At 38.1% G+C, this 72,089-nt stretch overlaps 4 protein-coding genes and 1 pseudogene across 4 annotated transcripts; 2 read left to right on the top strand and 3 right to left on the bottom strand.

The window, feature by feature from the left end:
• The first annotated feature begins 1,737 nt into the window (after positions 1-1,737).
• LOC126787737 (trigger factor-like protein TIG, Chloroplastic) lies at positions 1,738-7,075 on the top strand. Its single transcript, XM_050513639.1, has 13 exons — positions 1,738-2,034; positions 2,119-2,202; positions 2,311-2,439; positions 2,683-2,771; positions 2,963-3,146; positions 3,655-3,745; positions 3,829-3,983; positions 4,371-4,463; positions 4,556-4,648; positions 5,966-6,046; positions 6,163-6,312; positions 6,459-6,554; positions 6,700-7,075. Exons 1-13 carry the CDS (start codon positions 1,768-1,770, stop codon positions 6,775-6,777), a joined length of 1,590 nt encoding a protein of 529 aa, XP_050369596.1. The 5' UTR covers positions 1,738-1,767; the 3' UTR covers positions 6,778-7,075.
• An 11,867-nt stretch (positions 7,076-18,942) lies between these two features.
• Positions 18,943-23,385, top strand: LOC126786418 (65-kDa microtubule-associated protein 1). The gene is made up of 10 exons (XM_050512239.1): positions 18,943-19,086; positions 19,888-19,972; positions 20,058-20,261; positions 20,377-20,625; positions 20,739-20,954; positions 21,030-21,185; positions 21,265-21,576; positions 22,171-22,258; positions 22,554-22,702; positions 22,831-23,385. Exons 2-10 carry the CDS (start codon positions 19,907-19,909, stop codon positions 23,140-23,142), a joined length of 1,752 nt encoding a protein of 583 aa, XP_050368196.1. The 5' UTR covers positions 18,943-19,086; positions 19,888-19,906; the 3' UTR covers positions 23,143-23,385.
• Positions 23,386-29,836: 6,451 nt separating this feature from the next.
• Positions 29,837-34,291, bottom strand: LOC126787399 (indole-3-acetate O-methyltransferase 1). Its single transcript, XM_050513293.1, has 4 exons — positions 34,159-34,291; positions 33,649-34,068; positions 31,015-31,290; positions 29,837-30,376 (listed from the first exon to the last, which is right to left on the bottom strand). The coding sequence occupies exons 1-4, from the start codon at positions 34,267-34,269 to the stop codon at positions 30,023-30,025; spliced, it is 1,161 nt and encodes a 386-aa protein (XP_050369250.1). The 5' UTR covers positions 34,270-34,291; the 3' UTR covers positions 29,837-30,022.
• A 9,552-nt stretch (positions 34,292-43,843) lies between these two features.
• LOC126787393 (endochitinase A-like) lies at positions 43,844-48,900 on the bottom strand. Its single transcript, XM_050513288.1, has 8 exons — positions 48,424-48,900; positions 47,923-48,250; positions 46,348-47,793; positions 45,842-46,125; positions 45,574-45,684; positions 45,227-45,381; positions 44,505-44,628; positions 43,844-44,061 (listed from the first exon to the last, which is right to left on the bottom strand). The coding sequence occupies exons 1-7, from the start codon at positions 48,763-48,765 to the stop codon at positions 44,580-44,582; spliced, it is 2,715 nt and encodes a 904-aa protein (XP_050369245.1). The 5' UTR covers positions 48,766-48,900; the 3' UTR covers positions 43,844-44,061; positions 44,505-44,579.
• A 3,400-nt stretch (positions 48,901-52,300) lies between these two features.
• On the bottom strand, positions 52,301-54,300 carry LOC126787411 (putative BPI/LBP family protein At1g04970; annotated as a pseudogene).
• Positions 54,301-72,089: the final 17,789 nt, after the last annotated feature.

The raw sequence follows: 72,089 nt of genomic DNA on the forward strand, positions 1-72,089 counted from the left end.
GGTCAACTAAAAAAGAGGCGTTTTGACATATTTAAACCTCATTGACTGAGGCTTTGCCAAATAGATTTATTCAGTTCGACCGCGCACGATAGGTAACAAAAATTAGGTGATTTCATATATGCAAACGGCTTTCAGCATTCACATATTTGTAATAAGTCCTCCCTTAGGGCATAATAGTGGTGTTTTCGATTTACCAAAAATTCCGACGGTCAAACGAAGTCCGAATTGGATGAAATTTTTACAGGGTCACTAAATATATATACCAATCACATCGGCTGGTGTTGATCGATCCCGACAAGTTTCTTTCATAGAGTTGCTTCATAATGCGTTAGTTTTAATATAAACCTAATATAAAGGGTATGATACATTAGTTGACGCTTCGACGATCAATAACTCTAGTTCGAAATAAGGTCGATCGACACCAGTAGATGTGATCGGTATATATATTTAGGGAACCCGTAAAAATTTCGTCCGTTTTGGATATTGTTTGACCGTCCGTACCTACGGTTAACAAAGAAAAAGGCGTTTTGACATATTAAAATCTTCTTTGACCGGGGCTTTGCCAAATTGGTTTCCTTGGTGCGACCACACATAATCGGTGACAAAAATTAGGTGATTTCAGATATGCAAACGACTTTTTGTGTTCGCATTTTGGTAATGGGTCTTCTCTTATGACATATTAGTGTTGTTTTCGGTTTACCGGAAATTCCGACGGTCAAACGAGTTCCGAATTGGATGAAATTTTTACAGGGTCACTAAATATATATACTGATCATATCTACTGGTGTCGATCGATCCCAAGAAGTTTCTTTAATATAGTTGCTTCATAATGCAATAGTTTTATTTTAAACCTAATAAAATATGTATGTATAATATTTTATTATTTGGCGGGCTTTTACGGGCCGGGCCGGATTTCACACCTCTAATTTAAGCCCGGCCCTCTACCCACGGAAGCGGGCTTTGGCGGGCTTTCTCGCGGGCCGGGCCGGGTAAAAGCCCGTCGGGCTTGCGGGCCTCCGCGGGCTTTTCGGGTCCGCGGGCTAAATGATGAGTCCTACCTCCCTTGTTATCTCCCATGGCTATCCTCTTCGTTTCTCTATCTATCTCTATCTGCTTTGTGCCATACTTCAAACTATGAATAAGATCTTGACAAGACTTGAATTAATTCATTGACAATGAGGCCTATATATAGGCACATGATAAACTATCCTAAATGATCTTGAACTCCTTACCAATACATGAATCCATATCCTTATCTAATTAGAGAGAAATTTTTATATGCTACCCTAGTACCGCGTGACAATGCTTAGTGGTACTCCTTACCTATTATATTTCGACACGTGGATTTATTATACCAAAATCATAATCTAACATATTTTTATTATTTGTGAATTGACCTTCATGGGTATTGATGATTTAGGATTTATAATTTAGTGTTTAAGATTTTAGAAAGATTTAAAATAGTCTTTAACAAAATAGCTAAAACATAATTTTTCTTTAAATCTTGCGTGTCAAATTGTAATTTAAATAATAGACAACTAGATATTACCACGTAGTGCTACAGTAGCACATAAAAAATTCTCTCTTATTAGGACAGCAAACTTGAGTTACCCAGTAACATTTGGATTCAATGCAAAACGGCGCCGCATCACTTTTCTTGGATAATCCCCATTTTACCCTCTATCTTAGCTTTAGCAGACAACCTCTGAGAGCTCAAACTCTTTGTTCTGCAAACACTGCAAAGCAAAACCAAACAAAGGCAAACCAATGGAGCTCTGCATCACCGCCATCAACGGTGGCTCCACCACATCAGTCCTCAACTCAAACCCACCACGCTCTTCACCCTCCCTTCTTCTCCCCAAGAACCCCACTTCTCTCCAACTCCGCACTTCCCGCAGACCCACCTCTATTTCCCGCCAATTCCACCCTCTCCATTTCGCCGTCTCCGCTTCTCCCTCCACCGCCGTCACCTCCGAGACTGACAATCTTCCAGCCGACATCACCGTCACCGAGACCCAGCAACCCAATTCCAGAGTAACTTTCCTCAGTTTCCCAAACTATATATATAGAGAGAGAGAGTTAAATTACTTAGTACTGATCAATGTGATGTAAATGCAGGTGAAGTTGAGCATACAAGTTCCGCCGGAAGTCTGCGATGACTGTTACAAGAAGGTTATAGTGGAGTTCATGAAGCAAGCAAAGGTTTTGGCTCTATTTCATTTTGTATGGTTTTTGAATTAGCTAACTTGTCTGGAAATGAAGTTGAATTGTTTACTTTGGTTTGTTTATTTTTGGGTTTAATGTGCTCAGGTTCCGGGGTTTCGGCCTGGGAAGACGGTGCCGGAGAATATTCTTGTGAATTATGTCGGGAAGAAAAGTGTAGAGAAGGCTACCATTGAGTCTATTTTGAGGAGGACTCTTCCACATGCCATGTCTTCAGTATGTTTTATTTATTTATAGTGGATATTTATATTTTGGTTGGTTAACTTGGTTTCTAAATTGCGAGTTAATGTGGGCATATTATTGATAATAGTTATGTCAAGTGAGGTTACTTGATGTTCAGCTTATTGGGAATGGATTAGGAGTTATAATGTTGCCAACATTCTGCTGCCTGTTTCTAGCAAAACCTCCTTTTGGATGCTTGAGTTTTTGATTGAAGGTTGTCCTGCTCTTGTTTTACAGATGACAGCCACGGCTTTGACAGACTCCGTCAGTATAATGACCAAATTTTCTGAGATGGAGCAGGCCTATGCTTCTAGCAATTCTCTCCGGTACTCAAACGTAGACATGTTTTAGGTTACAGTTTCACTATTTTCATAATCGTACTTTTTTTGTTGCAAATTATTATGATAAATAACTCATAATTGGGAAAGAGGAGGCATGTTAAATGATCATGTCAACCATCACTTCTCTTCATGTTTGATTGGATTGATCATACTCACTTGTTCATCTTGTGATCCAGATATGATGTGATTGTTGATGTAGCACCAGAAGTGAAATGGATTCCTGAGAACGGATACAAAAATATGAAGGTCGTTGTTGAGATAGACAGCGACATAGATGCACAAAAGGTTTTTGAGCAAGAATTAAGACGCCGTCACAAGTCCCTAGGGGCTTTAAGAATTGTTACAGACAGAGGACTACAGGTAACTACTCTTCAAGTTACTGACAAAGGTTTCATTATCTCATTCTTTTGGTAATGCACGTTCATGTGATATGTACTTTGAAAAGACTGCTGTTGGATTAAACTTTTTCCAAGTCTGCATGAAAAGAGTTAGATTGTAGTCATTATACTACTCAAATTTCTTTGTGGGCTTGATGTATTACTGGAGATACTCAGAAGCTGATCATGCTACATCAGGAAATTCAGTTAAGAAATCTTATGTAGATCAGTTATACTACTTGTCCAGTGCAAGGTTGGGCGTTTAAGGACCCTTTATCCAATTTCAAAAGATAAGCCATTAATTTTTTCACAATTATGTTTCTAGTTATCCAAATAAATGGACATTCCCTATGCAATGTAAGCTCTTCATCCAACAAAGAAGGGATCTATAAAATTATTCACAGCATCCAAGAAGTTTTATATTTGCATTATAATATCTTTTTCAGCGAGTTGTATGATGTTTGTAACAAACTATGCTAAGACTTCTACAGGTTGGTGATCTTGTCGTCCTTGATATATCTGCAACAACAATAGATGAAGACAAATCAAATATTCAGAATATTCCATCTGCAGAGAGTAAAGGTCTGTCAAGATTCATATGTTTCTCCAACAGAAGGAATGATGAACTCTTGTAGAAATATCTCAATTCTGGTTTTTACCTGCAGGTTATCATTTTGACACGGAAGATGGTGCTAAATTGATTCCCGGTTTCCTTGATGCAATAATCGGAATTCAACGAGGTGAAACGAAGTCCTTTCCACTTGTATTTCCTGAATCATGGGCACAGGAAAACCTCCGAGGAATTCATGCTCAGTTTATTGTGAGTGCTTCTCCATTTTGTCCAACAACAGAACATGATAAGACAAAATAGGCATCTGCATGTTAATCAGTATATGAGAAACAATTTATCTCTATATACTTCTTTAACTCAGCTTGAGCTCAGTTAAAAGGACAAACGATAATTATCGATGTTGAAGTTTAAGAAAGTCCTATCATTGTTTTTTTTTTTTAAATTTCATGAGTTTGGAGAAGGTGTGAACCGTGTGATACTAGTTCTATACTCTTGATTTGAAATTCACCTCAATTAACAGCCACCACTCAAGGACCCAGTTGATATGAAACACTTAATTTTATTGACTCTTTTTTGCATGCACAATGCATTAAAGATGCTAAATAATCTTCTTTTTTTCCTTTTGGTCTCCTTTAGGTTGAATGCAAAGAATTATTTTACAGAGATTTACCTGAATTGGATGACTCCCTTGCTCCAAAGCTTCTTCCTGGATCCACCACCCTGGAACAGGTGGCCATTATGAAGTTTTGAATATCCTCTCTGGACTGCTTCCTCAAATTGTACTGTGTTCATTTATGATAAAATTTGCTGCCTCTCTGTAGGTCAAGGAAGCACTGTTGCAAAGATGCAAGGAAGCAGAGCAAACAGCTAGAGAGCAAGCAGCAGATAATGCCATTCTAGCTCAGCTTTGCAAGGTGATATTAATTTCTCAGATTATATTTAATTTTTGCATCCTTTTGTTGGTGTTTACCTTTTTTTTACTGTTATAGCAATGCAGTCATACCATTTCCATCTGTGCAAACACAATTGTGTGCACCCAGATAGGTAGAGTGTATGATATATTCACAATTGCACAATCAGTTACTAGACTCTTAAGCACAGAACCATTTGTGACACATGCCTTTATGCCGCTTTTCCTCATACCTTCTGTTTTATATTTTGTCCACCCATCTTAACGTAGTTGCTTACGGTGCAATATTGGAAGATGTCTGATGGTGAAAGAGGGACAGCTGTTTTTGGTTTTTTCTTGTTACATGTTGAAGTTGCATTTTTAAACAAAAGTTTATTGCACATAATGACTTTTAAATCAAAACTTAAGTTCGGCTTCTGGAAAGATTTCAAAATCAAGGCTTAATTTACTGCAAAACCCAATTATTATCTCAAGATCCACTAAATATGTATCTTGAGTTTATGTGGAAAATGTTTATTTGCAGCTTGTTCCATGTGTTAAATAAAAACAGACAGTTAATTCACTTTTTTTTCTTTCCTGTAAGAACAGAAGAAAAAAATGGATGCATGTGCAAGTAGAAACCAACTCCATCAGAAACAGATATCACTAAGAAATCCCTTTTAGAAAGTTTGGACAGCTAGTTTTTAATCTGAATAGACTAAAACAATATGACAGTAAATTAAAATCATGTTTGTAAAGTAAAACGCGACTTAGGCATTGAATGTCTGGTGTACTTCTGCTGGCTCATGCGCAGAGACCATCCTGTTTGAGTCATGAGCCATCAACTATTTTGTTTCTATCCTTGCCATCAACAAAACCTTAAACCGTAAACACTATTCCTTTGTTGTCTATATGTTATCTATCGCTGCACCAACTGTGTTCTACTTGTAGGCATGTTAGTGTTGCAATAGTCATACTAATCTAACATAGAAAGCGGACACCAACGAGATTAGTGTCTTTTCTGTTTTCCAGCAAGTAGGAAATGATTGTCCAATAAGGAGTCAAATCACCTCTTATGAATTGAAACTAATAATTGGTGGACTCGAACTCCATAGTAAGAAATAGTGAGACACAAAGGGAGGGGAATTGAGGGGAGAGCAGCGAATGATGCCTGTAATCTGCTCACTAATTAGCAAACATGTTATAAGATGGCAGATTGGTAGCACATATGTAGGCTGTCAGGATAATTTAAAGTGTTAGGCCTGTTTGCATGTCGGACTTATAAATTTTCTAGCTGATACGGGGAACTTAGTATGTAGTAATTGTGTCTTGCTGCTTGCAGATGGTAGAAGTTGATATTCCTCAATCCTTGTTTGAGGAACAAGGTAGGCAGCTTTATGGCGCCAAACTTTTAGAGATACAGGTAGGTTTCTACAATGTACTTTTTCTTTGGTGTTGCAGTTTGATTTGGCATGTATGAGTGTGCATTTCTGTGTTATAATTTGTCACTGTCATCTTTTGGTTGTTCTGTTTACACAGGCAAACGTAAAATTAAATGAAGAACAATTGGCTACGCTTTCAAGTAAGAAAGCTGTAGAGGAGTACCTTCTACACCAGAAGGATAATATTATGAATATGATAAAACAGAGTATAGCCGTTGGAGACATATTTAAACGGGAAAATCTACAGGTACATAGATTACAGATTAACCATCAATATTATTTGTTCTAAGCCTTGTTGTGAGATGCTTCGTAACACGATCTTTTGAAATTAATATGTTTAATTGCAGATCTATTACTCGTTCACAAATGAAATGTAGTTTGTTTCTTTTGCAGTTTTCAACAGATGATCTTGTGAAAGAGGTCGAAAATTCCATTGCTGAATTTAAACGTCAAAAACAGGATTATGATGAAGAACGTGTTAAGGGACAGGTTCACATACACCATCGACTTGCTCTGCTTTACTTTGGTTAAATGACTGGTTCTTCAGTGTTTTACTAGTAGCAGTTTTCAATTAGTGTTCTTTACTAGTATCTGACTAGTGACACTTACGGCATCTCTTCCGATATTTGCACAGGTCCAAGAAATTTTAGAGGGAGCAAAGGTGCTTGAATGGTTAAGAGACCATGCCGAGATTCAGTACATAATTAGATGAAGCGCAGTGAGAGAAAGCATGTCTGCGTCCGAGTGGTAGGCTCCAAAGTTTTGGCACGATGGCACTGGAGGCTACTCATGTTAAATGACGTTTCGGAAGAATCAACACGGCTTGAAGCATGTCTATTTTTTCTGGTTTCTTGAGTTCAGAGCCTTTAGATGGAATTGTTAGACAAACGCTATGTTTCAACATCAAGAAATCACCCCTTTGTAAATCTAATGGTTCAACGCTATTTTACAACCTTCAGAACTCAGAAGCTATAATAAAAGATGTTGCACATATAAGAAGTGTTCCAATTTGCCCTACAAAATCACTTCTAAACTAGAAGCTGTAGTGAGACGATCAGGTAGCCTTTTGACCGAGTAAGGTCTGTTTTGGCCTGTTTTTAGATCTATCAGTCTTAAGAGGTAAGGTTGATTTCTCTATTTCTGGTGTCACATGGGCAGTGATGTGAGGCCAAACATCTATTCAAAATAAGAAAAATAGATACAAAAAAAAACATTTTACTTGTCCACAAGACAGAAATATTAAATTTAATATTTGTATGTAATGGTTTTTTTTTTCCATTGGCATGACATTGGGACATTGGGTAATATTATACTGTAACTAGGAAAGTGGTGAATTCCAAAATTTCTAGGTCCTCATGCCAAAACAACAAGCAAATAATAGGTTGGTAAATAAATTCTGAAAAGAGGATTAGGTAGATGGCTGACCTTAGTATTCAAAAATCATGAGGATTCATGTCCGGTATCAATCAAATTATTGTTTGGCCAAAACAATTATCTTGACTATTTAGTGTTGATCAAAACTAGTTGCCTCAATAACGGTTGTTTTATCTGTCAATTTTAATATTCAAAAATCACGAGGATTCACACACAATATTAGTTAGCTCCTTGTTCAACCAAAACACTTACACCTTTAAACCCATTGTAGCATTGTTTAGTGTTTAACAAAACTAGTTGCCCTGATAACAATCGCTCTATCTGTCAATTTTAAATTCAAAAATCACGAGAACTCACACACATTATTAGTTAGCCCTTTGTTCGGCCAAAACCATTACACCTTTAAACTCATTGTTTAGTGTTTACCAAAACTAGTTACTTTGATAACGGTCGTTATATCAGTCAAAATCTTAAAATTAAAAAATCACGAGGATTCACACACAATATATTAGCCCATTGTTTGGCCAAAATCATTACCTTTTAACCCATTGTTTTGCCAAAACCAGTTGCGTCGATAACCGTCGTCCTATCTATAAATTGAGCACAATCTGTTGCATTAGATGCATAAACGAAACTCACATTGACAAGCGCTTAGCTAATTAGTGGTGTATCAACTCAGAGAAAACAAAATTAGTAGATGTACATGGTTGAGATTTGTGAGGTTTCTGGCCACGATGAAGACGAAAACGAAGCTGATGCTGGACTTGCATAAGGTTGTCTAGCATTAGTAATCGAATCATTGATTTACCAAAGGTACATTTCAACTTTTCATTTCAAAATAGTTTGCTATATTATATGTTAGTTTATCTTAGGGACTGCTAGTACGCTATAATATAGCGTCAAATCTGACGCCACAATTCTATATGACATATCACGTCAGTTTGCCATGTAAGTAATTAAAATAATCACAAAATATCATTTTTAAATGAAAAAAAATCATATCCTTGTAAATCCAATGGCTTTAGATTATTGTAAAAAATATATACTTTTGTGATATTTTAATGGTTCCAAAATATAATTGAAAAAAATTGATATTTACGAAAGTATGCTTGAAAATATGTATTAGTGTATTTTCAAAATAAAATTACTTCATCTGAGAAAAATATCAACGTGTATGTGTGAAAACTATTTCAAAATAAAACTATTTCGTCCTAATTTTTTTTTCATATTTTTGTAAACTAATTAATAATTCAATAGAGAATATAAGGTAATTTTAGTCATTAATTAAAACCATTAATATAATTAGTAAATGTTAATAAAATTTAAAAAGTCTTAAATTAATTTGAAAAATTTCTTGACATATTTTAGAAATTTGGAAATTTTTAATTAAAAGATACACAAATTCAAATTTAATTTATGTATGACTTATAAAAGTTAAAAGTTTGACTAATTTATTTAGATGAAATTTTTTTGGTAAGATTATTTTGTTAGAGTAACAAAATTTGGTAATTAATTATCCCTTAATTATTGTTGAAATAATCTTTAAGAAATGAAGGATAAAAGATTAAATTATATACAACTTATAAATGAATCATGTAAGGTAATAAATAATCTTGAAGAAGAAAGAAAAAGAACGTCATATATTTTCAAACTCAATCATTAAAGTCTTGTGATTAAATTCTGGTTTGATTAACAATGATATAATTTTTTAATTAAAAAAAAGATATTTTGTGATTATTTCAATTATTTATGTGACAAACTGACGTGGGCATGCCTCGTAGAAATTTGACGCCATAATATAGCACCAAAATATTTTCCTTTTTCTCGTAGATACCACAAGGACACACAAAAGTTTAAATCATAAACTTTGATTAAATCTAATATGTTTACATAAACTGCCAAGTAATTAATTTATCTCAAACTCTAAATTGTTTCTTTCCTGTCTGGCAAACAAAGAGTCCTCATCGTCAGGTTATGCTGCCCCGAGGAGGAGAAGCTGCTGAGAGGATCGGAGCTGACGCAAGTACCAAGAGGAGGATGAGGCAAAGCTTTACCAGGCGACATGCACTGTGACGGGTCCGATCGGAATCTCCCGCCGGCTAATAATGGGCAGGGTCCGGTGCCTGCCACATCATTTTCTGCTCCTCCACTTGAGTTGGGGGATGCATCCGGCGTGAGACGCTCCCTCAAAACGGCGTCTCTACAACCAGTGCCGCCAGGATTAACGTGTTAACCACCGTTACCTACCGGTGGACTAACAAAATCGAAGTGAGGATGGTTAGAGTGCATGCATGTTCACTGGCGGCAGAGGAGCGTTGGTTGTCAGCTGCAGGGGTGGACCCAAGTGTATCAAAGGGTGGGCTCAAGTCCACCCAGATTTGTGGGAAGCAAAAAAAAAAACCAACTATCTGAACTTCAAAAACCCTAATTATAGCAGTATTATGCCAATGTTTTTCAGTTTCTTTTCTATAATTTCTATTAATTTCTAGTCTTACCTTCTTAAAACATAAAAAAAAAAACGTTAGGATCTCCCCCTCTATTGAATATGAGATTACAAATAAAACTTTGTTGGTTTTTAAATTTGTCTTTGATATCTAAAATATCATTTTACTTATATATTTGAGGACTCTTTGACCTTTAATTATATGAACTTCATACACTCGATGTTGTAAACTTATAATGAAAAAAACAAATTTGGCTTTCGGTCAAAGTTGTAGTCTACTCCATGGTCAAATCCTAGGTCCGCCCCTGGTCAACTGTTCTGGTTCTTCCTTAGAGGGCCGCATTTGCTAGATTTAGAAGAGGAGCATTCATGAGGAAGGTTGTTTCTTGATCAGCTTAATGTTTGGACTTTGGATCACCATCTTATGCAAGAGAGATTTAGTTTGCCCTAGAAACATGATACGACTTAAATATAGCTAGCACTTCAAATTAAGGTGCTTAACATTTGTCGGAGTTTATGTAGCTCCACAGACGGGGTTTCGTATACCTCATCAGCAATGTAAACTTCTAATCGAGTTAAAGAAACAGTAAGAAAATCATTATCTGCTTTGTCGATCTAAAACTGATTGGCAATGAATCCATATATGCATGGTAAATGCACGTAGTCAGGAAGACAGGAACGATCAGGATATTTGCAACTCCTGCTGTAATAGTCCTAATCATGCATATAAGAGGGAACAATTGCAGCGGAGAAATGAATCCTTTTCATATAGGATTATTAGGCGATTTGCCTAAGTTGAGTAAATTCAGATATGCTGATACCTAGCTAATAAACTTATAACTGGATCTGTTGTTAATGCTCGTCTGCTAGATTAATATTGAGATTCATCCTGATAATCACCAAGATATTAGAAAAAAGGGAGAGGTTCTCTCCCATTCGGAGAGACCGGAAAAGAGAGTGCCATATATGCATGCTTATTTAGGCCAAGCAGAAAGGGTGGATGATTCGCTACCTTATCATAAATCAGTGAAGAAAGACGCAAAGACACGAACTTACTGTAACAAACAATACAAGGACTTAATGATGCCCTGAATTTGATGGAAAATTGTTCTGGGGTCTTGTGCCTTCCGTTGCCTCCGAAGCTAACTCGTTTAGATGTGTGTAAGGTGATGACGACTGAAGAATGAAACTGAAAGTTGAAAGAAACTGTCGAGTCTCACTGCCTCCTAAGAAAGTAAACAGAGAAATGCTGACAAATGTGATGCATGCATCAAGTGGTAAAACAGAGCGATGTTGACAAATGGGATGGACCAGCAAAGTGTCGAAGACAAGCTAAGAATGCTCTCTGGAGTTCAAGATTTTGGAATAACGTACCTTGCGCTGCTGTTCTTCCAGTTGAGGTTGTGCAGAACACACGAGAAAAGCATATATATACGTACTGATCTAATTTTCACGCAAGTCTGCATGTACTTTGCAATAGAGAATGTACGTAATAACTATACATACCAAACTATATATAGAACTGATCGAGGAATCTCCAAACCAAAGCAAAAGAAATAAAACGAGTTCAATTCCAACGCATAGCTAGATGAATAATTCTGAGTTTAAGACCTTGTCTTTCATGATGTCTATGCAAGTTCTATGCCATAACCACTAGCTAGGCTTCCAGTTAATCCCTCAAATGTCATGTGTCTGCAGCATTTAATTTGCTGTTTTTTTTTTCTTTCAAAGGTTTTAGTTGCCTTTACGTGACTTCCCTCATAGTAATCATTCAGATTTTATGAATAGCAGCTCTAGCTAAATTACCAGAGTTCAGGTTTTTCCCCAGATAAGTTATATGCTCGAACTATATATAAGAACAAGTTTCGTATCAATAATTAACTTATCCATGAAGGTAGGTAGCTCACATTACCAGAAATAATTATTCGATTAATTCAAGTTCATTCAAGAAGGTGGTGCAGACTTGGATAATCAATCAGAAGCGCTATGCTGCTGCTTGTAAAATTTGGTATATATAAGACAATCTTAATTCATAAATTAAAGTTACAGATGCTTCTTCTGCTTATGGTTCAAGTTAATTTATACGTACCAAACTGAGACCAAGTGGACAAGTAGTTGCTCATTGATGTATTGTAGAAGATATGTTAGTTTCATGTATACATATAAAATGGAGAAAATGTGTTAAAACTCAGCAGAGTGGGATGTTGGTCTGATCGAACAGTGAACACTAATGTAATACCAAACCTCTCGTCTCTTAGGTCCCTCTCATTGCAGCTTCCAACCCACATTTGCCTAGTAATATGGTCATATAGATGATGAACAAAATTGTACCTAGGCATGTGGATGACAGCAATGTGATTTTACTTGTCTAGCTAGCTCTGCCTGTTGGACCCACTCGACATGCTACAAATTGCATCAACTACTGTCTGCGGGTAAATATTTATCTTATGTATCAAAAGTGCAAAGCTAGCAATATATACGAACACCCAATTTTGAAGATCTAGACCAAGCAAATTTATCCATCCCCACAATTCCGAACAGCTCTAAATCTTGTGAGTTACTGCAAACTGGAGTTCATTACATCCACGATCGAAACTCACGAAAATTGCTTTGGCATGACCTCTTTGGTATGACTAAAAAGTTACTGAGGATACCACACTAATCTTATTGAAAGAAAGATTCCCACCGAATAGAAGCGCACTAAGAGGTGAAAAATTATTGGTGCTAGAATTTTACACATACAAAATTGATGCTTGGCAAGCTCCGTGGAAACGCAAGTATAAAATTTATGTGCAGCAACATTTACATCAACACCGTTATAAGTTTTGTGTTTAATCTAATTTCATGCTGGTTGCTTTTTAACAAACTATTTCACTAGGGAATAAATTGAAGATAAAATAGAAAAGTTTAGGAGATATTCTTGTCCAGAGAGAGCGCACATTAAAGTTTTTGTCATGTACAATTTGCCCAAACAGATGCCATACATTGCCTGTCCAGGTCACATGAAGCATACCCTACTACTTATATAGCTCTCGTTTTTATTTGGTCCAATCATCATTGAAGCTCAGTGTGGATATTCATCTTCAACACTATTCAAACCGTCATTTTCAATTGATTATAAAACGATACCATGTCAAATTCAGTATTTAATTAAGTATTTAAAGAGAATCTGCACCCGGTGTTAAAAAAACTTGTCCAAATCAATCCTCGGAAACACAAAACATATTTTGCTACCGGTTTTTTTGGCTGCATGATTCGGATCGGAGATGACAAACAAGTCAGAGTTTGGAGAACATACAAAAAGGAAAAAGAAAAGAATGGATTACAAATTAATTATTAAATAATTTATATATCATAATTACGAAAAATTATCAAAAATTGAATTTTGTTCATTGAATCATAACTACATCACGAAGTAAACTGTAGCCGCTTCAAACATTTCACAAACGAAGGAAAGAATTAGAGATGACAAATAAGCCAACAACCCCAACCCCAACCCGGCTCGGACCTAGTTTGTTAAAAGTTGGCCCAAGCCCATTAGCAGCTTAGCCCGGCTCGAATCCGTTATTATAATGGACCGGGTTGGGCTGAGATATTTGCCTATGAGTTTGGCCGGGTTTGAGCCCAGACGACCTACACGATAAATTCATGGGTCGACTTGTTAAATATTTAAAAAATTATTATTATTTGACTTGAATATTAAATTAAAATCTCATGATTATTTCATTTTTTAAACTACAATATTTCATAAATATTATCAAAGTAGTAAAGAAAACGTCGTTATTTTGACAGAGATAATATTTTAAAAATAAGATTATTAAATATGTTGTAGTATTTTATTTATTTTACTATTCTAAATAGTTATATAAAATAAATGATCTAATTACATAATATTTTTTATTCTAATTGTATCATATAATGCTAATAGGCTGGGCCGACCAGCTTCTTGGTCCGACACGACATAGGCTTGGGCCATGGGCCGGGCCGGACCGAACCATGCTTGATATTTAAATAAATGGACCTGTTTGAGCACGACATGGACATGGTTTTGACCTGCTTAAAATAAATTGGGCCGACTAACCCGTTTGCCACCTCTAAAAAGAATATTGCACTTCACTTAATCCACTGTAACACTTACAAATCTTGATTCTAGAACTATAGTACCGCTGACCTTGGTTGACCTACCCTCCAATTGGCCCATTGTATCTTTATAGATAAAAGTGGAGCTATCACTACAATGCAGAGTTTGCATACCCTTAAACTCTAGTGTGGTTATTGGGCGTTTGGTTGACTATTTTATTATCGTGCTAAATTTGCACTAGTCCATTTATGTCGTTGAATCATGTTGATCCAAATTATGAGGTGTAAAATAACACGTCTAATAGTCTAAATTTTTTATCATATAAATGGAGATTAAAATCAATAATTGATCTAGAGAGAGATTCAACTAGAGGTGACAAGTGGGCCGAAAAGCCCAAGTCCAGCACGAGCCTGATTCTTTAAAAATTGGCCCGACACATCTCGAACCCGTTAGAGAGACAGCTCGGTCCGAGCCCGTTTTTGTAATGGGACGAGCTGGGCCTAGATTTTTAGCCCATGGGCCCGGCCCGGCTCGAGCCTGAACGAAAATGTTTTGCTCCTCTTTAATTTTTTTTTTCAAAAACTAATTGACACAAACACAAAACACATCAAAACAATAAAAAAATAACTAAAGAAAACAAATTGGGTTGCCTCCCAACAAGCGCTTAAGTTTAAAGTCTAATAGCTTAGACCGAGTTTTTCTTTCAATCATTTTGTAAGTGACACATTATGGGGTTTCTCCTCCGCCATTTTGTTGTCCAACCTTGTAGTATATTCTCGAGCTCATTGCTGGTCACTTCACTATAGGTCTATAGAATCTCAATTAAAATCATTAGTAAAAGTGGGAACCTACCAAACATAACATAGGACGTGAGGTCCGTAAAAGACTATGCTTCTCTAGCCATATAATATTATGTGGAATTTAAAATGTAACATGAATGAGATGCAAAATAAATGCAATTAGAATGAGATCATTAAGATGTAATGCAAAAGTTAGAGAAGACAGTTAGGAAGTCAACGATATACAAGTTATAAATATGTCAAAAGTCAAACATGTTAAGGGGAGAAAAGAAACGAAACTAGCTTAACAACTAATCCAACATATTGTCAAATCTTATGTTTAAGTTCGTTTTAATTTCTCAACTCAAAAACCTAATAAAGTACACACAATTACAATTACTATATGTTACAACAAAATAAGATAAGGACTCACAAGTTAGTTCTTTAAGTTTACAAAGTTCATATAATTCACAAGTTTTTTTTTGTTGTTTCAATGATTGAACGATCGATTGATACTAAGTTGTAAACCAAGGTGGACGTGCGGCTTAAGTATGGATGTCTAGACACAAGACCAAGTCTTTGTTTCATAATGCCTTATAGCTCAGTTAGAGATAATGAATATGGTATGACTCATTTGTTGAACTACAGATAGCGAACTCCCTATCGACTCCATCACTGAGATGTATGTCAGTCAATAGTTCTCTGAGATCCAATTTTGGTCTCATGCACCAGGGTAATAAAAAGAGCGTACCTCTTACTCAGCTGGACTCAAACTTGGGTGTTAGACAAATCTCTAAGTGTTAATAAAAGCTGCCCTCAAACTCATGCAAAAACTTTAGAAGGAAATATGAGGGGTTAAGGCAAATATTAACAAAATGGACTTTACCTATTCCATTTGATTTACAACCTATAACAATTATTCACTCAAGCACCAAAATAACAACCTAATATATATTTACTATATGTTACAACAAAATAAGATAAGAATATACAAATGTACAATATGAACAGTGAATTCGAAATTAAAAGATTGGGATCCATCTTTATGGATCCCTGGCAACGGCGCCATTTGATCGGTTCGATTACTCGAGATCAATATTTTAACCATGTAAGCATCGTTAGTAGTATAAAGCAAGAGGGTATCGTTCACAAATCGGGGATCCATCCAGGGCAAAGAATCACAAATATTTAATAACGAATTCATAAGAGTTTGAGGATTTTGGGATATAGGATCGGTATCAAAACATAAAATAAAACCTAAACAAATATATACATGTGATCAACCAACCAACACATAAGCAATCACCAAACAAATCATGTAAGAACAAAGTCATCGAAATATATTCTCAATCATGTTCATGCCGTAGGTATCATAGTTTATCTTAAGTTTGATCATGCATCAAGTTTCTACTTGGTTCCTAATACATGGATACTATCGAGCTCAACTACTTGTCTTGCAACGAAATCTAACACACCAATTTTATCATGCAATTACGTATCACATAGAGAAATCAACATGTTTAAGCACATATCCGATGTCGAACTTAAGATCATAATAAGTGGAAGGACAAAGGACAAACAATTAATCAACTACTTGTATCAAAATCATTTTAAACTTTGAATGATTACACATGCGACATCAACTACTTGTCTTAATCACACATGCAATATAAGAACACACCGAAAATTAATCAGGAACATAAATAAACAGAAACTCATGGCATAAAACCTAAAATCGTTGAATTAAAATCGAAAACCTTAATTCATCATGTCATTCAAAAGTTACAAATATCTTATAGACAAGAATAAAAATAACTTTAACAAAACCTAAACATAAATCATCCAAGAACACGAACATAAAAACCCGAAAACTAAACATGAAGATTATAGAGTTACACTTTATAATTCTCCTCCCAAGGTTTCTTACAAAGGTAGCACGAAATATTCAAGAGTATGGTATCCTAGGCTCCCAAGCTTTGGACAGAAAATATGGTGAATGGTGGTGAATTCGGATTCTATGGTTCTTGGTGAATGGAAGTGTTTGGGCAAATCTTTAACTATACTTGTGTGCAAGGTTGATGATGTTTTTATGTGGAAATGAGGTGTTATATATAGAGGAAAAAACCCAAGGGAGACTGACCACAAAGTCCACAAAGTTGAAACCAAATTGGTTGAGGTTTCGTAAATTTTCTCAATTCGGCAGATCTGACCTTTGTGCCTTGTTCTGGCCATAACTTTCTCTAGAAATTAGATATTGAGCTGATTCCAACGACATTTGAAAATAGACTCCCATAGCTTTGCATCCATATATCATGCATTTTTTCTAGGAGAGCCCGTCAAAGTTGGATGACCTACACTACCAAAATTCTGATTTCTATAAGGATTAGACATTAATTGCATATCTTCTTCCCCTTTTAATGTTGATTGCTTTTGCACAAATTTCTTCTTTTGAATTAGGGAGCCAGCAAGAATCTTAATTGGTGCAACCATGTTTGATTTTTCTGACATCTTCTCATTAATTTGTTGCATGGCTTCTTTGACTTTCTTACCTCTTCTCATTAATTTGCTGCATGCCTTCTTTGACATTCTTTGGTGCAGGAATTTGTAGTGATTTTGATATAGATTTGTGCTCTATATGTAAGAGAAACAAGGTCTCAGGTTTCCCTCATATCTCTTGGATCAAAAGCAAATCAATGGCTGAGATAATTATGTCGAGCTCACTGGACCTCAGAGTAATGATTCGGTCATATCTCCTTGTAGGAATAAGATATTGATTTGATTCTAAATCCTACAGAAACTAGACTCACACAGCTTTCTATGCATATATGTACGTCTTCTAATTCGATCGGAGCTGTTCAGGGGAGTCCGTCGAAGTTTGACTACGAATCTTGACAGCATTCTGATTCTTGCATGGATTGGGCTTTTAAGTGCAAATCTTCTTCTCATTTTTCCTTGCGCAACTAGGATTGTTTTCTTTCTCCGACATGGATTTGTATTTCCTAATAAGAATAAGTACGTTATAAACAAAGAAATACGAAATGATGAATCATACTCGAACAAGGAATCATATCTCAACAAGAATTCTTAACACTTAGCACGATTTCATCATCAATTCACTCATAATCGATATAAGCTCTACCTAAATACTTATTCATACAAAAGAAACTAAAACATACTAAATAAGAGGTAACAAAGAGTAAGAATATGACATAATCACATTAAGAACGTTACACTTTGTGCTCCTATCAATGGGCCCGGCCCGGCTCGAGCCTGTTTTTAGCCCGACACGGCCCGGACACGATAAATTCATGGGCCGGCCCGTGAAATACATAATTTTATATTATTTATATAAATATTTAAATAAATATAATAATGAGAATTAAATATTAAATATTATACATACAAATTTCTTGATTATTTCATTAGTTTAATTATATTATGTCATAAATATCATCAAATTAGTGATAAAAAAGTCATAGTTTTGACATATGTAACGTTTTAGAAATAAGATTATCAAATGTGTTGTAACATTTTATTTATTTTACTATTCTAAATAGTTATAGAAAACAAATATTTTAATTACATAATTTTTTTATATTAATTGTGTCTTATAATGCTAATGGACTGAACCGGCCCGTTTCTTGACCCACCACTAGCACGAGCTTAATATTTAAGCAAATAAGCCAAATCAAGTCCGACACGAAAAATAAATGACCTGCCTAAATATAACACATGCACAATTTTAACCCGTTTAAAATAAGTGGCCGGGTCCGCCGTTTACCGTCTCTAGTTTCAACCTTACGAAATAAAATCATCCTAAAGAGTAAAAAGTTGCACTAACCAACCACTAATGACCAAATAAATGCCAAAGTTTTTTGTTTTGACTAGATAACTTGGGGTTTAAGAATAACCCGTCATTTCCAACAACCCTCTCGGCATTTCCAATTTCAGCTGTCCAATCTTGTCCCTTGACCATTGACCTTATGGACCATCAAACCCAGACAAAATAGCCGTCAAACCATCACCACACAGTGTCATTATTCGTAATTTCCCACTAAACCACCGGCAAATCCGGAATAAAAATTCATTTGATTATAGGAGCCATCGCAGGGCCCCACATAACCTGACCCCATTTGCATCTGCACTCTGTTTTTTTTAATTACTATACTCTTCCCTGCCCTTTGCTCTCACTCCTCTCTCTCTCTCTCTCTCTCTCTCTCTCTCTCTCTCTCTCTCAGTAGTGTGTACTGAGGAAGACGTGCACTCACGCCACTCCAGTCACTCTTAACTCTTTTCAGATCTGAAAACACAGGAGGCCCTTTGCTCAGCTACAAGGACGATCCGGTGAGCATTCTCTCTGCTCTGCGTACTCTTCGCTCCTTTTTCCGTTATGGTTTTGTCTTTTGTTTGGTTCTGGGGTTGCTGCTGGTTTTATTTTTGAAGGATCTGGGAGTTCTGGAGCTTTGTTTGTTCTTGATCCAATGTTGGGGTTTGTGGGTTGAGGTTGCTAATGTGTGTTCTGTGGCTTATGTTGTGGGTTGTTATGTTTGGTTTTGTAGTGGCTTAGCTAGAAAATTGTTGTTAGAAAATGAGGTTTTAATACTTTTGATTCTGGGATTTAGAATCTGGGTTTTGTTTGTGTTGACTTCAAGTTGACTTGAATGTATATTGGTTTTGATTGTTTGAGTTGATTCAACTTGGTCCTGAATCCTGATTGTATGTTTTGTTTAGTCTGATTGATTTGAGTGATCTGAGCTTGGGTGTTGAGTGTCGTTTGTTTACTGAATGTTGTTCTGGATTGGATGTGGCTGCCGAACCTGGAAGAGTAGATGCAGTAATGTTCAGTGATATTGTATTTGTTCCACTTCAATAGTTCGCTCGTGTCTATGGCTGTTAGGTGTCGAGGTGATCGATCAGCTCGAACAATTCCAGTACATGTTTTTTTTTCTACTTTTGATTTTGATACTTTTTGGTGATTAGTTATTCCGCTTCTTGTTTGATGAATGTTGGCTGGTCTTTACTGCCCTACTTGTCTGGTTTATTCTTCTTGTGTTTGGTTTTTATCACTTTTAAGTGCAATTTTCCAAATAAAATTATAACATGACATCAAAATTACCGAATGGCTCTGAACAATTCTGCGAGCAGAGTTTAGCTCTTGACAAAAATGGTCACGGATGCTAAAAACCCTCTTGGAGAAACAACCTGCGGTTCTTTGCTGCAGAAACTTCAGGTGACTTATATTTTTGATGTTTCATTTGTTCCCGAGAGTGTCTATGTGCTGTTGAAATATTGAACCATTCCATTCTTTGATGCAGGAAATTTGGGATGAAGTTGGGGAGAGTGATGAGCAACGAGACAGGATGCTTCTACAATTAGAGCAGGAGTGTCTGGATGTATACAAGCGAAAGGTCGAGCTGGCTTCAAAGTCAAGGGCACAGCTTCTTCAGGCATTGTCTGATGGCAGACTTGAGCTTTCCGCTCTCCAGTCAGCTCTTGGAGAAAAAAGTTTTGTTGGAGTTGTGAGTATATTTTCTTCATAAGTGATCTTGATCCACTGTAAATTGTATTGCTGCTTATCAACATTACTATCTGGGAGTCTTGTGGGTACTAATTAAATGCTAATGTTTATTACAGCCAGAGAAGACTTCTGGAACAATCAAAGAACAGCTTGCAGCTATAGCACCAGCACTGGAACAGTTGTGGAAACAGAAAGAGGAGAGAGTAACGGAGTTTTCTGCTATACAATCACAGATTCAACAGATTTGTGGAGAAATTGCCGGGAACCTTTCTCTTAGTGAGACTCCTGCTGTTGATGAGTCTGATCTGTCCCTAAAAAAGTTAGATGAATATCAATCCCAACTTCAAGATCTTCAAAGGGAAAAGGTAAATATATAATCTAAAGAACAGTGGTTACCTAAAGCCTGATAAACAATTATAGTTATCAACTTTTAGCCTGCATCAAGTTGTGAATATTAATCGCTCACTTAATTTGGCAGAGCGAAAGGCTGCACAAGGTGCTTGAATATGTTAGCACAGTGCACGATCTGTGTGCTGTACTTGGAATAGACTTCTACAGTACTGTTACAGAGGTTCATCCTAGCTTAAATGACTCAACTGGTGTGCAATCCAAAAGCATTAGTGATGAAACTTTAACCAGGCTGGATGAGACAGTCTTAGCACTAGAAGAAGATAAGAAGCAGAGGCTTCACAAGGTACTTTTATTTTTCTCTATACTTGCGTGCGCGTATCAATTTATATTCGTACATTCATAAATCTTTGTGCTGCAGCTTCAAGAATCAGCAGCACAGCTAATCGATCTGTGGAATCTGATGGATACCCCTGAAGAGGAACGGAAACTGTTTGACCATGTTACCTGTAATATATCTGCTTTAGTTGATGAAGTGACTGTTCCTGGAGCCCTTGCGGCAGATCTGATTGAGCAGGTAAATGAACCATATGGAATAGATAGTTTGAACAAATATTGTTGGCGGTTTACTCATTTTCTCTTCTTCTGTTATTAAGACTGAGGTCGAAGTTGAGAGGCTTGATCAGTTGAAAGCAAGCAGGATGAAGGAAATTGCATTTAAGAAGCAAGGGGAGCTTGAGGAGATTTTTGCTCGAGTGCACATAGAGATAGATACTGAAGCTGCCAGAGATAAGATTTTGGAACTCATTGATTCTGGGAGTGTTGAGCCTACTGAGTTACTGGCTGACATGGATGATCAGATAGCAAAAGCAAAGGATGAGGCTCTCAGCAGGAAGGACATATTGGACAAAGTTGAGAAATGGATGTCAGCCTGTGAAGAGGAGAGTTGGCTTGAGGACTACAATCGTGTAAGTAAATCCTGAATTAATATTAATTTACCTGATGGTAATTCGGGTAGTACAGCTTCATTATTGTTGCCCCCACCATTACATCCAGATAATGGGCTCCACATGGATGCAATTTAGCAATACATTAAGCTTGAGATAGGTTTAATAATTTTTTACTAATACTGTTGGCCTGAACTTATTCTGGGCAGTACAATCTGAATAGTGGAGTTGAACTGTGCGCATGCTAATTAGAGACTGTCCTTGGTTATTGTTTGAGTACCATCCTAGTCCTCATCCTACCCCGTAATATAGTGGCCATGCTTATATCAAGTAATGCCACTAAAGTGGCTTGGTATAGAACCATATGTGGATTTGCCAAATCTTTTCAGGGAATTACCTCCACACTATAGTTGGTCTTACAGGAAAAAGTAACTATCACACTGCTAGACGTTAGATCAGCCATATAGTCTCGCTAGTAGTTGGTCTGCATGATTGTCCTTATGGATCGATAATGCTTCCAACCTCGCATTTCGGCAACACATGTTTCTTGCATATATCATACTCAAATTTTCCATCTCAAGGTATCATCTAACCAAAATTCTCGTGCTGAAACAGGATGAGAACAGGTATAATGCAAGTAGAGGTGCACACCTGAATCTCAAGCGTGCAGAAAAAGCACGTATTCTGGTAAACAAAATTCCAGGTATGTGTAGAATGAGGGATTATAGCAGTTATGTTGGTTGCATGTCATACAGATTCAAAGTTGATGAGAATTATGTTCATGATAAAAGAAAACTTTTGGGCATAATAAAAGAAGTTAAATTGTGCATGATAAATGTCTAGCTTTCTAGTGGCGCACTGGCACTGTATTCTTGTATATATGGATAAATAAAAATGGAAAGTCTATAGGTTTCTATTACCACTCCTTGACTTGCTTATGTACCATTAAATTTCAAATTATTATATATATATATTATTTTTTTTTCTTTTCAATGCAGCTCTGGTTGACACATTGGTAGCCAAAACTCGTGTGTGGGAAGAAGAACGTGGCATTTCATTTACTTATGATGGTGTTCCACTCCTCGCGATGCTAGATGAATATGCCATGCTCAGGCAAGAAAGAGAAGAAGAGAAGCGGAGGTTGAGGGTAAGTTTAATTTAGTAAATTAGGAGTCAGTGCTTGACAATAACCTAAATACCGTACTTCAGTTTGGTTTCTACATTCAATTATGTATCCTCTTACGTGAAAAAGTTATAACGCGTTGATCTTTGCAGGATCAGAAGAAGTTCCAAGAGCTACAGCACCCAGACCAAGAAAGTGTGTTTGGCTCAAAGCCTAGCCCTAGTCCTGCTCGACCAGTTGGCACAAAGAAGGTAGTAGGTCCTCGTGCAAATGGTGGCCCCAATGGAACTCCCAGACGGCTATCACTCAATGCTCATCAAAATGGAAGATCTGCAGTGAAAGATGCAAAGAGGGATCCTAGGCCTGTTGCTCCTATCAACTATGTTGATGTGTCAAAAGAGGATGCTGCATCCCATGTTTCAGGAACTAATTCTGGCAGTGACCCAATTCCAGCTTCACCATAATAATAACAGAGATAGTATTTGTAGGTTACGTTTCTGTCAAGTTTAGTGTTGTGACTAGTTACTGCTTTAGGGATATAATGTACGAAACAGTGAGGGTAAATTGGAGAGTGAACTATTAGTACCTGTGTATGTTGTATTGGCATTTGGATGCTTTCTAAATACATGTTGCTTTCTATGTTCAAGTTTTGATGTAGTGTAGCACGCATGAGGCATGCTTCAGGGAGCTATGCAGTCTTGGCAATAAAATTCTTGCCTCTATCCTCCTGGAGTCCTGGTCAGTGATCATTAGACTTAAGTTTCGGTTATTGGTCTTGAATTTTTTATTGTTAGGTTTTGCGTGACTGAAGTCACATAATATCAGATGCAGGGCAACCTTGTAGGGCAAACATAAAACTCTTATGCTTTGGCAGTTTGGCATCTGCATGTGCTAGATATATCTCATGGTTCCTTACGTCCTACATGACGTTAAGCAGGCTAAAACATGTTTTAGATTCTTGCAACGAATTTAGCTGTCGGCAATGTAGTGTAGCTATTGTAATTAATGTAAAAGAGTAGCAATATAGACCTATTGGGGAAGAAGGAACCTGATTTTGAGGTTACTTCTACACTCAAAATCAGGTCCCTCTTGTCTCAAATTTAATATCTTCAGCTCCTTTGAGGCTGTTTTCACCTTATTTTGTTGCGAAATAGACGTTGGTGTGTCCAAATTAGCTTAAACTTCAAAAACAAACTGACAGATCTTTCATTTTCTACATCCTTAGTGACAGCAACCTGATGATATAGATGCAACCAAGGTAACCATATTATAATGTTAATGAAGCTGATGGCTCTACATTGTAATGAACATTGAGATAGAATTACCAATAGCTATCCTGTAGCATCAGAATTAGAAGTTGTCAATATGCTTATGAATAATGCTGGGTACTTACAGTGAATGCTAGGAGAAGATCGCTATCTTTGTCCTTACTTCCTTACTACTAAGACGATTCTGTCTTTGGTTAAATTTATCTACCAAACAACAACCTCTTGTTCTCTAGTAATCGATGAATTTGTATCTATTGAGGAAGTTACTAAATGGCATGGTGTCCTGGTGAAAAGGAGGATAATCCACAAATTAAGAGTCACGAATTAGAGTTTTCCTAAAATTACTATTTACAGCCATCATATCTTTTAGTCTCAGAATCTCTTTTATTACAGACAAAGATCCCTAGATTTTTCTTCAATTTTCGACGTCTAAACGATAGGTTCAAGAAGTGCTTTAGTCATTTTCTATAACAAAATTTCTGTATATATGAAAACTGATTCATTCTTTCAATATACAGTATACACACACAGATAGTAATAATGATATAAGAAAGTTTCTTATATACACCTCCCCAAGTTAAACAAATTATCAACCCACATGCATTTTAAACAAGTTATCTCACCATGAAATTCCGATACCTATTCATATCCTGGCCGCTCGGATAATCCAAGGAATACAACAAAGACATACATATGAGCTCACGATATATTAGATTCGTGTTATATATCTATTCTTAAACCTCATACAAGTATGTTTTCTCTTACATTCATCACCTCTTTTACTCCTAGCTAGAAAAAAAAAAGCCAAAGAAAATGGTTAGGAGTTTCTTTTGCTTTCGGTCATTTTCAAGCCCTCGGAGATCACCTAAGCAAGACTCCTATGAAGATCGAAGTATTAACTTAAGAACATTGATTGCCGAGTTTAGAAAGCCATCATGCTTATGGAGAGAAAAGAGCATTATGGGGGAAAAGGTGGTGCAACAGCCCAAAAGGCAGAAGAAGCAGCAGAAGGTGAAAATGCTGAATTCGGATCTCACTCTAGACGAGTGGTTCTCAACATCATCGCCATGCAAAGATGGCGAAGGTAGCCTTCGCATCAATGGATCAACTGAACACAACACCTGGGTTTTCCCCTCTTCAGATGAAGATGATGACGATGTTATGTTTAACACGTACACTAGACACAGTTTTTCTCAGCAGAGGCTATTGATTGAAGTGGTTGATTCACTTGACTGTGGAAGAAGAAGAAGTGATGTTTCTTGTTTGAGATCAAGGAAGAGTGGGAAGGAGAAGAAAAGGGTCAGCTTTAGATTACCAGAAGCTGATACATTCATTTTCTGTTCACCAAAAGCAGATTCTGAAGAATCAAAAGTTTAAGGTTAATTTATGCATAGTTACACGTTATGTACCTATAAAAAATAAAGAAGTCGATCGCTGCTCTTAATGATTCTAGTAACCAGTTCTAACTGTTGTTGTTTATTTTCGGAAAAAATTTAAAAATAGTACATGAATTTTTTAAGGCCACTATTAATTTGTGTACATTAACTTCAAAATTATAAATTTTCATACATCAAATTTCAATCTTAGCTTAGTATAGATATACATCATAACGATGTCAATGACATTGTTAACTCTGTTATTATTGATTTCGTTAACTCTCTGTTATTATTGATTAATTGAAGGGTAATTTAGCACTTCTCTCTCGCATTGTTTCTCTGAGTCTCTGACCCACACGTCAACTCAAAGAAGGGTTCTCTCTACATATCCAATCTCTTCCCTATGGCAAAGACCACCAAATTAATCACTTCTCAGGTGCACGTACATGCACCCGCCAAAAATCAATCAACCCCTCCATTGTAACGATTATGATAATGGTTACCATGTAAAACCATTGTGCAAAAGCAAAAAAAAAAAAAGCTAAAGGAAATTATAAAAAATACTAAATTTTAATATTCATCAATATCCTTATAACTGTTACAAGCATACTATTTTGTCTTATATAGAGATAAATAAACCCTAAAGACCCGTTTTCAAAACAACCTGGTCAATTGACCCATTTCGTGGAGACCCACTGATAGGTACCCCATGTAAGATGTAGAATCGTTACATTACCACCCGGTAAAAAAAAAAGGCTTCACCTCAAGCCTGAAGTGTATGCTATGATCAGTGAACTCATGGTCATTGGTGTCCCTATAAATCTTAATCAACTGAGCAAAAGTAAGAGCATAAACATGTAGGTTGTCCAGCTGAAAGGATATAGTAAACGCAACAGCACCTGTGTTCAAAAATCCAATTGTGTTGCTAATACCATGAAGAGCAGCATGGTTGTTGTCACCAAGATGATGGCATAAGATATCAGGATTATCATATGCAAGTGTAGAGAAACCAAGGACCTTGTCATGTAGCATGTGGTCTTGATTAGTAGCTTTGTGAACAACCATATCCTTATGATTCACGCCTCAGTTCAAATTATTTCCAACCGTTTCTATGTAAGCTACTTTTATGAAATGCAAACTTGCAAACAACAGCTCCATACTTGTAAATGTATTTCCCATGTGCTCAGACTTGAAAAGTGTCTCTAGTACCAACGAAAAAACTTGCAATAGAACAAGCATACAACCATAGCCAAAATATATATGCTGCAAGGATGTAACCAGATGGCAGAATACTGCAGAATATATGGTATTGAGACTTTTGATATCTGTCAAGGCTGCACCCAGAGCAATACACCATCCCCTACTTGCCAATTATCTTTAAGTGCACGTAGATGAACACTTCTAAGTGGATAAAAAGATGAATTCAGTATGTATGAATTATGCATGTCAGAAATGACCATCAAGACTTCTCTATGAGAAATCTGTTGTAGATGCCAATTATCAAGACCCGTTTGCTTAGACTGCAAAGACACCAATTGATTGATAGAATTAAGCACTAAATTTTCAATGACATAGTGACCATCTTCTCTCAATATGTTAACCAAAAGAGGTTGTAATATATGGGTAGCAGCCATAGGAGACAACATAAGCAATTTTATCTCAAGAGCACAAAATGGTGAATAAAGAGTTGAAGAACTCATTTCCAAGAATAACATATCCTTGTGAACTTGTCTGACAACGTGAGAAAACATGCTCTTGTGAAAGAAGTGGACCAAAATAATACCATAGTAAAGATAATTATGAAAAACCTTTGAGAATGACATCCATAAGGAATCAGTAAACTTATCAGGCTACTTTGATACATGACACTCATATTGATGGGGTGCACAACTTCAATAAGGGGTCCTCGTAGAGTCTCTATTTCCTGCAGAGAATTAGCTCCATTCAAGTTTCTAAAAGAGACCAGTATCTTCTAAGCTGTTGGTGCATCATAGTTTGTTGGAAATGGCAGAATAGCTTCAAGCCTGGATAGATACTTCAAAGCCTTAATTTGCTTTTCAGATTCTACTGGAGAGTTGAGTCACACCAACTGAAATGTTTCTCTTCACCTCAAGCCACAACATCAAAACAAAAACATACCCTAAAACTGTTTCCATTTCAAATAACTTGAAAAATAATATTTCCAACAAGGACAACGAAGAAGTAATCCCCCTAACCTTTTCAAATGTATCAAGCGGTAGCTTGTCAACTGAATCAGTATCATGTGCCAAACAAGTAGCAACTAGGAACTCAACAAGTTCAGTCTCTTTAAAAGAATTATCGACATCACCATTCTTTTTCTCACCGCTCTCATCAGGAGGCCAATTCTCGGCTCCAATTTCACAGTTCATGGAACTATGAACACATAGCAACGAGGTTTGAGTCCTTCCACCAATTCTGTCGAATGTTTCCTTGCAAAAGAGTTCAATATCTTTTTTCTTCGTAGCACAATGACAAAGCTGCAAGTACAGAATAAGCCATTGCATTAACTTTGATGGAGGTTGTGTTGCTTCAGTAGCTCTCGAGTTCCACGTATCCAGTAACAACTCCAGCTCCCTTTGATAATTAACTCCCCTTTCCTCATAGATATGATGCACATAACCAGTGTTTTTACCACAATTATCATTCAGTAATCCATTGTCAACATCCCTGGAAGTATGAGCTATAGAACCAAGAGGTGTGTCCCCAACAGATGATCCATTCTCAAAGTTACAGTGCTTGAAATAATGTGATTGTGGCTTCTTCCACATTAAATTGTCCATCCCTTCAGTACTTTGAATCACAGACTCCCCATTCTTTGTACTAACACTCGTGATATTATTCTCAACATTCAATTTGTTAGTCATACCAATAGAAATTTCATCCTCAGAAGTGCTTTTCGATACCACAACAACAGAACCATCATTGTTCAAATCCAAAGTCACATCAGGAGATACATTTGAAATAGAGGATGCTACAACATTGATACCCATTTCGCCAATATATCCAAGTATAACCTCATGCTGAGATAAATTCAACCCAGTATCAGTAGAGATTCTTACCAGATCACCCTCAGTAGTAGTGGCAATAAGGTCGGGTGACGAGAGCGGCAGAGACCCAAACTTTAAAGAATTCTCAAATTGTCTTCCCTGAGATTGCCACGAACTCTTTAGTAATTGTAGCTCCTCTTTGAACTCTGATATGAAGGTATCCATCGATTATGTTAATGAATTGACAAATTAAAATTATCACGACTTAAAGTGTTTTTAGCTTGTGTAGTTGGTCGTAAGAAAAAAAAAATTGGATTCATGTGGATCTAGTATGTGGGGTCTGTAAGGACTACGCTCTTTGTGAAACATACATGATTCAATAGATCTGGATCAAATAGGCAAGAATAGTCATATTGATCAGCTCATTAGATCAAATGTGTTGAAGAAATTAGGTTTTTCTTGCAGGGAAGACTATGCTCTTTGCCATGCATAAGAAAATAGAGGGAGACATGAGCGGGGTTTTGGTTATGTTTAAGAGTGGAAGAGGCTGTAAATGGAATGAGATGAGGGCTGGGAGGAGAATAGGTAGCGGAAAAGATGAGTGTATGAGGAAGGAGGAAGGTAGAGATTCAACTTTTAAACTCATAAGCCATGTGATATTGGATCATTTGGATGGTTCCTTCTTATTCGACCTAGCAAGAAAAAATGTATTTCCAAATTAAGAAGCAAGGAAGGACTGATCCAAGCTAGAGTTCATGGACATAAAGGATCGGAAATCATCCAAATGATATTGTATAATTTGGATGGTTCCCTCTTATTCGACCTAGCAAGAAAAAATGTATTTTCAAATTAAGAAGCAAGGAAGGACCGATAACTATCATAGCTAGAGTTCAGACATAAAGGATCGAAAATCATATATAGATGATCATCATGATTTTGAAAAATGGAAAAATTAGTTATCCTTGGAGAACAATAGCCAACAATAGGAGGAGAAGAAATGAGAAATAAGTGAGTAATTTACCAAGGGTAGTCAAGTTTTACCATGATATGGTTATTTTTAACTAAATTATGAAATAAGGTTAAATATCAATTCAGGGACAAAAAAGTTGTTATTTTTCAAAATTTCTCTGTTTAGTTTATGTAAATAATTGATGCTTAGTTTGCAGCTGAAATAACTAACTACTCACTAGCAGCCTGTGACTTTGTTCCGAAAATTTAATTTAAAGTTAAGTATCTACAATCAAATGTCCAACAAATCAAATGAGATTTCAAAAGTTGTTTGGTAAAACAGATCGAAGCTAGATTTAACGGAAGCAAAGTGAATGTAGAGAACATACAACTATATAGCTATGCTATATCATATGATGCAGAGAACATAATAATAATAGTATGACGAGGGAACCAAAGTTAAATGTTTTACTACTTTATCCACCCAATTGTTTGCTTCAGAGGAACACAGTCATAAATCCCATCATGTATATTAATAATGACTACTACAGTCAATAATAGCACAAACAAACACACAAAAGATCGAGACAGAGAAGAGGATTAAGCCAACCCTCTCTCTCTCTTTCTTTTTTCTTTTGTGTTATCTACTTCTTCTGGCTACTACGCATAAAAAATAAAAATAATTATTTGTACCGCAGTCGTAGTTCACATCGTAGACAATAAGATAAATTACGTGATCATTGCTTATGAAAATGAAAGTGACGCCACTATGTGATAGAATTGTAGCTTCTCTAGCAGCTCTTTGGCATGTGATGCGCCTCTCTTATCTACTCGCAGAAATAGTTCATCGCTGAGTTTCTCGCCAATGTGTGCATCAACGAGGACTCCAGCCACACTCCGGCAGCTGTTGGCGAGGGCTCGACCTACTTCGGCTGCATCATCGGGTTGGTTCACAACAAGGGGGCTCCCTCCTTTGAAAATCTCGAGCTTGTTAATGGCGAATGAGCCGTCGGCGTCTACAACCTCTTTGAAGTCTTGTAAACTTGATGCATACACCGGAATGTTAAAAGTGTCACGTTTCTCAGCAGTGATAAGACCCTGCATTAGAGATGGTAGTTTAATTTATGGATTAATTTGAGATATAAAAGCCAATTATTTACTACATGGAAAGTCAGTAGCACAGAACATGAAGATCACGTATCACTAATCAACTGTACCACTCGGTTTAGAATGGTACTTGATTGATGGAGAAGAGTTAATGAACTCGACTCTTTGTTACGAACATTGATCCTTTTGTCTTTGATATAAGACATTATCATCCAACTCGATGATCGATAGAGTTTACATATGGGCCATCCACGAGCCGAAGTTGTTATAATTTCATTTGCCGACAGTAGTAATCAATAAATTGAGGGCTTGATCAACTTTAGTTGAGCATCCAACGACTAGAATTGGTTTACTTAATCATGACCAGTGAAAACTCATAATTAGGTCTTCTGAAATCAATAAAACACCTAATCGCATATCTTTCATATCAAACTATGAAACTCATGCATTATCAAGCTTCCTTCGAGTATTTTTCTATACGCAACTTAGTTACGCCATTAAACATTTAACGACTACGTAGTACGTACGCATGAAACTCTTAAAAATCCATGACATATGTACAGAACCAGTTAGTTATCGATAACTACTCGATATATCTAGGTAATCTAGCTATGAGAGTAAAGAAGTACCTCTTGGACAAGATCGTCCCAAGCATCCTGAAAGTGGGTCCCGAAGAGAATTCCCGGACCACCCTGGTCGGTGGGGTCGACGGAGGTCCTGCCGAGGCAAACCAGGAACATGGAGCCACCTTTCTTCATCTCCTTTGATCTTGCTCCCAGGAAATTTGCTAGGTCTTTCTGATATTGCTTCTTATAAGCCGCGGCAGTGTACTCCTCCGCACCGTGGATGAACACCCTGCCTTTGTTGTACGCCGGCGATCCCTTGTCCACTACACTCTCCGGCACCTTTACGTAGATTTCACATACGTAGTTAAATATGTATTATGCATGGTATACTTAGCTTTAAAATAGGGACACACCAAAACAAAGCATGCATGCATAAAGTAGTAAGATGTAAGATCACTCTCATGAGCAATATATTTTGTCTAATATTCTTCAAGAAATCCAGCAGGCTCACAGTGCTTTTGGTTGATCATTTTTGGTCCAACCCATTTGGCTTTATTGCCTCCATCAATTGGATCAAATGCATTGTTTCTTTTTTGGGACAACTCGAAATATGTATACTTAATAATTCTTGGGGAAATAGGAAAATGGCTTTAGGCATGCTTGAAAGTCGAAAGGAAGGAATGATTATGTGATTTAGAACCCTAATTTATCAGTACCATCAACTGGCTTAGGCAGCGAGTTGATCAGTTAGTCTCACTAGCTATAAGCTTTGCAAACAATATCTACGTACGATAAGAACAGATAAATCGTTATGGTAGAGATGTGGTTAAAATATGAGAATGTGGTGTAAAGGGTACCAATAATTACCATGATATGAAAATGAATAATGTTTCTATTTGAAAACAATTATCACCGTCTTTTACGAAATTAGCTAGGGGGCAACTATTGTCACCCTACGAATCACTGTGTTTACCCTACACGATATCCGATTTATTAAAAAATTAAAATAACCTAACCTCAATTTACATTATAGGACAATAAGTTGTTATAAATTACATTATCTATGATTAGGGTTTTAAGTAGACAAAAACAAAAAAATTAACGCATGATCATTTGCTTGTGGATATATGAATTCATACCGTTCATTGTGATTAAATTTGAAGCATATACATGAATATCAAATTAACGTTCTAATTGTAACGCAAGCGGCTTGAGGAAGAAGTCAACCTAAACATGAAGTATTCCATCTAATGCTTTTTTGCTAATTCTTTTCATATGCTTTGGGTTCTTATAGAGAAAGATTGGGAGGAAAATTAGTTGAGTTTCCGAACCAAAAAATTGTGATATCTACATAAAAAAACTAAGTGCGTATTTAAACGGGTGAACAAAGTTGTATTATAAAAAGACTAATTTAGGTACCGTAAATGGGTGGATAAAGGAAATTTAAAATCAAGAAATTATATGTAGGGTGTAAAGAGATTTTAAGGTGAACAAAGTGAACCGGGTGGCAATAGCCGCACCTAATTAGCTAACCACGAAAACGTATAGAAGCGTAGATGTTTTACTAATCAAAGTTTTTCTTACTAAGTGCAATCAACTCCAGGGCTAAAAAAAAACCCTAAAACCTCTCTCTAGAGCAAGCCGCCATTACACCACCCTATTCCTGTCAGGTGGCGGTCTCCGACGTTTTGTTGATGTTGCCAGACGGATGATGATGGCCTCCATGCTATTGATGTGCTATACTTGGGTTTAAACACATATAGTTTCTTGTTTTTTCATATCATAGCAGATCTGGAGACACACCTCACATGAATTGGTTCTGGAAGGCAAGAATGGAGGAGTTCTGGTGCAGTGCCAGAACGTGGGGCTTGGCAACAGGGCATCATTGATGAGTCATGGCGTCTTGGAGGCAGGTTTCCACACCGTTCAGGTGTGGAATCTACATGTTTGCACGTCTCCTTCTTCATGGTGGTTTGGCGTTATGCTTTTTCCGGCGATAGGTGCTCGTACGTGGTATGTCGTTGGCGGCTCACGGTGGAGGGTGAGCGTGCCAGGTACGTCTGCTACGGCTAGGTTTAGGAGCGGCCTTTTTTTGGGCTTTGTTAGGCTGTCTAGGTGGTATGGACCTTAGTCTAATTAGTTTTAGTTTTTTTTTGTTTCAATACAGTTTGTTAGGCTTTACTAGATTCTATTATTAATGTAGGATAGTGTCTATTGCTATGTTTGTATTAGTCATAAAATAAACTAGCTTAGTCGATTTGTGCTTATAACTAAAGAATAGTTCTATGTTACATGCTAATCTTGAGTTTAGACTCATAACATCTTGTCTGATGTCGTTATCAGCAGATGAGTATGTAATGGTTATTCATAACACATAAATTTAGAATGAACTTATTAATTTGTCGTAAAATAAAAAAAAAATAAAAAAAAAACTAACCACGAAAACCTTTTTTTTTTTTGAAATTTAGTTTTTGACCAACTCAAAGCCGGCTATAACAAACAGATTTTAGATAGGAAATTTGACTTTCTTTTGCTTAATGTGCGCCATATTCATTCATCGTGAGATCCTCGGAAATAATCGATCAGTTTCATACTGTATATATGTCGATCATCACCAATCTAAATTTTTTAAGTTGGTTATATTATAAGACACAGTAAAAATGATGAAGAAACTGACTGATAATCAAGAATATTCACCTGAGAAAGCCAATGCAGGGAAAACGCCGAGTGAAAGAGGTCAATCGACCTGGACGGGAAAAGCCTCCGGTAAAAGGAACCCGGAACCCCGGCCGCAAAGTACGAGCGGTGGTTATCGGCGGCGAGGCACTCCTCCATGCTCCCGGCCCCGTAGGTGGCGAGAGGAGGGAGGAGCTGGAACAGGGTGTTGAAATCATTGCTAGGGAGGTCCGAGAAAAATGCCGAGAACTCTGGCAGGTCAATACCGGAGGCCTCGTAGCGCTTCGTAATGTGCTTGATGATTACATCGATGATGTAGATGGTGTTGCTTCCGCTCGAGCAGCCCAAGTCCACAACCGCAAATGGTTCATCAGGAGAACTGAGCTGAACACTGTCTAGGGTTTCCTTGAGAAGGTGAAGCATAGATCTTGCATGAATGGCCTGATTGAAATCATATGAGAACACAATAAGAACATAGGCTAAATGAAACGGCAAAACAATTTAGTGATACTTTCGTTAAATTGCACCAACCTGGGCTTGGGAATTGTTGGCATAACTGGCTTCTCCTTTGCCTCCTTTCATGCTAAAAATCCTCTCAAGGTTTACGCTAGAGACTACAACATTATCTCCCTTTGGAGCCATCTGAATAGTATTAGATCAGAAAGAAAGAAAGAAACTTGGTGAGATTATTATGTAGAGGTTTGAAGGGGAAGTGAGAAAATGCCGAGTATATATAGACTATAGAGGGAGAGGAGAGAGAGAAAGAGAAAAGGGTAATTAAATCATCCGTAACAGTATGTTTTTAAAAAGATCGTGACAAAGAAATTATGATAAACTGCATTTATTTTTAGGAGTGGCATGATGGGGAGCTAGCTCTTTAATTGTGTTCCCTAAAGAATTTTCCATGTGCACCAAGTTGGGGTTGATGTGACATTTCTCTTCTAACAAAATTTCTCAATATTTTATAGTAGCTAGCTAATAGTGTGTATCGAAGGTTTCTAAACTTTCTATATACAACTATATGTATAACAAAAACTAAACAGAAAAGAACCACGCGCCTTTGTACGCGCCAAACCCAAACTCACATAAAAGAAAACATTGTTCCCCTCCCGTCCGACCGTCGTTGGCGCTTCTCGCCGCTACGTCTCGGATCGAGTAGGGATGTAGAGTAGTTACGGTGAAGCCGGGGTGATTTTCTCTCTATTCGGTGTCGGAGTTAAGGAGGAATGAAGTAACGTCTGGGTTGTGGATTGCCGGAGGGGCAGATTTACAAGGATCGGGTTGGCTTCTGCCATGGTCAAATCTGGATCGGGTTGGTTCTCTCTATTGGGGTCGACATCTTGGGTGGCGGTGCTTGCTTCTTCTAGTCTCTTTCGCTCTTAAATCAGATCTAGATTTGGAAGCTTTTATGCTTCTAGGGTCTTCGGCTTCTTTTTTGTTTTCATTTTGAATAAACTTCGCCTCGTATTGGCGCTTGTTCGGAGTTCGTCTCCCTTCCCTACCTTGCTCGGAGGTTTCTTGATTCCGATTTCATTCTTCTTGGCTGTCCAAGGTTTGATATTTGGTTCATGGCCTTTAAGTTGAAGCTTTGCTCTGCCCAGTGTTTGGCACGGTGGTGTCGCCATTCTGTGACACCTGCTTGGTCGGTGTTGTGGTTGTTCTCTTGGGCCCCTGTCTCTCATTTTCTATTGCATGTGTCTGTTTTGGGCCTACCTAGCTGGGTTAGCTTCTTTGGTTTGAATTTTTAGAGGTTTTGGTGTAAAAGGATTCTCAGCTTTGCCTTCTCCTTCATAATTGACCATGCTCGGATTCAAGCTAATAATGCTAGTTTTAGTCTTAGTCCCTGTTTTGTTATGTTTTTGAGTCTTGGCCCGTTGTATCTTTTTGTTTTCTAGTCAAATTTCATTTCTAAAATCCGGTGGATTAATCATCTATTAGATTATGATTCCAAACTCGTTGTAATTCTTCTTAAATAAATTAATTAATTAATCTTTGATAAAAAAAAACTTTCTATATATATACAACAAATTCAACAAGAAGGCACGACGATCTTTTAATTTATTTTCGAGAAGAGTACGTTGGGGTCTTTGTAGGGGTAGTAAGAGAGAATGTGTATATCTCTCAAATAAGGAGGTCCGCACCAATGGTTTTGGTGCGGATTTCCATTTTAAACCACTTTTCGGTCGAATTTCCTCATCTCCACCGTCTAGTATTTATATAATATTGTGTAGATCATCTCAGTAAAATTTCAGCAAATTTGGTGATCGTTAAGGTCCTCAAAATTGAAAAACAAATTGACGGACTAAATTCTGTCAAACATGAACCGTTCATGTTTTTAATAGAAAAACGTAATTTTGAGGGCTTTAACAATCACCAAATTGGATTAAATTTTGCAGAGATGATCTACACATTATTATCTAGATACTAGACGGTGGAGATGATGCAATTCGATCGAAAAATAGAAATCCGCACCAAAACAGTGGTGCGGACCGCAACCAAGAAGAGATATATATATATATATATATGTATATATTAAATGGAATTGAAAGATATATTAAATCAACCGTTTGTGTCTTGTAGTTCACACAAGAATGCATGTTTCAACTAAGCTAACCTGGGATTTGGAATTGCTGCCATTGTTGTCTTCCACTTTCAATCCATTCTTGCTCTCATCAATGTTCGTATCATTTGAAGCCATAGTAGATTATGAGAACTTTGTATGTGACTAAGGGGTAGAAATGAAAAGAAGCTGCAGGCTTACAATTTCATTTATAGAGTAAACTAAATTTGGTTACACAAAACAATATAGTTGTTAATTTGTTAAAACTACAGTTGTTTAGTCGTTGAGACTCATTTTCTCAAAAAAGAAATGAACAAAGTTGTTAAGACTAATTCTTCACATAACACTTAACTCCTCTTCATCATGTCCTTCTAGATCACTAAAATTGGATCACTTTTTTCTACAACACCATTTCCACCAAATTAACTCATCTTCCTACTATTTTCATAATTCCCCCATCACCAGAAACCATTACTAGGCACTCTTTCTTTAACATTCTGTCACTTGCGATTTTAAGACCCATCTCTACCACCACTTCCAACATTTACTTTTTACTCCTTCATTTTATTCGTTGGATATATTTTGAAAAGTTTGAGTTTGTTTATCTAGATACATAAGTTCACATTTTATTAGTGAATTTGTTAGAGATAGCTAGGGTTGATAACCCTAGCGTACGTGTATTGATGATTTTGTTTTGAAATTGTTGAAAATTCACATTGTCATTCTAATATGCTGATAAAATAATTGGATGCATTTACTTAAACCTAATTGATTTGAGTTCATTTACGACTCAGGCCACTTATAACTAGCAAGTGATGACCATAACTCCTTAAGTAGCGATCATGCCAGACGAGGAAAGAGTACACCAACCCTTTGTTTGTTTCCATTTAGGGAAACAAATTACATGTATATATGTATAGTATTATAAGCATCACATGGTTAGCATATCATAATGAGATATGAAACATTAATTTGCTAGGTTATCCACTCTTTCATTTCCCCAAAGAATCATTGGTAAATCTCCTACAACATATTATTAGAACAATAAACTGATGAACGTACATCGTAAATTTCTTAAAAAGTTCAAGTATCCAAATACTTACACCGAGACATGATTACAACGCTATCTCCTTTAAGAAAATATGGTTTATATGAGGATTTTACTCTATACGCAATTTTATTGTCGGGCCTTTATGAGGACTTCATTGGATAATGGAAATCAAAGATATCTACTAAAAGCCAAATGATGAAAGTATGGTCATATTAATTTAACCATAATCACCCAGAAATCAAGGTTCAATTTGCACCTAACCCTTTTCAAATACTCAATTAGACTTCTAGCCTTTGTAGGGTTAGTGTTGGTAAGTAGGTAATTAGCAAAAAGCCAACAAATTTCACGATAAACAAAAGTCACGGGGAGAAAATCTTCTGGCCCCAAATTGCATGCCCCTTTCCTGTCTCCCACTCAAAATTTGACACATGTCTTCTTTATTGCATCTCATCAGACGTGAGTCATGCACCCAAGGGCAGAGACAACCGGTCAACATTTGCATATATTTGGTTTTAGGTGGGGTCACATATTCCTTGTTTGGCGCAGTGGCGAGTAACTGAGTACGACTTAAAACTCCTCCGATGTGCAAGGTTCGATTGTAGCTGCAGCCTTTATTCCCCCCCCAACCTTTTCACCACCACTTAATTTTAAATTGTATTGCATGTCTTTTATGAATTTGAGGTGATTTTTTTTATAATGAATTCTTCATCTTCATATTATAACATTTCTATTTAGATATTGACATAAAATTCTGGATTGCTTTGATTAAAAAAAATTATGGATTGCTAAGATGAATTCCTAACCCAGTCATTTAGCCTATAAATCTATTTTGTGTGATTCGAAAAATCTTGTAGAATATAGAAGCATATATAATTGTAGATGGTCTCTCGCTCTTTCAACTCAATCACAATTTTTCTTTTGTTATCTTTTAAGAAATTTTACATGGTGATATTGTTTTTTTTTCGTACACCAGTAGATCTAAAATTATGTCTCCACCACTGGATGCACCCCTCAAGTTAATTATATTTGTAACAACTAATCTCATGAGATGATGACACAAGTTATCCTGTAATTGGATGGATGCGTAAACATTATAGAACTGTTGATGTAAAGTAGTTAACTACTTTCTCAACTGAAACACAAAGGAACTTATTCAAGGCACCAAGGTGCTAGTGAACCAATAATTATAACATGATCTCGGTTGTTGATTCAATCAACTCTACATATTGCACTAACCCCTATACTAACACGGTTAAGTAGAGAATACGAATACTTTTTTTTTGGATATAAAATACAATTAGTTTTAAATATGCTTTATGGTCTGGTTTTGAAGAGGTGAAGATCAATGTTTTAAAAGACTAAGGCGTAGCCGGAGCATTTTTGGAAGAGCCTCACCAAGGCGTAAGCCTTATGTATGAATTCATATACTTGTGCATTGATTAGTCTTATATATAACATAATTTGTAATAAAAATAGACATGATAAATGGTTATTCATTCATAACAAATACATATCAAAACCATGCAATTAATCAAATCACCTTGCATAACATAAATCCATATATTAAAGTACTAACTAGTCTTGAAAAAAAAATAACAATGTTTGAACTAGCTTCAAGCTTCAAAATCGTCATCATCATCAATTAGAATATCACCATTTAAATCATCATCTAAATGTAATCATCACCATCATCTTCAACACTGACACCTCCAACAACTTCATCTCCAACACCAACATAAGTTTGGTAGAGGGAATTGGTAAAAGTGGTCATTCTAAAATCTCAACCTCAAAACCTAAAACACCTTGTCCAAAAAAAATAATTTTTTAAATAAAAAAAATCTTAAATTTAAAAAAAATTACGGTCTTTGCCTTTCGCGCTTCAAAACGCGCCCTGAAACGCATCCACCTTGGTGTGCGCCTTTTAGCCTACGCATTTTACGCCTTAGGTACGCTTTTTAAAACACTGGTGAAGATTGAAGAACAACTCAACCAATTGGGTTTTCACCATCGATCTTCTCTTCCCTCCTATTTTCTTCTAAGCTTCAATCAACTACTTGCTACGGTAGAAATCTTGCAAATTACCAGGTGTTCAGATTGATCAAATCCTTTTTTTATATCTTCATGAATTTGACACTTCATATTTTCCATTGATAATATCCCTCAATTCTACTCACAAACACCCCCCCCCCCCAAACCGCCAAGTTTTGAGTCTTTTCCATCTCTGCACTTTACAATCAAGATATGGAGCTCAACAATTTTGGAATTTTAAATTTCTGGGTATGTTCTAAAAAAAGAAGAAGCAATAATTGAATCCAAGAAAAAGCAATTTTGGAATATAAGTTATTGGGTATGTTGAAAACCATTATGATTTCTTACATTTTGGAATATAGTATCTAATTTAAATTTTCAAGAAAAGCAATTATGAAATTCTAAATTTCTTGGTAGTTCGAATATAAGTAAGAATCAGAGACCATGAATTGTAAGCATCAGTCAATTTGATCGATGATGGTTAATTGGGTCGGTGTGAAATTGATTCAAATAATGAGAAAGATGTGTGAGAATATAATCATGGATTTAAGATATGATCTTTAACAGTTCTGGAAAATTGAATGGTTGCTGAGACGAAGATTTTTTGGTATATTTTTCAACTAACGGTGTTATTTGACTAACAGTGCACATGACTTGCACCGTCCATGGTGCAAATAGACATTGGTGTCCTGAATATACTCCTAAAGACTAAATTAAGATATATATATATATATATATATATATGTATTCTTTCTCAATAGTCACAAAAAGAAGATCATAAATTTCCAACATGTATAAATATATATAAGCATGCGCTATTTTCTTTGGCAATTGGCACAAGATCATCTTCCGTTTAGAAGAAATTAAATCGTACAAACAAAACAAGCAAGGAAGAGCATTATCCAAATTTTTATAGACATGCAACATATATGATTCCAAGGGTAAAGAAACAAAGGATATTACAAATTCGTGTTTGGTGATCGAACTCTTAAATTTTAAATTCTACCCTATCTTATTAATTATTGCTCTGTGCTGCTTTTCCAGAAACTAATGGTATCATATGACCTATATATGAGACTACGACCCTCTTTTTGCAGCTTCTTTCTGATGCTGTGTCGACTCAAAGTCTACTTGCACACCGCCGTGATAATCGCCGGTTCAAATGAAACAAAAGCCGGCCAACTTTCTTCTTCTTTGTCCACCCACCTTTAATTCTCTTTAACCATCTTTAACCTCCTTAGTCCTTACCCCTCAATAATACTACCCTAAATCCTACAGCTTTTGCTTTCTGTAATCCTTCCTCCCAATTAGGGCATGCAAAAGCTTCATATAAAGTCACTGCGAACCCTCCTTTTCCATCAGAATAGCTCTACTTTGCAGTCAATGTGGCCGTTGGACTGAGGGTGACTTCAATTAACCAATCCAGGCTTTAGGGTTTCTTGAAGAAAAGGGTGTGAAAGTTGAACATGGTGAGTAATAAGGTGGTCAAAAGATAGGATGGTAGTTGTAAATGCTTTTGTGCTATTGTGTCATATATGAAGCTTAATCTGTCGACTGGTTTATTTGGATATGGAGGTCAAGGATTCGAAGATGCAGTAAAATACAATTGTTGCTTGAAGGGCGGCTGGCTTGTCTCCTTCGGAGACATATGGGACCAGAATGCATGAGAGGAAAATTTCATCGATCTTTAATGTTCCTTCAAACTTTCAGTTTGTCTGAAACAGTGTCTGTGTGTATATCACCACGACATCTACTGGAGTGTAGGCAATAATTCGATCTTTACTTGTACTCATGTGACGTTTGTACAGAACGGATGTATATTGATCAAGATACCCAAATTGATCAAGATCAACCCATCAACGTACATAAGTGCATACACATTTCTATAGACTTCGTTGTCTTTTCTTAGCGAATTTGAGAGTTTCGAGTCGTCTATGAATCAATTACCGTTTCTTTACTCATCATGGCTTTCTTCGTGTGAATAATACAACAAAGGAGTTAGGTCTACGACAACATTAGAGAAGCAGCTAGGGTACGTAGAGCACTACTGCACAGTGGTGGACCTACATGAGAGCTAACCCGGCTCCAGCCCGGTAAATTTTGAGAGATCACGTTGAAAAAAAACAAAAAAGCCGGGTAAATTGAGAGAGAGAGAGAGCAGACCCAAGAGAATTTTACAGGAGTATTTTATTCACTTACCTAAAAACTGTCATGTAAAGTTTAGACATTGGTCCCCCTCTGCTACTGCAGTACGTACTTGAAGATGTTCGCAACTTGGCATAATGGTCCTGTACTCCAGATTCCAGAAGCTATGATGGGATTAGGGTTTACGAATCAATAATGCATCTTCGTCCGCCGGCACCCAACGTCAGCTAGCCAGCGAGCATAATTGGCCACTATGATAATCCAGACTTCCTACGTACTGTACTTTCGCAAAACTATAAAATTCGTAGATAGAACAAGTAGTTGATATGTCGATCGACCACTAATTACATATCACTTTCAGGTAGTAGTACGGAAAATGGCCGGCCGGCAGGGGCAACGATAGAGCAAGAACTTAAGTCTTATCTGAGGGTGGAGGCAATACGAGAAGATGCCATGCATGCCACAGAAGATATGATGATCGTTGGTTCATAGATAGGACACCAGACACAATAAATTTCTGCCCAACAACCTGTATCTGTGAGAGTGTAAGCTAATAACTACATTGGGAATGATCTGATTCTCTAGATTTTTTTCTGTGGGACAAAATTTTTAGCCTCTTAAAGGCAGACTCGGATAAATGGTTATCCACTTTCAACACGAACACCCTTATCATAGAAGGATATATATAATTTTGTAACTCATTGGAGGAACAACCTCCTACAATCATTCAAAACACACCAATAGTTTGGACCTGTTTGGTACTAAGAATGTGGAGCACAATCAAACATAAGGTTGTGTTATGTGACGACAAAGTCACAAAGACAAGTCTACGCGACTCTGTGACATATAGATATCTATGAAATCATTTTATAGGTTCTAGCCTCGTCTATATCGTAAATTTCTTATAGATAGATCCAATCTTCCAAGATACATATTCATTTTGCTATGCTTGATTGTGTTAGAAGATTGGATTTTGAATTTTCAGATATGTATATGCATGGTTTTCCTCATCTATTTGGCCCATGTTCCTGATATCTTTTGCTGATGCATCAGATTAGTGTGAAGGTGAAGAAAACCATATATGGACGTGATCAGAGACATGTATTCTAAGTTGTTCCGCCGTGCTTTGTGCTCATTGAAAGAATTAAAGATTTCAGAACATTTATATAACCTACATAACTGATGAAATCATGAAATATTAACTCTATAATGTGGGAATGTACGTTTAAGATTAACTTAGTTACTATTAGTTGAAATCGTCTCTAATTGTCAGAAAAATAATACTGTATAATTAGTCGAGCACTCCAAACTCCAAAAGTAATATTGTATCTAGAATACAAACTCAACTCGTCTATTTTAGGTTAATATTATAGATAGTTAGAATCAAAGTATAATCATATTTGAACGACTGAGCTAGCCAATTCAACAGAGTAAGAGATGTGCGTACTAGAAGCAAGCATAAAAAATCCCTGAGATTCTGACCTAGTTATAGCCATAGAAACTACTCAATCATTTTCAACGGTATTGGGAATGAGAAGTCTGCATGTAATTTAGGGTTTCTTTTAATAATTTTCTAACCGGATGTATAATCATAATTCCCATGTAATTTTGGCTTTTATGAGCTGATCTGCTGATTTCACGCACGAAGATGCACTTGCATTCTTAGCGTGCCTTTCACGTCTGCTGTTAGTTTTTCTATTGTTCCTTAAGACCTCAGTGACCGGGTATGGTGCTCCACTTTTGAAATTCACTTGCACCTTGCACCTTGCACCTTGCTGCGTGGATATATTAATTTCACTTATTTTTGTTGTTGTCGATATTATCATTGATATCGAAGATAAATCTTTCCCAAAAAGAGAGGCCCTGAACGCAGTGAAGCGGCGCTGAAAGCCCAGTTCGTGGTTCGGGTGTGCTGATGCTTTATATCACGTTCTTATAAGGGAGAGGGTTGAAAGGGTTACATGCAACTCTCTTTACAGTCGTAATCGTTCCTTGTGAGTTTGTAACCCCAGTTCGTGGTTCGGGTGTGCTGCAATGGTTGGCGAGGTAGATCTCTACTACGACGGCGACGGTGGCCTTTGCTGAATCTAGGCTGCCTGGTTGGGTTAAGTTTGCCTCATTGGCTATTGCAGCTTGCCTAATAATTCTGGTGTGCATTTATTCATCCTCCTATTTATTCTCGAATCCAAAAAACTCTCCGAACACAACAATTTTCCAAGCAAAGTGGAAGTTATCTAGCACCTTTTATATCATCTAGTCTGATATAACGATATTTCTAGTATTCTTCTAATATCCAAAAAGTGCATGCACTTCGATTTTTTTTTTTTTGAGAATGATGTTATTAGTCAGTCATCAATTCATAATTATGTCAGTGCAAGTCGGTACTATGAATCTTTTCTCCAAATAATTTAGTTTCATAAATAATTTAAAAATGATGAATTCCGTATGATTTCACTGGTAACTTTTCATTCCAAAGTGACTGCTCCAAATGGGAGAGAAGGATTACATTAAATTTTTGCACCAATCTCGCGATTGTCATTTTACATACAAAACAACTATAACCTAGTTTACATACAAAAAGATGATTTATTCCCAAAAAAAGAAAGGAAGAGATGAATATGGAACTCCATCCATTGGAAACAGAAAATACCTGTATTCACAAAAACTCAGTGAGCCACTACCATGAATATTTCTAGCAGGGGTAAGATTTATACAACTACGAATCACTTGGGAGTTGGGACTGGAAAAGATCAGAAAGACATAGTAGTTGCCCAAATTTAGAGATACTAAAGGTCGTATGTAGATCCGACGCATCTCAAATTCAAACATCAAGAACCCGACAATGACAGAACTAATGACATAGTATTAGACATTTCCTCAAACCTCTAATGTACATGCAACATAATGGTGGCACTCCAATAGGTGTATATTCACCAAATAATTATCATTAGTTAGCTAAATAAAGTTGTTCTACACAGCATTAAATACTAGTCGACTTCACAGGACCGCAAAGGAGTATTATTCAATACAATTAACTAAAGCAATAAGCAGAGCTACAAAATATACAAAGATATCACAACGTCTTTCGGATACCTGATCAAAGAGTGCATGACCAAGTTGCCACAAGGGTAAGAATAGGAAACCACCAGTACTGCACTTATATCAGGATTATTGGGAAACAGGCTGCAATAATCCCTTGGACTCATCATAATTCCATCTGCAAATATATAAGAACATACAATCATGTATCCATAAAAAACCGGATTATAATATTCCCCCCAATATGGGATGAAATCTAAGAAATAATATGATCATTTTACAGTGCCAACGTTTTGTGCAAGCGGACACGCGCAACCACCCATGTATGCAAAGCAGCAAATCTTTTGCAAGAAATGAAAGAGCTCGATCTTTGTTTCTTTGGTCTTGGAAAGAGTTTGATCTTTAGCCCGAGATAATGTAACATAAAAAGGTGAATTAGGGGAAGAAAATCACAGTATAAGTATATAACTCTATCTATATGACTGCATGGTTCAAATGAACGACAAATCAACTATTAGATAAAGTGGTTCAGTAAACCATGTATTCAAACAATGGCGACGTTTTACAGTAGATTTTTGAAACACTACGCAAGGTGCACCCCGTGGGATCCCTCCACCTGAGAACTTGAGGGATCCCTTAGTGGAGGTGCACCGAAAACTCAGTCCAACAAAAAAATGATCTGTACACACAAAGAAATGATCTCTACTCTTCATTTAGAATACATGTACAAAACTATGAATTATTTGGATGATATGTAAGAGTTGAAGGAGTCATACTTGCACATGAAAACTGGTCGTAGTTCATTATTTGAATCATCTCCTAATTGGCTCCGTCTTTCAATTTCTTTATTGAACTCAGCAAGAGAAAGAACTTTGCATGGTCCTATAATGACGCCCGCCATTACAGTGCTTTCATGATTAGATTCATACACCTGTTATGGAAAAACAATGTTTTTAATATGGCCTTCCATAGATAAAAATAACTAGGAATAATATAATTGAAGAAAAGTTATGCTACGAATAGTGTGTAACAGGAATTACACCAATAGAAATATAAACACTACGAGTATAAAACATTTAGCAAGACATAAATACATATACAATTATGTATACAAGAAGTGTACCTCATTACTTTCAGGTGTAGGTGCATGAACAGTCTCTGGTATGTCAGTAGGAAAGTAGCAACTGTTAACAATAACCCACTTTGACCCCGTTTTCATATCCTCCCACAATGACTGCAAGGAGATGAAGAAGCTTCAAAACACAATCACTCATAGCTTGGTGACAGAAATAAAAGTTCATTTACAACATGACTGACGTACATAATAACATTATTATAACATTCAAAATATTAAAATACAGCAACCAAGGGATGGTCCAATAATTACTTGCCTGAAGCTTAGAGGGTATCAATATGCCATGACTAGACTGTAAGAGAGCATGTTCTTGTAGCTCATATGTTACTCCATCTATGCGACAAGAACGGTAAAAGTGTTTTTCACTGACAATCTGAATTGGATCACCGATCCATTCAACAGGTCGCAAGCCATCGGATGTAACTCCAGAATGCTCTAGTGTCCCACTACTAAGTACAAGACTTTCACAAGTATTCTCTTGTACATTATCTTGGTCATTGCTAATGGAACAGCTGGGATCTTCTTTGCAGATCGGAACCCCTGCTAGGTCAACAACAACTTCTGAGTTAGAAACGAGTAGAGAATGAACATACTTATCATTACCTATATTGGGGAAGTCAGCAGAATATTCTGTTTTTGATTTATAAGGAATCTTATCTAATAAAGATAGTTAAGAATTATCAGTTTGTTGGGAACCACAAAGGAAACTTCTAGGACGAGGTTTATCATCCACACTTTTACTGCTTGTTGAGCAATTATTACCTTGCATTTCTCTTTCACTTGAAATACTTGGATCAGCATCTTTGTTGGATAAATCAGCAGGAGGCTCTGCACTTGATTCAAATAGTCTAGATGATTCAGAAGTATCTTGAGTGGAATTTTCACCAGACATGAAACATCCAGAGAGAGGTTTCTCATCTGTATCTTGACTGCTTGGTGGAAAATTATTCCCTGGTGCTTCTGTTGCACTTGAAATATTTGGATCAGAATCCTTGTAGCATAAATCAGCTGGCGATTCTGCCCTTGGTTCAAAAGGTCTCTTATCAGATTTGGATGAATCAGAAATATATATCTGTTGAGATGTACTTTCATCAGACAGAAAACTTCCAGAAAGAGTAGTCTCATCCATATGGTTACTGCTTAATGGAAGCTTATTGCCATCAGTTTCACTTGCAGCTGAAATATTGGGATCAGCATCTTTATTTGTTAAGTCAGAAGGTCTCCTATCCGATGCAGATAATTCAGGAATACTGATTTGTTTGGATGACGTTTCACTTGACAGGATACTTTCAGAAACAGGTTTCTCATCTGTATTCACACTGCTTGATGGTACATTATATTCTTGAGTTTCTCTTGCAAATGGAACTTCAGGATCTGTTTCCGACTTGACACTGTTTGTGCTCATACCAACTACATGAGCAGGATTCTGTGAAACAGAGGTTACATGTGCATTTACCTTCTGCTCATAGATCTTTGGATCTAAATCTCCGACTTTATTCCCCGAGGACCTCTGAGCTACAGCCATGCTGGAAGGGACGGTACTGGAAGGGACCATGCTAGAAGGGACGGTACTAGAAGAGACCGTACTGGAAGCAACTGTACTGGAAGGGACCGTGCTGGAAGGGGCTTTTAACTGTATATTACTTCGCATAACACGCCCGTACTTAGGAGGCAAAGGCTTGCCATTGCTTAGCGACAAGCATCTTGCACAGTGCCATTCACCTCTAGGAATCCCTCTCTGGTTAGGTGATTGTGCACATGCAATGTGATATCCTTTTTCACATGCATCACAGATGAGAACATTATCTACCTCATTGATGCTAACCTGGCAAGTTTGGCAAGTCAAAGCCTTACTCATGTAATCCCTTGATGGAGGGATCCATGTGGGATGATCAGGAAGCTGTGGTTGCAATATTTTCTGAATAATTTTCGCAATTTCATTGTGATTAGTAGGAAGTGACGAAGTTTGAATAAAGCGAATCTTTTGTGAAGGCTGGTGTCCGCCAGGCACATGTCCAGAAGATGGCTGAGAGGCAAAGGACCTAGAATTCAGATCTTTTGCTGATGAAGTCATTGGTGGCTTACCCATACCAGCAGTCCCTTCAACCCTGACAGAAGTATGATTCGGCACCTTGTTTTCTGGTCCACTCAGAGTTTGAGTTGACCAAGTTGAAGCATTAACAGATGGATGATTTGCAGAAGAATTCGCTGCACATGGATACATATAATATGTAAATACTTTGATATGCAGAGAGAAGACAGCATTCTAATAAGTAAGGTAATTACTTTCAAAGAATGGCACCTTACTACAGACTAAAACTGAACAACATTCGTTACCTTGCACTTGATACGCAAAAGACCCATTGGCTCCTCCATCAGTTCTTGACTGTACTCTTTCCCCTCTAGGCAATGCTGGGGAAGATGAATCTCTTCCGGGGACACTGCCAGAACCCACGGACAACTGGTACTGTGCAGATGCAGGAGTCGCTGTGGAAACATGAACAAGAGGAGAAGCCACATAACCACCTGTTGCCATTGGTGCGTGGTTGGGGTTATCTGTTGACATACGAGCAGTATGTGGCATCCCAGGGCTTTCAGCTGCTGCATTAAAGCTTATTTTTAATGGTTGAGAAGGATGTGCAGCATATTTCTTTGACTCATCCATCTACAAAAATTCCAACAGATTCTAAATAAGAGACTTAATTATTCAAAGGCACCTATCTGCCATCAAACAAGATGTTTGCCTACAGAGTCATGCTAAAACCAAACCACTCCAATACCATATCGAACCCAAACACAAAATCAAATATTTAACGTGATAACAATTCGACTCCTCACCTTCCTCTTAGTCAACGCAAACTTCTCCGCCACAGTCAATTTCGGACCTCGAAACCCTAACCCCTGCTGCTCCTTCAGAATCGCATTCATCCCCAAATTCTCAATCACAGCCGCAATCGCATCCCTGGCGACAATCTCCTTGGGCGGCAAACCCTCGCAGAGCTCGACGAGCTTAGCCCTAGCCTCCTCCATGAGCCCAATCTCCGGCTCGGTCGGCTTCTCGCCGCCTCGAATCTTGGCCAAGGTGGACAGAGCCAGCACAATCTCGGCGACTCGCTTCAAGTCCGCATCGCATCTGGGCTTCTTAACAGGGGAAGCCACCGGTTCGGCGTCGGGATCCATGGATGGTTCTTCAGAGAGGGGGAGGCGGAGGAACCCTAGGGGTAGGGCCGCCGGGTTTGAAAAGGAGGGAAATTGGCGGGTAAAACAGATTGGGTTAAAAAGGGGTTTGTATTGGTTAAAATGAGGGAAGGAAGGAAGGAAGGAAGGAAGGAAGGAGTGAATGGGTTCAAAATCTCAATGGGGGCGAGGGAGAGAGAGAGAGCAGAGGAGAGGCGCAACACAATGCCGAGGGTTATTTCGTCTTTCGATGTATCTATGTCAATGACCCGGGTCGGTTAAGCTGCACCCGGTTTATATTGGACCTTCTATTTATTTTCTTTTTCTTTTTTTAATCGGAGTGTGGAACCAGAGTTAGTCTCGAAGTAGCGATGGAGGATTCGGTGCTCGAACGGTTAACCAAGTGTAGAGCAGTGACAGTAGTTGGGGTTTCGGTTTGGAGGTGGTTTTAATTGAGAGCAGGAGGTGTTGCTTTTGGGGATCTTCTGCTTCAATTTGATGTCGATGATTGGACTTTGAGCGAGGATAAGATAGACAAGATGGTGATGCTCATCGTGCATAATTTTGTCTTTGCCCTTTTAACATTAGGGCTAACAGAATTATCAGAAAAAATCTCAAGCATAATTTTGTCTGGGGCCTTTAGATAGTAGATCTCCCCAAAACACATTGTTGCGATCATACGCCAAGTTAAACTTGAAAACAAACTTTTGTTTGGTTGAGACAACACCTTGATGCCGCGCTTGAGAACCAAACCCTACGAAATTGGGATTACAAATCGCCAATGGTATAAGATTTGGTGGTGAGAGGCTTGGCAAGGAGGTAGAGTATGGAATTGGTTCACACCTTTGTTTCCTTGTTCATGTATGAGATGTCGATCACGTCGTCCTCATCTCCCAGTGCGAGCGCAAGGGAGGCGACAAAACTTGCCGTCACCAATTCAAGGTTGGAAGACATGATTGTGTGATGGAGGAGGGATGAGAATCACGACTAACGCCGTGAGATTTTTGGTTTCAGAGACTATTAAAGCACGGGGGCTCTATGTGCGGCTAGGTTTTGATACCTAGCAATACTCTTATGGTGTGTTTGGATGAACTTTACTTAAAATAAAAGTTATATTTTAAGTTTTTAACCAATATGAAAAGAATCAAGAAGTTTTATTTGCAAACAAGATTTTATGAAATGAATACAAAGTGACTGAAAACTACAGTAATTGATATGTGATTGTTACAATCGAGTTAATAATATCAAACTTTCAATTCAAAGAGGATGCAAAACTCATTGATTGATTTTTTTATAAATTGGAAAAATGACAATGACTAATTGTTTTGTATGCATCCTAACATAAATGAGGTAGCCTTCTGTCTAGGTGAATCCAACATGTTTTAGTCATTACAAAACCATTAATACTGTCAAAAGGTCACATGCAAAACTAGAAGAAGCAAAAAACGAATGCAGACTTCAATCAATCCTGATCCAAATCTGTATCAATATTATATCCTTCTGCATGGTACTTCGCAAGAATCAATTCTTCTTCACTTATATTCTCTTCATGCTGTACTGTCTAAAAAAAAACTGTACGGCTTACCCCCATGAATATGTTGGAGAAAATCACTATCTCGAAGCAAGTTTTGTAGTGATGATGTCCCCTCAATCAATGGTCTAAATATCGTTTTCGGCATCGTATCGGTCGAGAGGTAAAACAATATATCGGGGGATATATCGGTTTTATCGGGGATATATCGATTTTATCGGATTTGCTTATTTTCAATAAAATTTATAAAATTATACTTTAATATGTACCAAATAAACTAAAAAAACGGTATTAAGTAAACTAAAGAAAATAAATACTTGATTTAATGACAATTAAAGTACACGAACGACATCTAATAATAAAAATAGGTATTTAAGAATGATTATTTAGACCTGAAATTCATCATATATATATTTAAAATTTATATAAATTAAAAATATATATGAAAAATGAAAAAAAATATAAGTTTTGCAAAAAAAGAGGAAATAAATATTAAAAAATTAAAAAAATTGAAAAAATAAAAAAAAATCAAAATTTGACCGATATTTGACTGTTGACCATCATTTTTGCGTTGACCGATAAATTTTGACCGATATGCTCTTATCGTATCGGATTCGAAATATCAGCGATATATCGGCGATATCGCCGATATTTCGAACAGAGCCCTCAATTGGTTTACCGGCTGTGTGGACACTTCTCACAATTGGTTTCTTCAGAAGTTGCAACGAACACAAGAAATACTCAGAATTTTTTATCTTGAACATGGGTGATTGAAGTATGAACTATGTCTCTGATCCATTAGTAATCTAGCCAATAATCGATGTCTTGCGTGGAGACTCTGCTCTTTTCATACACAAAAAACAATAATTTTGGGTTTCGTGCCTTCATAGTCTGGAAATGGTTTAACATGCACTGCCTAAATGTGCATTCACTAGACCCCGCCTTGTCTCCGTTCCTATGATGCCCCAATATGATCTGGCTCCTTGCTTAAAACTTTTATTTTAAGTGAAATTTTACAGAAATAATTTACATATTAGACTCTAAAAATTAAACGGTAGAGATGTAAAAATATAATCGAAAAATTAGTGAATGAGTCATCCATTTAAAAGACAAAAAAATGGATCGTTTAGTGGAAGTGCCATGTATATGTGTTTGACCCCGTTCAGTGATGTGGAACCCGTTACAGTATGTTGGAAACATAAACATGATTTTTTTTCTGTGGAAATAATATAAATTAAATAAATTAACAGCCATAAACGAACCATTAAGCTCACTCTTGATCCACCATGATGTGTAGGATCATTACAAATTGCAAATGTCCATTGTTTTTGAGTAAGAATGATATTGTGCCAAGCAAAAATCTTTGCAAGTCAGCGTTGATCAGATTCAGCGGAGTAAGATTACTAGGAGTTGCAACAAAGTTGCTCATGGTCCAGCAAATAGGGTCCTTCATATTTCTAGGGTTCAGTTTTGGCAAGAGGAGAGGACATTCATGATGTAATTTTTGACGAATTAAAGGTGTGGTATTCTTAGTTACTTGTCTATGAACAGGGCCTCATTTAGCTAAAATTTTATCCGTCGGTATTAATAAGTTTATAATTCTTGAATCTTAATTTGACTACAAAGTACAAACTGACTAGCATCACTATAGTCAAGGTCCTCAAACACCATAACGTTTACAACGTAGGATTTTTAATAGTCCCAACTCACCGGCAATCCTTCAACGCATGCGAGTGATTATTAGGAATCGTTTTTCCTTATACTTTGAGCATTGAGTAACTAAAACTTTTTGCATGAGAATTAAAAAAAAGAACTGCATTTACAAGAAAGCAAACTCGCTGGACTAACCTCAGCTTTTAACTAAGGTTTCAACAATGATCTAATGTACAAAAGTTAGAAACTAGCCTTGGCTTCTATAAACTACTACATTGATGCACACAGCAAATAAGCACCGACACTACTGTATATTGGTGTATAACTCTGGTTTGAACGAACATCCTTCTGACAATGTTTCGATCATTGTTTTGCAAACATAACATTACTGTATATAGTAAGCCTTGAATTGGCGGAGAAGGTTTCAGAATTTTGAAGGGTAAATCCATGCGGAAGTGGTAGAGGTAGTCCTTTCCAGAGCCATAAATTCACATAAGGCACGACAACAGTTTTGAGGATTGTCGACAATACTGCCTGAAGTATATAGTTCTTGATGAAGTTGATACAAAATAGAACACAATAAGAGGAAAGCAGAAACTTTCTCAAGTACTCCAGGCTGTATGTTCAAAGATGCTAAAGACCAGCTAATTCACGAAAAAATCCAAGCTGATATCAGGCTCAGTACTAAAACTCAACTCTTACGGATGAAGTAGATATAATTTCTGCAATTACAATCAAGCATGTACTATTGTAAGATTGTGCTCCCACATAAAAAAAAACAGGACTGCTCTGCTGACCAAACCGCAATAACAATACTTTGATGTTTATAAGGTGGCTGAGAGCCAATCACAGCCTTATATAAAGAAGGGCACTTTCTTGATATATACAAGAATGTACGTGAACCAGATGCATGTGTATGTTACCAATTTTGCTCCACTTCAAAGATGCGGTAAAATCATTCAATTTAACAATACCAGCTAGTTTATTCCTCAGGATCTCTGGAGTACAAGAAGCATGAATGTGCTGCATTAACAAACCGCGAGTGGAAAAACAAAATGAACAATTAGGCACAAAGGAGTAAAAGCTGATGTAAAATGGAGTGCTAGAGTTAACCCGAGTATGCTTGCATTAATTAAGCATAGTAGCATACCATCGTAATACACGCAACTGGTGTTACTTCATCATCTATGACATCAATGGTCACATCAGAGTAAACAGTAATGTCAATGCCATTGTTCACAACTTTAATGCTTGGTTGAGAAGATACAGGAGCATTAAGATCCATATCCTTGTTTGGATACTGCTTGTACAGTACGTTGAGGAACAATATATCTCCATCCAGCAGTGTTTAACAGGGATTGATCTGGTACTTTGTTAATAATCCAGTTCAAATAGTTTGCCTGAACTCATAAATGAGAAAAAAAAATTCAGCTTGTATCCTTGCAACTTAAATTCTATGCTATAGAAGTGCCAATCAGGCAAGGCAGAGACAGTTAGTAGTGACTAGTTTGGTAATTTCAGATAATCTGAGAAGGAGCCGTATGCAAAGAACGGAGATCAATGACCATATAAGCATTAAAATTATATCTGTCCAACATATGATCATATAACAACCATTTTCAGTATTTTCCGGGAAAAGAATATAATGAAACTTACATTGAAATAGACCAAACACACCGAGTTAAAGACATCTTCATGTAATGATATCTCAGCCATCTTAGCTGGATCACTGGGCGGAAGAGGATCTACTGAACCTTTATGGTTGAAGCTGGGTGCTAAATCATCACTAGGAGCTGTGAATAGACCATTAATCTGAAATTCAATGGAATACTTATTCAGCACAGGATTGTCCACCAAGGTGACATTCAAAGCAGCAACATCATCCAGCTCAATTTGCTTAGGAAGCGATTGTAGTGACGAGGGATCAACCTTTGACTTTTCTAGATATATTTTCTTCAACTGCAGAAACTATTTGCCCGCCGAAAGCATCTACTAACCTGAAAGACGGTAAGAGGGATCACGACTTTGAAAAGAAAATATCAGATTACATGGTCTCAGACTCTCAGTTGACAGACGAAGATTCAACTATTAAAAGGGAGGAGAGAAGGGAAATGTAAGGATAATTAACAGAAACAAAGAGGCATATTTATCTGCCACGCAAAATCTATTAAGAGAATCGCATACCCTTGGTTAAGCCAAGATGCTCCGCCATCTAACTTGATGGAGATATCTTTCACATAGCATCCACAATCCAAAACAGACAGCTTAAGACTTCCTTGTTGGTCTTTCAAAGCTAAGGTAACACCAATTTCCATACCTTCAACCTTTTGGAGAAGCAAAACCACTTTATAACATATTTAAATCAATAGTTGGAGGGAGAAAATAAGAGTGAGATTAAAAGAACCGATCATCTTTACAAGTACAATAGGAAGCCAGATATTGGTTCAGGATTCAAAGTTTTTATCTGGTATAAATTGAAGTTTTAAAAACAAATTATCTTTACAAGAACAATAGCATGCCAGATACTGGTTCAAGATTTTGAGTCATTTTTATCCGGTATCTATTGAGGTGAATGCATCTCATATTCTCATTTCCTGTATGGCAGTCAAGATTGAATCTTAAATCAATCAAGCAAACTATTCCTTTCATAAATTCAACAGCAATGATAGTATATCATGCTTCACTTTAAATGATCATGACATACTGCAGCATATAACAGCGTTTGACCACAAAACCATTTCCCATATCCTTAGATTTTTAATACTACACGATAGACGTACTTTCCGCCTAATTATCCTGTGAAGCCCGCAGAGTTTTGAATCATATAGACCAGAAGAACCACTGAACAAAATGACCAATATTTAACTATGCCATTTCGGAAGCTCTTTAATTCTAGTTCAAAACACACTCGATAGCCATTAATGTACAGAATTGCACAAACTCCAGCTTCGCCACTCAGTCCTCACTATCTCGATAAAGGCAAAAAAATTACCAATGAGGTATGAGATGCACAAGTCAACAATTACGTGACAATGAACCGCACGAAACTATCTCTACCCTATATAACTTATTTGTAGGCCATGCATAACTCAACTCAAGGGGGTTACGAGGTCATCCATTTGTGACTATGAGTCGCACCAGATTTATTTCAATCCTACTGAACTGAACTACAAATTAAGTAATACATGCACAAATCATTTCAAACTGGAATTATATTGATTATTGCTTAATGAATTCAAACACAGATTCAACAAATATATAGCCTAATCTAACACTAATTACTCTGTGAATCACGGCCCGTGATTTACGCCGGATTCACGCCGACACTCCCCCTCAAGTTGGTGCATACATATCAACCATGCCCAACTTGCTAAGTGAATCATAAAAGGTCATTTTAGACACTCATTTTGTGAGCATATCGGCAAGTTGCTATTCTGTAGAAACAAAATGAAAACTAATGATTTTCGCGTCTAGCTTCTTTTTTATAAAGTGACGATCAACTTCCACATGTTTTGTATGATCATGTTGCACATGATTATGTGAAATATCAATGGCTGCCTTGTTGTCACAGTACAGCTGTATAGCACATTTAAGATTAATATCCAAATCTTGTAGCAAATTTCTAAGTCATAACAATTTGCACACTCCCTGAGCCATACCTCTGTATTCTGCTTTAGCACTAGATCGTGCTACCACATTTTGTTTCTTACTCTTCCATGTAACAAGATTACCCCTAACAAAGGTAAAGTAACCTGATATAGATCTCTGATCTGTAATATTTCCAGCCCAGTCTGCATCTGTGAAACCACAAATTTCAAGGATATTATTGTGATTAGAGAACATTACTCCTCTCCCCGGAGCTGACTTCATCAAGTACCTCAAAATCTTTACAACAACATCCATGTAGTCCTCACTGGGATTATGCATGAACTGACTCACTACACTTACTGCATACGCAACATCTGGTCTGGTATGTGATAGATAAATTAGGCGTCCAACTATCCTCTGATAATGAGGTTTTTCAGTAGGGACTTGATCTGGGTACTCTGTTAACCGTTGGTTCTGCTCAATAGGAGTATCAATGGGAGTCTAGTCAAACATACTTGTCTATGTTAGTAGATCAAGAATTTACTTCCTCTGACACAAATAGATACATTCACTTCCCCGGGCTACTTCAATGCCTAAGAAGTAGTTGAGTGTACCTAGGTCCTTCATCTCAAACTCTGTGGCAAGCTGTTTCTGTAATCTATCCACCTCAACAGTATCATTCCCAGTAACTACCATATCATCAACATATATAATTAGAGTTATTACCTTCTCTTGTTGATGTTTGAGAAATAACGTGTGGTCTGAATTACTCTGTCTGTAGCCAATTTTTCTCATGAATTGTGAGAATCTTCCAAACCAAGCACGAGGTGACTGTTTAAGACCATACAAAGACTTTCTCAATCTGCATACAGAGGTAGTTGGAGAAGCGGCCACATATCCAGGCGGAAGATCCATGTATACTTCCTATGTTAGTTCTCTATGAAGGAATGCATTCTTAACATCAAACTGCCTAAGTGGCCAGTTCAAGTTAGCAGCGACAGAGAGCAATACCCGGATAGTGTTTATTTTTGCAACATGTGCTGTCTCATCATAGTCTATGCCATATGTCTGGGTGAACCCCTTCGCTACTAGGCGTACTTTATACCGGCTTACTGACCCATCTGGATTATGCTTCACTGTAAACACCCAACGATATCCTACAGCCTTCTTGCCATATGGTGGAGGTACAAGCTCCCAAGTATTGTTCTTTTGTAATGCTTCCATCTCTTCCTCCATTTTGGATCTCCCAATGTATCCTGCACTTTGTTAGGTAATGATACAGTAGATATTTGATTTACAAATGACTCATATGACTTAGATAATCTTTTGGTAGATATAAAATTTGCCACATGATACTTGGCTTTAGTCTAAAGGGTAGGTTCATATTTTTTTATTGGTTGACCCCGAGTAGACCTATTTGGCAAAACATATTGTCTACTATTAGCCCTAATAGAATGCCTAACCTCATATGAGTGATCTTCTGTACCAGGAAAGCATTGGTCAGGGGTATAAACAGTTGTACGAGAGACATGAGGGGCAGTTGTGTTGTCAGGTTCTGGTGGCTGAATCTCTGGAATGACGACATGCGGTGGTGCCTGTGTAGCTGACACATTGGTAATCTCAACGAAACATGTTACTGTAATAACTAGATTTTTCAGAACGATTTTGGATTGCTTTTAAATTTATAAAATGTGTGAGAGTCAGTAAATGTGTTTGTGTCGCCTTGCGACGACGGATAAATTGAAAACAGAAACGTTATCGGAACGTTTGTTTAGGAAAACGTAACGTTACCGCGATGTGAGAATCAATTTTTGCTCCGTTGCTCATTTATGAAAACTTCCTTCACGGAAGTTGTATAGCTCGTCGATACGAGTTCGTGGACACGTCACGCGTTCTAATCGGACGTCGTACGTAAAAGTTATTAATGATGGAAGTAGTTTCAGATTTTGGAAACGGGTATAAATAGAAAATTATTGGAGTTCTCAACCCGCACCTCCCTCTCCCATTTTCCCTCTTTCTCTCTCTCTAACCCGAGTCTCTCTCCCTCTCCGAAAAATCGATCGCCGATCTCCCTCCTCCGAGGGACGTGTTCTTCACTATTTGCACCAGCGTCCTCGCAACTCTCCTCCGAGCAAGACGCGATCCAACTCGCCTCCGTGAAGCCTCATCGAACCTCGCGCGACTGGTCCGAGCTCTCCGACGAGCTCCGGTGCTTCCAAGGCCGGGAATAGGTGAGGTTTCGATCCAATTGATGGTTGTGATGCTTTGTTGTGAATTTGTGATTGTTTTGATTCGAATTGGAGGAGATCGGATGATGAGGAGGAGGGGAGGTTACCGCCGCCTTAGGCGGTGCGTGTGAGTGCATGGAGGCGGCGTGAGGCCGTAGGGAGGAAGAGGGTGAAAAAAAGAGGAGATTAGGGGCGGTGGTGGCGTGATACGCGCTGCCACAGTGAGTTACGCGTGAGCGCCACGCGCGGTCGCCAGGGGTGCCGCGTGTACCCTACGCGCCGCCACGTGCGGCGGCGCCTGAATAGTGTTTCAAGGAATAGTAAATAGTAAATTTATTTTTACGTACGGTGAATGTAAAAAGTAATTTACGTACAGTAAATGTAAATTTTATTTACATTCGGTAAATGTAAATGTAAATTACTTTCAGTAAATGTAAAAGTAAATTCGGAAGGGTAAATCAGTAATTATTATTTACTGAGACAGTATTTACATTTGAATAGTATGCATACGTACAGAAATACGTAAAAAGTATATACGCGTACATGAATACATAAATAATGTGTATTTGTATAGAAATACATGAATAGTAAATACGTGAATTACTTTCAGAATTGTGTAATTACGCTCGAGATTATAAGGTGAGTAAAATCTCACATTTACGAATCTACCCTTGCGGTAATTCGGGATTTATGCAGAATTTTAAAGAATGAAATATGATATATATATATATGATATAGTGGAATATATATTTGTATAAATGGTAAATAGGTACATATATATAGTTTGCTATATTATATACTGACATGATTTCGTCGTGATTATGTTCATTTGGTGATGAGATTTATATATCGAGCATGTGATCTGATTTGTACAATATGACATGATAATTATTGTACATGGTTTTAACATTGAGTTTTGTTAAAACGTGTTTGTTTTCGAACGTGTTTTATGTCTTCGGACGTGTTTTATGTCTTCGGATGAGTTTATGTCTTCGGACGTGTTTTATGTCTTCGGACGAGTTTTTGTCTTCGGACGTGTTTATATCTTCGGACCAGTCTTCGGACGTGTTTGGCATGTCGGAACCTAGCCTTTGGCCGGGCGAAAGTTACGATTCAGTTCGAGTTCTAGTCTGTCTGCCGGGGTACTGCATATGAGGTAACAGATGAGTTATCGGCTTATGAGTACCCGTATATTTTTGATGTTGGATGACAAATGGTTGTCCAATATCGACGGCGTACTACATGAGGGGTAACAGAGGGGTACCAGCGCTCATGAGTACCCGTATTATAAATGCATTTGGGTAAATTATCATGAGTACATATATTTTCACGTTATTAGACAACCAGATGGGCAGTCTAATGAGTCATGAGTGCATTTATATTTGTTGATTTGTGGATTTTCGTATATATTGATATGCGAGTTATATTGTTGTTTTACTCATACGAGCTGCAAAGCGTACCGGGTTTGTGTTTACAATCTCGGTGTACCTATTCGATCGTGTAAGGGATAACTCCGCAGGTGTGGATTAGCGGAGATCGACAAACCGCTCAGAGGACTTGAAGTTATTTATATCCATCTTGTGGTGAGGATTTTGTGTGGTTTCGCTTTGTGAGGATTTTGTGAGGATTATACATTTCCATTTGTTATAATGTCGAATTATAAATTTGGTTTGTAATAATCGGTTTACTGAGTTGTATTTTGAATTTAGAGATGATTCGCTGTGGCATTTAAAACAGTTCGCTGGTACGTAGCCGCTGCATTGGTCAGACCAAATGACATATTATTATACTCAAACACTCCAGTGAACCCTGGACATCGAAAAGCTATTTTGTGTCTGTCTGGTTCATAAACAGGAATCTGATGATAACCAGTTGTGCCATCTATAAAAGATAGTATCTCGTGTCCTGCGACTGCATCTACCAACATATCTGCCACGGGCATGGGATAGACATCTTTTGGTGTTGCAGCATTAAGGTTCCTGTAGTCGACACAAACGCGAATCTTGCCATTATTCTTCCGCACTTGTACTATGTTAGACAACCACTGAGAATATTTAGCTGGTCGGATAATACCGGCTTGAAACATGTTTTGAACCTCTTTCTTGACTGCTGCTGCTGTGTCTGAACTCATTTGACGTGGACTTTGTTGCACATGCTTGTAACCTTCTATTATGCGCAAGCGATGACAAACCAAATCTGGAGACAAGCCCGGCATGTCCTCAAACTTCCCAGCAAAACAATCGCGGAACTCTTGCAATAACTCTATCAAACGTTGTCTCAGTTCCTCATCCAAGTGTTTACTTATTCTAACCTCTATGGGCTCTTCTGCAGTCCCAAGATTAATTTTCTCCACTGGATCTTTCACTTTAGGTAGGGTGTTATCCAAAGCTGCAGGTGCTGGTTGAATAAATTCCTCCTCCCCTTGAATCTTAGTCAAATCATCCTCAATACATTCTACTGGCGCGACTGCCCCCCAAGCCTCATGTTCCTCTATGTAAATAGATAAGCATTGGAGAAATGACACATAAGCTTGTTCTTGCTCTTTGGCAAGTGATGTAATCATGGATGATTTTTTTTGTTTTCACGATGAAGCCAGGTCTGTTTATATCTGCTTTGACCTGTACTAAACCCCATCGTGTCAATTCTGTAGAAGTCACCCCAACTGGACGACCCTTGGTGTCGATTCTAGCAACTCCTAAAGGCCTCATGTCCTCATAATAGTACTCAGCATCCAAAATGCAGGAAGCGACTGAGTATGGTCTATCATCTGCTTTCACTAGCTCTACCTTATCAGTTGCGGGATTCCACATCAGCATTTCTTGGTGTAAAGTAGAAGGGATGCAATAAGCTATGTGTATCCAATCCCTGCCAAGTATGATGTTGTATGGAGCTGTGCAGTCTGTAACAAAGAACGTTAGGAACAGCTCGGAAGGTCCTATCTTGACTTTGAGGATCAAAACTCCCAAGGTCGTAGTTAAGTTGCCAGCAAAACTCTTGACCTTAAGATTGCTATTGAGAACCTTTTCCTTTGCAATGCCGAGTGCTTCAACTGTCTTCACTGTAATAATGCTAACTGCTGCACCGCCATCGACGAGAATTTTGTTCACTCTCTTACCTTCCATCTCAGCTGATATGTATAAAGGTTTAATGTGATGAGTCATGGTCGATGTAGGCTTTGTGAACATCATAAAGAATCTTTGGAGCTCTGTCATCGTGTGAGATTTATCAGCTCCCTCTTTCCTCGTGTCTTTATCAATAGTTGGCACCTCTGTAGATGACAACTCTGCGACTGTACCCAACTCCTGGGCATGTGTTTCACCTCCAATGAATAGATGAGATGGCATTGGCCTTGGAAGAGCGTACTTCGAGGACAAAGTGAACACCATGTTGCAACTAGGAACAACATTTGGCTCTGGTATTCCTTCCTCCAAGCTATCTTCATGACAAAGGTTGAACATGTTGCAGTCTAAGGTAGCTGCTATTTCTTCATCACAACCTTCCTCAAGCTCTTCCTCTTGATCCGAAAGTTCTAACCCTTGCTCATTACAACCTGGCTCTTCCATATTGTCATCTGAAATTGACCAAGTTGGTGTTCGCGAGGGGAACTTGCTTCTGAGGTACTCCGTTAGCGATTATTCCTGATGGGCCTCTGGAGGAATAACTACTTCTGTAGCCTCGCCTATCTCCGGAACCACAAGTGTTGGTTCTTTAATTGTTGGAACCACTGGTGTTGGTTCTTTAATCTTCATCTTCCATTCAAACGCTGGCCTGATTTTCTCTGGGACTGGTTCCTGGTGGCTTAGCCAGCCTACTTACATAACTCTTTGGAACCCATTTAGATTGCGCAGGTCGTGCAATACTACTTTGCTGTTGTTTCTGCTGAATGGAAACACTCTGTTCATGCTGACTGTTTGCTGCCCTGCCATCAGTAGACGCGTAAGACAACCTATCATGGATTGAAACTCTTCGCTTAGGAGCAGTTTCAATTAGTCGTTCAATTCGATCATGAACGCTTTTCCTGGGGTATGGCTCCTTCCTGTAATTATCATTCCGACGAATGTGAACGTATGGCCGTATACTAAGCTTTTCAACTGTCTCTCGCAGCAGCCAAGGTGGCTGTTCCAGCTGGTCGTGAGAGAGTTCTCCGCTGTATACACCTCTAACATTCTCTTGGCCCTTCCCCATCTCTTTTGCACATTCCTCTTCGGAGTCTTTGTAGCTTCAATAGCTCTCCCATGCTCTTGAATGTACCAAACATCTGGTTTTAATGACCTCAGTGCAGGCGGTATGTATGGCCGCTGCAGCACCTCGCGCGTAGCTTGAGTTTCCAGCGCATTTGCCTCCACTCGCGGCTTTCTAATGACGTTCGCGACCCCACCAAGACCTGAGCTTGGCCTCTTTAGCGCTTGAGTATAAGTATCTGTCTGAACTCTAGCTTTCTTGGGGTTCTCCCTCTCGTATCGATTCGTCGGCGAGCAAGGCCCTCGATGTCTTCTTGATTCCTCGTGTCTACCAGAATTGTCACAATTGTATAAGGTCATGCCATTCGGGTTAAAAAATGCCGGTACAACGTACCAACGTGCTACGCAGAAATTTTCGGTGACATGCTGCACAAGTATGTAGAGTTCTATGTTGATGATTTAGTTGTCAAAACAAAGAAAAGAAGTGATCACCTACAAGATCTACGAAGAGTGTTGGACAGGTTACACAAATACCAGTTAAAAATGAATCCCTTGAAGTGTGCCTTCGACGTCTGTTCTGGAAATTTCTTGGATTCATCGTGAAGCACCGAGGCATTGAGGTAGACCAATCCAAAATTAAAGCCATCCAGGAAATGCCAGAGCCAAGAAATTTGCGCGAGTTGAAAGGCCTCCAAGGACGACTTGCCTTCATCAGATGGTTCATATCGAACCTGGCGGGCCGTTGCCAACCATTCAGTCGACTCATGAAGAAAGATGTTCCATTTGTATGGGATGAAGCTTGTCGTAATGCCTTTGAGATCATAAAGAAATACTTGGCGAATCCTCCAGTGTTGGCTGCACCTTTCGCCGGGAAACCTCTTATCCTTTACATCGCGACTTAAGAGAGATCACTTGTGGCCCTTCTTGCCCAAGAAAATGAAGCCAAAATGGAGAAAGCCTTGTACTACTTGAGTCGGACCCTCACCGGACTTGAGCTAAATTATCCGCCGATAGAGAAGATGTGACTTGCACTCGTCTTCGCCATTCAAAAGTTGAGACATTACATGCAAGCTTACACAATGCACTTGGTGGCGCGAGCCAATCCAGTAAAGTTCATATTATCTAAACCAGTTCTAACTGGGTGCATGGCTAAGTGGGCGTTACTATTGAACCAATATGACATAGTATATATGCCCGCTAAAGCAGTGAAAAGACATGCGTTGGCCGACTTCCTGGCAGACCATCCTATTCCAGCGGATTGAGAAATCTCAAATGAATTCCCAGACGAGGAAATCTTCCTTGTAGAGGTGTCCCCTACTTGGAAGATGTTTTTCGATGGCTCATCTAGGGCAGACAGAGCAGGAGCTGGTGTTATCTTTGTCTCTCCACAAAAGCAGATATTGCCTTACTCTTTCACTCTTGGGGAATTGTGCTCCAACAATGTCGCAGAGTACCAAGCCTTGATCATAGGATTGCAAACATCGTTAGGAATTGAAATCCAAAGTCTCGAAGTGTATGGAGACTCAAAGTTTTGATTGATCAACTGCTCACTAATTACGAGGTCAAGAAGGAAGATTTGGCACCTTATGCTCGAAATTGTTTTAGTGTTTTTCATGACTTCGAAATTTGAGTTTTTATGCTCGAAATTTTGGGGCCGTGACAGTTACCATATCAACTCGCTCACTTGTCCCCCCTCTCCATGATACAGCTCTTCAAAATATGAATTCTCCCCCTGAAGAGCAGTATCAGAAGAGGGAAAATAAATCATGTCCTCAAAAAAGGTAACATCCATAGTGACATAGTACTTCCGGGTAGGGGGATGATAGGACCGGTACCCTTGCTGATGTCCTCTATACCCAACAAACACACATTTAACTCCCCGAGCATCCAACTTAGAACGCTGATGTTGTGGAAGATGAACAAAAGCAACACAACCGAAAACACGGGCATGAAGATTATGAAAAGAGGGTAATGAGACATGATATGCAAGCACCTCATAGAGAACTTTCTCTTGAAGGACACGAGATGGAAGACTATTAATGAGGTGGGCGGAAGTAATGACAGCATCACACCAAAGGTATTTTTGAAATATCACATACATAGGAAAAAAGGTCACAGAACACTGAGCGTCAGCGCTCAATTGGGGAACAGGTATCAAATGATGAGATAAAGCAGATACATAGAGTACCTTGTGAAGCTCTATGGTGGGAGTAATACGAATGGACCATGTCTCTAACACGGGGAAGGCCTCACCATTAGCATTAGTAACAAAGGGTACGGGTGGATGAGACAATACGGTAAAATAAGATTTGTCATAAGTCATATGATCAGATGCACCAGAATCAATAATCCATGTATCAAACTAACCGAGTGAGAAATATTGAAAGTCATACCAATTTGACCACGGCCAATGATGGAGGCTGTAGGTGCTCCTCCAGTAGTATGATGATCATGCCTAACCACACCATAGATATCTGGTTCCGAAACTAATTGAAGAGCTGCTTTTGCCTGGGGACGATAATTAGGCCTCTTAGGCCTAAGGTGTGGATACAATTTCCAACAGGTCGCACAAGCATGGTTAGTATCATGGCAATAAGAGCAAGGAGGACGGGGATGATTCCCGAAGCCTGGTGGTGGTCCTTGTCGATGAAGGGGAGCGGAAGTTGCTTGCGGAAGGGGTGGTGCCGGAGATCGAGTATGAATAGTAAGACTGGAAATGACAGCCGGTGCCTGAAGAATACTCTCCTGCTAAGACTCATCCTTTCAGATATAGGTGAAAGCGGTGAGTAGGCTAGGTGGTTCGGTCATTCGGAGCAATTTGCCTTTCGCACTGGTATGCTTTGCATCAAGACCTTTTAGGAAATTGTGAACTCGTTCAAGCTCCTTCTCCTTTTGGTACCAAACAATATCCTCTTGATTTTTGATCATGCAAGGACGTTTCATATTAATCTCAGCCCAAATATTCTATAGTTTGGTGAAATAGTGCGCCACCGGTTGCCCATCCTGGTGTATTGACAAAGCTATGCACATTAACTCATGAACCTGTATAAAATCAGAGTCATTAGTATATAAGCCGGCCAGTGTCTCCCATATTGTCTGCGTAGTGTCACATGCCTCCACCAAATCAACTATCTCATCATTCATAGCTTTCCACAAGACGGACATGACAAGACCATCGTCGTCGTCCCATTTATTGTAGGCAACAATATCCTCAGGACTAGGAGCCTTAGTGACGCCGGTGACATGTCCCATCTTGTGCATGCATCGAAGATGAGTAGCCATAAGTCGTTTCCATTTACGGAAATTGGTTCCGTTAGGTTTGGGGCCCCCAAATGAACAACTGTCAGAACATTTGAACATCAGGGAGCTGAGAACCCTCCGCTTCGTGTCCAGAACCCATTGAAAAAGAAACAATGTAAAAAATCAGGGATTAGACAGTAAAAAGCACAAAAAATGGAGAACAATCTGTCTCTGGTGCACTTGCACTGACGGTGAGTATGCACTGACTGAATCTAGCCGAACCGGGTCGGATCGAGCTGACCAGATCGGGTCGGCCGAATCTGGGCTGGGCCGAGTCGAAGTTGGGCCGGGCTGGGTCGGGCGAAATAAAACCGGGTCGGGCGGTGTGGAGAGAGGCCGACTTGAGAAAAAAGAAAGGACAACGACTTTGGGTCCGAGCGGCGACTGCGGAGGGAGAGGACGGCGACGTCGGGGGCGGCAGCAGCGGAGGAGGGATAGCGACGTCGGGTCGACTGCGGAGCGGGTGGCGACTGCGGGTCGATAAGCGTCGGTGAGTAGTAGCGGTGACGGAGCCGGAAGAACGGAGGACGGGGGGCAGCGACTTCGGGTCCGAGTGCAGAGTGGGCGGCGACTGCAGGTTGATGAGCGCCGGTAAGGAGCATCGGAAGGTCTACGGCGACGTCGAGAGGCGCCGGAGGGTAGCGGTGAGCACGAGAGGGCAACCGGCCGAAAAAAAAAAAACAGAAAACAGAGCAAGAAGGCTCTGATACCAACTGGAATTATATTGATTATTGCTTAATGGATTCATACACAGATTCAACAAATATATAGCCTAATCTAACACTAATTACTCCGTGATTTACGCCGGATTCACGCCGACAAACAGATCATCCATTTGCGACTAACTTGCAAATCTAGCGCGAAACAACATAAACAAACTCCCACTCTCTAATCGGAAGTAACAATAATTAAGAGTTTGTGAAATGATTAACTCCTAGCAAACTAACAAAACTAGAACTAGAAACTAACATCCCAATATTGAATCTTTGCAGCCAGCCCAGAAGCAACCAATAACAAAACCCTGAAAGCAAAAGAGTATACGAAGCCCAAATCTTCAAATGCCACCCACCGGGATCCCATATCCATGCCCACGAATGCGAGGGTCATAAAGTAATGAAACGTAGCCCAAGCATACTCCTGGCCAAGGCCCAAGCCCACACAAAAGTGATTTGGGCACCCAACCTTTGGAGGCTGCATTCGACGTTGAACATAAGTCGACCGAAACCCTGTGCCCAAAACATGAATCTCAACAAGCCAAAACAACACAACCACTGCCTCAGCCGTCGATGTCGATGCACCACCGATCAAACAAAATTTAGGGAAGGCTTATTCAACCCTTCAAACCAATGATCGTGAGGTTGATAACCAACATTGACCCAACCCGACTTTACCTATTCCAGTCTCCAACTGACGAAGAGTAGACCGATCAAGAATTGAAGCCAATCCAAGCTTTTTTGTTGCCCAAAAAACCCAACCGGTCGGATCCCTAAACATGTGCCTCCACACAAGCAGCGCTGGATCCCATAAACGGATTGGCTCCATGACTCCAAGAAATCGCCAACCCCCCACATCTCTATACGAGGCTACGAGACACAAGGGAGCCCAGAACATCACAGTGGAGATGGAATCCCGCCACTTGAGCAACGAGAAAGAGGAATAACTAGGCGACTGGAAGGCTGAGGTGCTCGAGACCCAAGGTTCGCTGGAAAAGGGGCGGGGACCCCATATACGCAGGCCAAGGAGGACGACAAATGGCAAAACCCTAGGTTGAGCCACTTCAAACGAGTTGGATAAAATTTTTACAGAGTCACTAAATATATATACCAATCACATCAGCTGGTGTCGATCGATCTTAAGAACTTTCCTTCATATAATCGCTCTATAATGTGATAATTTTATTCTAAACATAATATAAAAGTTATGATACATTAGTGGACACTTCAGTGATTGACAACTTCTGTTTGAAATATGGTTGATTGACACCGGCAGATATGATCGGTATATATATTTAGGGATCCTGTAAAAATGTCATCCGTTTTGTACATGGTTTGATTGTCCATACCTACGGTCAACAAAAAAAAAGGCGTTTTGACATATTAAAACCTCATTGACTGAGGCTTCGCCAAATGAGTTTCCTCGGTGCGACCGCACACGATCGGTGATAAAAATTATGTGATTTCAGATATGAAAATGGCTTTCAGCGTTCGCATCTTGGTAATGGGTCATCCCTTAATGCCTTTTAGTGGTGTTTTCAGTTTACCAGAAATTCCGACGGTTAGACGAGGTGTGAATTGGATAAAATTTTTACATAGTCACTAAATATATATACCGATGACATCAGTTAGGGTCGATCGATCATGAGAAATTTTCCTTCATATAGTCGCTTCATAATGCGATAGTTTAATGCTAAACCTAATATAAAATATTATGATACATTAGTGGACACTTCGGCGATCGACAACTCTAATTCAAAATATAGTCAATTGACACCATCAAATGTGATCGGTATATATATTTAGAGATCCCGTAAAAATTTCGTTCGTTTTGGACATGGTTTGACCGTTCGTACCTACGGTTAACAAAAAAAAGGCATTTTGACATATTAAAACTCATCAATCGGAGCTTCGCCAAATGAGTTTCCTCGATGCGACCGCGCATGATCGGTGACAAAATTTTGGTGATTTTACATATGCAAACGACTTTCGGCGTTCGCATCACGGTAATTGGTCCTCCCTTAGGGCATATTAGTGGTGTTTTCGGTTTACCGGAAATTCCGACGGTCAAACGAGGTCCGAATTGGATGAAATTTTTACAGTGTTACTAAATATATATATCGATCATATCGGCTGGTGTTGATCGATGCCGAGAAGTTTACTTCATTTAGTCGCTTCATAATGTGATAGTTTTATTATAAACCCAATAGAATATGTATGTATAATATTATATTACTTGGCGGGCTTTTACGGGCCGGGCCTTATGGGATTTTATGAGCTAGGTCTTGCGGGCTTTTGGTGGGCTGGGTCCATGGGCCGGGCCGGGTTTCACACGTCTAAACTAAGCCCGAACCTCTATCTACGGAAACGAGATTTCTCGCAGACCGTGTTGGGTAAAATCCCATCGGGCCTCCGTGGATTATCAGATCCGCGGGTTAGATAATGAGGCCTACTAGTTGTATCTTCTTTCCTTATTGCTTCTCGAGCACATCTGTTATGAACAAAATGATAGGTAAACAGTCAAATATATATAGTAGATGATATTGACCTCCTAATTTCACTTAGATGAACATATAAACAGAAAAATACTAAACACTGATTTCATCTTAAATTCTTAATGTATATATCATATATACTGAAAAAGAAAATGCAATTTGTAGGAAACATGTGTAACGAGTTATTTGTGCAATATTTGAACATAAAGGATCCTAAAGAACTATGGGACAAACTTCGCTTGCGGTACTACAACGTTCATGATAAGATTCTTCCTGAATTGACCGTTAGATGAGATAATATCCGTCTATTGCACAACAAGAGAGTGGATGATTTCAACCAGGATATTCTATGCTTGCAATCCGACCTTGGCACCGTTGGTGTCATCAAGACCGACCTTGTAATATCTTGAATTTTTATATATTCGAACACTTTGTATTAAAATTTAATGTTATAAAGAGAGATACATTAGTTTTTGTGAGAAACTATATATCCATATAGATTGTAGTGATCTACATTTGATCTTTAAGCAATTTTCTTTTGATATCATGTGCACCCCACATAACGTGGTTAGCCACATTCATGGTCTCATAGATATGTAATAAGAGAATTGATGAGTTAAATAAAAAAAAGAGCAGATAAATGAGGAAGGGATATAAGAATGGGAGAGAGGCACGAGAGAGGGGAGAACACCACCTAGCTCGGTATCGTGGAGCTCTCTAGGATTGGAAGAAAACAAGCTAAGTATTTTACCGGGGCGGAAGTCTGAGATTAGGAACCTCAATCATCTATGGCACCTGGGGAAGAAAAAAAAAGGTTTAGAAATCTAGGGGAAAAAAGGGTCTTTCTCTGGTTAGCACCATTTCTTAACAACCTAATCCGGATTAAATATGGGTCGGGGTGTTACAAACCTAGTCTTCTCTATAAGACATTAGATACTATTCCAATCAACTATGAGGTTAAAGGTCATACGTACCGCACTCATGTAGAGGAAGAGAAGATCCAGCTTTTGCTGATTTAATGATACTCGTGACAAAGAAAGAGAGGCATTATGAGATCCTCCTTAACAACCGCAATAGACGGGATGACACTAAAAAGATTGAAACGCCACAGTCTAACAATGGGAAAGCTCCAAAGCAAAAGAATCAAGCGAGAAACGCTCCATATAACAGTTCCAACACGTCAATGAAATTTCTCAATCTAATAATATAATTTTGATGCAACTAGTTATCAAAAGAAAATTCTTAAGCACATTACAAAATGTTGCTAGTGTACTTAAAGGTTCTTCTTAATTATCCTAAGCTTTAGAGAAGTCTATCACTAAGGTTCTTCCATGCAAATATCATACTTAGACTAAAGAGAACCCATATAATGTGAACATGAATCATTAAGTTTAATAAGAACGGAATTTGAACATGCAAACATATTACAAGAAGTTGCTTATACACAAGCATGATAATCAATGAAAGTCTTTAGAAAACCAGCAAGCATGGAATTATATCATCAAACATCATTAATAACTTGAGATCATATAGGAACGTTATGAAATTCAAACCATCTTTGGTCTAATCAAAAATCCAATACCAATCACAAAATTCATACAATGAATCTGAAATCTATTAACAAAAGTAGAAAAACAGAAAATAAAGGTCATGGATTACACTTTTTAATCAACAAGGAAGCTTGAAGACATCAAAGAGTAGCCCCTAGAAGAAGATGGTGATGCACAACAACCTTGGAGAAGTCCCAAAGTTGCCTAAACTAGGATTTTTGCTTCTTGGACTTGGTAGGCTGAGAGAAGACAGAGATTACGGTTTTCTGATCTTGAATGTAGTAAGAAGAGATCCTAAATTCGTTGATTTCAGCCCCTATATATAGAGAGAAGTCAGGGTTTGAGATTAGATCACAACCCTTGAAATTAAATGACTTTGGACGGCCGGATTTGCTTTAGAGAGACTTTAACATAATCACACCCACATCGGCTTCTCTTTCTATCTAGGAGACCTCCCATAATCGTGCAAAACCTGTTTAGAAGTGAACTGGGTCGTAATTACACAAACCGATCCATATCAGCTTTCTCGTCCAGTTTGACTTCTGGTCACTAAATTGAGCATAACTTCCTCCCGAAAAGCGATATTTCTTCGATTCCAATTGTTCTGGCAACTAGACTCATAGGGATTTCCATTGATATCTTACTCAAAATTTTGCTCCATGTAGCTTTCCCGCTATGATCCATCAAAGTTGACTGTTCTGCAGAGGCAGAATCCTGATTTCGGGTTTTATTGCTCCTTTTGGACTTTTAAACACATCTTCCTCTTATTTTGCTCTAATGAACCTAAAAATAGTGAACTAAGTTAAAATGGAAATTATCAAGAGAATAACTAAACTAAATGGGAGAGAAAACACATTATAAACGTCGCATTATATGCTCCTATCACTAGCTTTAAGATTTCAAGTATCGTTATGGCTTTGCCATTGTTATTTTCATTGACTTTGTATTAGTTTTTGATTTTGGAATTAGAAGTTCATTTTTGATGTATTAAAGATTAGCATTCAATAAAATTTCTCGTTTACTTACTTATAAATCGATTTCTTAATAATTTTATTTACCTTACACTTAACATGATCGTCAACGTGTACAATTCACGTGGTTTTTAAATTGGATGGTTTTAGATTACATGGGACCCTAATAGCACTATATTGTGAACTTGACACTTAAACTTGGAAAACGAACCTCGGTACGTCAAAATTTGAGGTTGGAATGATCCCTGCCATTTTCGAGCTCGGATCCGGCCATTTATGGCAAGATTTTCCGGCATTCTGTCAGTTTCCAACCATCCCTACAGTGTTTTCCTGCCAAAGTTTCACCCCAGTTTTGAGTTATTTTGACATGATTTTTGGATCTTTTTTCACGGTTTTCTTAAAATTGACTTTTCTTGCTCATCAGCTTTCTTTATGTGTGTCTTTACACCGTTTGGATGGTTTTTACCACCCTAGTTTACTGTTTGATATTTCACTGCTTCAATACCATGTTTTACCAACTCTTTAGTTGAAGAATGTAGTACTATTGTCATGTGATACACTTGATAGGATTACACTTTGTTCTGATCCTCTTTTTTACAATATCCTACGGCGTATTGTATTGAATAGTTCCCGTGTCGCTGACTTACTTAATTTTTATTTTGTAGATGTATGCGGCGAAATTGAGTGTCTAGCTGATTGCAGAATTACCCACACTGTCCTACGACACAGCTAGTGTTTTTGACTTCTTCAGTGATGACAATGATTGGCTCCAAATCCATCATACAAGGAAGAGTCACTACGTCTTTTATGTTGCCTAATGATACGACTCTCAACGTCGTTGACGCTTTTTATGCGCCGAAGTCTCCCCACACTTTGTTAAGTTTTAAGGACATACGTATCAATGATTTTCACCTAGATACTTAAGTTAAATATGGAGAGGAATATCTTTGTATTACCTTTGAGAAAGCAGGCCAGCGCCGTAACATAGAGAAGATCAAGAGTCTCGGGAATGGTTTGTATCTTACTTCCATTCAAATATTTGAATCATACACGGTTTCTCGCAATTTCTATGATTCAGGCTCTTATATGCTTTGGCATGCCCATCTCGGGCACCAAA

Source organism: Argentina anserina, chromosome 3 (genome assembly GCF_933775445.1).
Source record: "Argentina anserina chromosome 3, drPotAnse1.1, whole genome shotgun sequence".
NCBI classification, from domain to species: Eukaryota; Viridiplantae; Streptophyta; class Magnoliopsida; order Rosales; family Rosaceae; genus Argentina; species Argentina anserina.

What these genes read in the sequence shown, in the direction of transcription:
- LOC126787399 (XM_050513293.1), bottom strand. Translation starts at nt 34,269, where the DNA reads ATGGCTCCAAAGGGAGATAATGTTGTAGTCTCTAGCGTAAACCTTGAG. An exon ending in CCAACAATTCCCAAGCCCAG is followed by an intron (nt 34,069 to 34,158) that starts GTTGGTGCAATT and finishes GATTTCAATCAG; the next exon opens with GCCATTCATGCAAGATCTAT. An exon ending in GGGACGATCTTGTCCAAGAG is followed by an intron (nt 30,377 to 31,014) that starts GTACTTCTTTAC and finishes TCTCTAATGCAG; the next exon opens with GGTCTTATCACTGCTGAGAA.
- LOC126787393 (XM_050513288.1), bottom strand. Translation starts at nt 48,765, where the DNA reads ATGGATCCCGACGCCGAACCGGTGGCTTCCCCTGTTAAGAAGCCCAGA. An exon ending in TTGCGTTGACTAAGAGGAAG is followed by an intron (nt 48,251 to 48,423) that starts GTGAGGAGTCGA and finishes GAATTTTTGTAG; the next exon opens with ATGGATGAGTCAAAGAAATA. An exon ending in AAGTGAAAGAGAAATGCAAG is followed by an intron (nt 46,126 to 46,347) that starts GTAATAATTGCT and finishes TTGACCTAGCAG; the next exon opens with GGGTTCCGATCTGCAAAGAA.
- LOC126786418 (XM_050512239.1), top strand. Translation starts at nt 19,907, where the DNA reads ATGGTCACGGATGCTAAAAACCCTCTTGGAGAAACAACCTGCGGTTCT. An exon ending in TCTGGTAAACAAAATTCCAG is followed by an intron (nt 22,259 to 22,553) that starts GTATGTGTAGAA and finishes TTTTCAATGCAG; the next exon opens with CTCTGGTTGACACATTGGTA. An exon ending in AAGAGAAGCGGAGGTTGAGG is followed by an intron (nt 22,703 to 22,830) that starts GTAAGTTTAATT and finishes TGATCTTTGCAG; the next exon opens with GATCAGAAGAAGTTCCAAGA.
- LOC126787737 (XM_050513639.1), top strand. Translation starts at nt 1,768, where the DNA reads ATGGAGCTCTGCATCACCGCCATCAACGGTGGCTCCACCACATCAGTC. An exon ending in AGTTCATGAAGCAAGCAAAG is followed by an intron (nt 2,203 to 2,310) that starts GTTTTGGCTCTA and finishes TAATGTGCTCAG; the next exon opens with GTTCCGGGGTTTCGGCCTGG. An exon ending in TTACAGACAGAGGACTACAG is followed by an intron (nt 3,147 to 3,654) that starts GTAACTACTCTT and finishes AGACTTCTACAG; the next exon opens with GTTGGTGATCTTGTCGTCCT.